General features: G+C 41.2%; 1 pseudogene across 1 annotated transcript; it reads left to right on the plus strand.

Moving 5' to 3' along the window:
* The first annotated feature begins 34,406 nt into the window (after window positions 1-34,406).
* Window positions 34,407-35,054, plus strand: LOC307099177 (suppressor of cytokine signaling 2-like; annotated as a pseudogene). Its single transcript has one exon. The product of its transcript is annotated as a suppressor of cytokine signaling 2-like (transcript).
* The last annotated feature ends 37,035 nt before the right edge of the window (window positions 35,055-72,089 follow it).

Raw genomic sequence — 72,089 nt, forward strand, 5'->3', positions numbered from 1 at the left:
GGCTTATCTGCTACCAGGAAGTTCTGGTATCAAGAATAACATTTCAGCTAGGATATACTTGTTTCGAGAAGTGAGTATTGCAAAATGTCCACATTTTCTTTTGTATACTGGTTGGAGAGGAAATTGTTATTATTTGTTTTTTTATTTTTCTGAGGAGAGAAGTAATTTGGCAGTTTCCCTTTCAAAATAACAAATGGACATGAAGATACACATCCTTAGACTCCACAATTCTATTTCTAGGAATCTGCCCTCAGATACATTCTGAAGAATGTACAAGGATAAATGTATAAGTAAGGTCATTAAAACAAGGCTTGTAACAGTGAAAAACTGTGCATAACTTAAATGCCTAATTATAGGGAAATGGTTAAATAAGTTATGGAATGCTATGCATTAGTTTAAAAGAATAATATAGACCATTATATTCAGAATGGAAAGAGATTATTGAGTTGTTTTTAAAAAAGGCATGCTTGGAATAATTGATATAGTTTGATACCAACTATGATTTTTAAAAATCCTTATTCCCACAAACATTCTATCTACCTACCTACCTATCTGCCTACTTACCTACCTACCTACCTACCTACCTACCTACCTACCTACCTAATTATATAGAAAAACCATGGAAGGATGTTTACAACTTATTAACAGCAGCTATTTCTAGGAGAGAATAAGGTCGAGAATGAGCACTAGGGTGGATAAAGGGATATTAACTTATACTTTGTATATTGCTGTATCATTTATGTGTGTTTTTTTTATTCTGAGCCCATATTCATGTAAAACTTTGGCAAAACATAAAAATTTGCATTTTAGATTCCACCGGCTTACAAAATACCACTCTGAGCATTAGGCAGGAATATAATCTCCAGTGAAGTTTGGGAAACTTTAATGGTGTGAAAGTGGCCTTTGAACATCCCTGAGGAAGGCTTCACACCTAAACTTTCAGAGTCAGAGCTAGGACTCTAGGTGGTTACCCACATGGCAGGGCTCGTGGGAGTGTGTGAAACCTCTGCACTGAGCACCTGGCTTCTGACCACAATGACAAGCTGGAAAGTGGAAAGTTGAGTCAATATAAGTAGTCACTTCAACTACGCACCTAGGCCTATCCGTCCCCCATGCAGCTCATTGATAACATCAGTCACAACAGTTCTGCTTGTTGTCATGCCGACTATAAGCCCAATTATTAGACTGACACACTCTCTTTTCCACCAGTAGCTGTCCCTTCTGAAAACGTGCACAGCGCTCTCCTACTCTTAACTCAATTGCCGGCTTGTTCTTTGTGCAAACAATCTTTGAAGTTGCTTCTTGGCAGGAGTGTGAAGGGGGCCCAGGGACTTCTCAGCCCAAGAGCTGAAATCATTCCAGCTTGCAGAGAGGCTCCGGGGGAGGCTGGGCTCTGGAATCTAACAGACCTCGCTCTGAGTCCTGTCTGCACCCACAGGCTCTGTGACTGTGGGCAAGTCCCCTGACCTCTCGGCCTTATTTCCTTGTCTGCAGATGAGGAGTGCATTCTGCAGCTCAGCTGCTGTAAGGATTAAATGCACCTAGCACAGTGCCTGCCACGTCCTCCCTGTATTACTCTGAGCCTATTAATGAAAACCCTTGTGTTTGTGTTTAAAGCTGAATCATCCAGAAATTCTCATCTCGTCCAGAGCTTTCCTTCTTATTTGCCTTCTTACATTCAATGAAGGCCTCTTTTCTGGCTTGAGAAATGTCTTGGGTTTTAAGGCAGTTTGGTTTTGGGGTAGGGTGGGGTCGGCGCAGTTTGGGGCGTCTAGTGGAATTCTATTTCCTGCAGCAAATCCATGTCTTCAAAATATCTGGTAAATACTGAAAGCAAGTTTCAATGAGCTGGTATTCCAGGGGAAACAGGACCTCGGACTGTTTACCCAGAAGACACCAGGCCAACACTATTTGGACTGATTTTTACCACTGGGAACAATTTTACTTTATAGTCCATCCCAGTTCTCCTGCCACTGCATAGAGGTCCCTTTTGGGGTTAGAGCTCCCACAGTTCTAACTACAGCAAACCCCACCTGCTTCTGGGTCCCTTTAGAAGGACATATTAACAAGGGCAGGTATCGGAAGCATATGCAGCTCCTGTGTCTGGAAGAAGACCAACCTGAAGGGTGGGGAACAGTGAACCGTATTAAAAGCTGAGTTTAGAACTCTGTATGTATCCAGAGGGGAGAAATGAAAGCTTCATGGATGTGGCTGTATTCTGCTGGATTGAGCTTCCATAAATTACCAACCCATCAGACACGTGGCTGGGGCAGCCATCCAGGTGAGCAGGGTGCTTCCTGGGAAATAATCTCCACACAGCTGCCTGGCCAGGCTGAGGAATGAGTGAGTGAACAGAGGGTCACCCAGCTAGTCCACTGCAGAGTCTGGTTTAATCTGGGTGTCAGGCTCTGGGGTCCGAGCTCTGAACCTCCAGGGGAATGGAAAGTCCTATGGATTCCGTCACAAGTGTACCTGCAACGACCCTGGGAAAGTGGCTGAACCTCTCTGCAGCCTCAGTTTCATCTCTAAAATGGGAGTAATAAGAGGCTCTCCCTCAGAAGCCAGGTGTGAGGATTCAATGATTTGGTACATTTGGAGTTTACCGCACCATGTCTGCACATTGGGATTGCTCGCACATTATTATTACCGGTATTGTCATTCTTGTTATTTATGAATCCTGGATCCCTACCACAGCATCAGCAGGTAGGCATGAGGGCCATTTCATGGCGAGGAAACTAAGGCTCAGGGCTTTTAAGCGGCATAGATGAGTAAACTGGAAGGGGTAGAGCTGGTGCCCTCTGACTTGATGTGGGTGGATTAGCTCCTATAATGATCCATGCCTGTGTGAAGCTGGACGTTTGTCGATGGTAAGGAACTGTGCATGGAGATATAAAGCCGTGAAGTGAACGAGAAGTGGTGTTTTATTTTTAACCCTGGTGGGCTCTCTGCACCCCACTCAGGCTCCCGGCCCTCTTCCTGTTCCCATGCAGAATGCCCTGGGATGGCCTCCCTGTCAATTGCCCTTGCCCGTTCCCAGCAGAGCCTGTGAAGAACCAGACCATCTCCTTCCCACTGGGAAGATGGCAACTTGGTAGTCAGGGCTGAACCTGCATTTGAGAGTGTGGACCTTGGGATTGGCCAGGGATCAACAGAGATGGGCTCTGGCCCTTACAGACTGTTCGACTGAGCCAGAAAACTAATTCCGGGTGCTAGGCTCTCGGCATACATCTCTAGTCTTTATACCAACTCATGACATAAGTCTTGGTTCTCTTTTTCTATTTTGATTTTTTGCTTGTTTGTTTTTTATCTCTTTTTCAATATAAAGAAAGCCTCAGACAGGGTAAGTGACTTACACAAGGTTATGCATGCAGTTAAGGGGATTTGAATTCAGGTTTCACTCCATTGTGCCAAACTATTGGATTAACTCTACTACATGCTTTCTTTATATTTTCAAATTATTTTGAGAAGAGGAAATAGAGAAGATTATAAACCCACTGGAGGAGAGATGTTATTGGTCCTGATATTACTTAATCCTTCTGCCTATTTAGTGTGCGGTAGGCACTCCCTATATACTTTTTTATCCAATTAATGCACGAATAAATGGATGAATGGAAGAAAACTCCAGTGTAGAATATGGAAACTTAGCCCAGCCAGTGTGACTCAGTGACCTATGAACCAGAAGGTCACGGTTCCATTCCAGGAGAGGGACACATGCTTAGGGTTTGGGGCTCGATCCCCAATAGGGGGCATGCAGGAGGCAGCCAATCAGTGATTCTCCCATCATTTATGTTTCTCTCTCCCTTTCCCTTCCTCTCTGAGATCAATAAAATATATGTATAAAAAAAAGAAAAATGGAAATATAGATTAGAATCAAAGAATCTTAGAGCTGGAAGTGACCTCAGAAATGGTTTAATCAACTCCTTTAACTTTACAGATGAGCAAACTGGGTTCTAGTGAGTGGAAGAGCGTGATCCCATCACTGATTATAAAATGCTGTGTTCTGGATGACTATATATTTAAGAAGAGTGGGTTAGTGGCTTGCGAATCAGAAGTTCATATGTAACTGATTCCATTTAAGATATTTTAAGCTGAGTTTCACAAAATAAAGGCTAATGTGGGTCATTCTACTATCTCACTTTCAGAACTAGTCATAGTCCACAGACAGTGGGAGGATGGGGGGTGCCCAGGCAGACAACAGAGAAGGGGAGAGAGAGAACACAGGGGCTCATTTTAAAAGTGGATCCTTCAGCTCTTGTGCCAGCCACAGGCACTATGTGATCTTGGACAACAGAGGAATTTTCACTGTGATTCAACAGTATTGCACTTGTTGAATTGTGCAAATGTGAGAAGAATGAAGTTGAAGGTCAGTCGAGGGGTTAGTTGGAAGTGGTTTCATAAAAGGAGGAAGAGAATGCTGCAGCAATGTCTTTTCCCTTCGGGGATACCTGAGACTGCTAGGAACATACCTATATACATGGCCGAGCACGTGGTGAATGCAGAACTGTGTGAGTTCCAGAGAACCTCGTGGGCTTTGAAGGCTGGAGGTTATAATATCAGAGATGGAACTGGGGCTGTATCATGATCCTGTAATTTCATCTTTATGTTAGGCCACAAGTGAAGGTCCTGTAGTTTAAAATAGTTGAATGAAAAGTTGTCTTCTCTTTTTTCATTGTAGAGAAAATGTTCATAACAAATCAAAGGTGTACTTTATAGATTATGTGTATTAAGAGGCTGTTAATTTGGATTACTGGTTCTTTACAAAGGAGAAAGGCTTTGATATGATAACACAATCCGCTGCAGACAGATCTGACTAATCTTCCAAGGGAGACAACGTACTAGTGGCTAAGAGCCTGGAGTCAAAAGGAAAACCCCATCCTTTTTGTGGAAGTTGGCACAGTCACATCTCAAGGTTCCTCATCTATGAAAAGAGAGTAATAATGATAAGCCCTCCACAGGACTGTTTTGAGAACTAATTAACACAGTAATGCATGCAGTACATAATACATGCTCACTAAATACATGTTACTAGGATTTGTATCCATTTTTGAGCTCCCTGGTGATGTTTTTAATTGCTCTAGATAGTTCAGTGATGGGCTTTGAAGGCTGTATGTGTATGTATATCGGATCTTGTATGTGTATGTATATCTGCTTCTCTGGTTGTTTTTTTTAATGTTGAATAAAATGTGTCCAAAGGAAGAAATGAAAATAACACTTAACCTCCAGCTTTGCAGCCAGTGAGTCTTGAAGGTTGAAAAGGACAAATGAGTCTGTGAGGAAGGCAGAGCCAGCCATTAGAGGTGGAGATGGGGTTCTCATGTCCGCTGCTCCCATGCACGGCCAGCAGTCTGGTGCTCAGAACTGTGCCTCTCCCCCTTTGCACACTGAAAACAGGAGGCAAATTCCCTATGGTTTCCCTGAACTCAGGCCTCTGATTTACAGAGACAAACATGCACACCTTTTGTACAGGGACCACGGGGAAGAAACCTGACACAGATCTTTCCTCACATGGACTATAGGCAAATGTGGTTTGGTTCCTTGTATGTGCATGCTTTGTTTACAAGTATCTGATGAGCAAAACCAACAGAGGTGCCCCACAGAGGTTGGCTGTGCTGACCCTGGGGCAAAAAACCCGAAAACTCAGCCCCCCTGGCAGTGCTGCCCATCAGATGACTGATCCGTTTGCTGATTAAATTCTTTACCCATTCCCATTTGGGGCTTACGTCAGTAGTGCGTCTTGGATCCTTAATTTTGCAGCGCTGTAGCTTTCAATTTATTTATTTATTTTTTCAGTAAACTGCATAAATGACTCATCAACAGGAAATGTGGAAAATAGTCAATCTAACTGAAAATACAAATAAACATATCTTTCTTCTGTGGGGAAGATTTGCTTAAAGGGGACAGAACCCTGGTACAAATCAAAGGTGTACTTTATAGATTATGTGTATTAAGAGGCTGTTAATTTGGATTACTACCCAGGCTGTAGTTTCCAGAATAAAATCTTTTTGCAGGGTACTTAGCTCCTTACTCTGGGATAGGGCTAACATGAGCCCTGCTGCTAAGGAGGCATCTGTCCACGTGGCCTGGGATTGCTGGTGTAGAACTGACAGTCTCTGCACCAGGAATTTATGTGATTTTTGAAGAGTTTTCTGACAAGTGCGTGCTTGCGTGTGCATGTTTTCTGTAATCCCTATGAGTGATCTTTCTTGTCACTCCTTCACCCAACACCAAGGCCTCACAGAAACAGATCTAACTCTCTTGCTCACTCAACAGTCAGCAACATACCAGGAAAGAAGGGCATTACCATTAAATCTAAATTGAATCATTACCGTATGGGCACAGTCTTGTAGGCAGAAAGATACAATGTCTTGATTACAATGTCCATAGGTCATTTGATTCTGAAATCTTCCTAATTTCCATGTAAACAATTTTGTTATCATGGCAATCACAGGGAGCGGTTACAAGTACCTGTCTTAGGTCTTTTAACTGAGATGGAAGAGAGGCGAAGTGGGGGTGGTGATAAAAGCACTGTATAAGAGTGCCTTTCCACATTCCGTGTCTGGACTGAATCCAAATCTCAAAGTTCAAGGGGCCCCTGAGTAGGCTGGAGACTGACGGTGCTTGATGACTCACCGTAGGGGTAAATATTTCTCTTCCTTTGTTCAGGCCTCTGCTCTCCTACCTGTGCCTCCTTGCAAGTCCCTGAGGTGGGTATTTCCCATCTTTCCCAAACCTGAGAGGCCTGAGAGCTTGCTGGGAAACCCCACTGGCAGGCAGAGTGATGGTCCCAGGAAATCTCACTCCATTATGATCTTATTTAGTGCTGACTACCTTCTCGGCACAATTCTAAGACCTATACAATTATTATCTCATGTGATGCTCACAAGACTTTCACGAGATGAGTATTATGATTATCCACATTTTACAGATGTGAAAAAGGAGGCACTGAGGGATGCCTAAAGGAGGCGGTGACTTGCCCAAAGTCACCCATTGGGTGGGGGTGAGGGGGGTGAGGGGCAGGGCAGGATTTGATCAAAGAAATCTCTCTGTGGCCAGTGGGGCCAGCACATGCTGAGGGCCACAGTGATATTTCTTTAGTCTGGACTGCTCACAAGGGCGGACCGCTCCCTGCTCACAGCACCCTGCCCTTCTTCCCTAAGTGCTCTTTCAACAGCAATTAAAGAGGAGTTGTTTGTTATTGCCTCTCTCTTCTACCCGACCATATGCTTCTCAAGGGCAGGGACTATGCCTGTTTGGATCGCTACTGAATCCCCAGGTCCCAGGAGTGACTCAGACTTAGTAGATATAAAGTAAAAATTTGCTGAATAAATGAATTCCCTTCTGTAAAGGTTTCTAATCCTTGGGTGGATTCATCCACACACTCTTAGAAATTTGGGGCACTCATCCCTTTCCAAGACACACTTTTAACCTCAAAGATGAACATCCCTTTTTCAATGACATAAAAATAACAATTTGGAATGAATCTCTTTAGGGGCCAAGAGTGAGAATTAACTTGGTCTTTGAAACAACCAGTGTTACAGTACATGTACATATTTCCATTTAATAAAAAGCAGCAGGATAGGTGCAATGGTTAAGAGCTCAGAAACTGGAGCCAGGTGCTCTGTGCTGGAATTCTGAGTCTGTCACTTACCAGCTACAAAACAGTGGGCCCATTAGGAATTCACTGTGCCTTGGTTTCCTTATCTATAAAATGGGGATAATAGAATCTATCTTATAAGGATGGTTGTGAGAATTGAGTTAATATATGTGAAATTTCTGAAGTGGTATCTGCATAAACTAACTTATATATAAATATTAACTACTATTATATTTCTAGTGTATTACCACTTGGTGGTGTCACTTCTATATTCCTACTATTTTTATTTAGCTAGTTTATCATTACTGGACATTATTTTAGTATTTAATATTTTTCTGGTTTCTTTATACCTTGTTCAATCATTTGTTCATTCATTTGGTCTTTAAAAAATATATATTTTAGTATTTATCAAGAACCCAGAACATAAGAACACTTGACTTACTTCTTTTGAGCACTTATTGCTGGCCTAGCTTAGTTGACTTTTTTTTTCTTTTCCTGTGATTACAGACATATTTAGTTTATCTGTCTCACTGGCAGTAGGGAATTTCACCAACATTTTTGCTAGAATCTATTTCCTAGAAAATTTCTCTTTCTTTCTCAGGAATCTGAAAAAACATATGCATGTGTCTATATATTTATGGAGGATTTAATTTTGTCCTTTCATTTCCTCTAATACAACTTTACTGGGCATATGCTAAATGTCACCCACTTGGTCAGGCCACATAGGGTGGCTACAAATGCCCCAGTAATCCTCTTTTTTGTAGAGCTTCATATATATCCAGGAGCTAAATCCTAACCAGAAAGCTCACAAATATACTTGTGATTCCAAATGACTGTAAGTGTTGTGAAGGAAAAATTGAAACTTGATTAGAGAATATTAATGGGTAACTGGACTTAGAATGGGAGTGTCAGGAAAGGGTCCCTGAGGAGGTGACATCCAAGGTGAAGAATAGGTGTGAAGGACCTTCAGGACAGAGGGAACAGCTGTGCGAGTGGCCTGGGACAGAAGGAGCAGGGCCTGAAAGAAAGCCAGGGTGGGGAGAGGCAGTGGGGGTGGGGAGAAGGTGTGGCTGTAGGGACAGGCAGATGCAGGGCCTTGGAGTACACTCTGGGGTTCAGTGCTTTATGGGACAGCCTCCATGGGGCTGTAGACAGGGGAGTTCCATGAGCAAGTTCTTTTTTTTTTTTTTTTTAAATCACACCCGCTCTGTGAGTGAAATGGGCTATGGGGTCACTTGGGACCTTAGCAGTCTTGGGCAGGTGCTGAGTGGCTGTTCATCATCCACTTAAGTGGATCAATGAGGTCCATCTGATTTCCTGTTGATGTGAACCTCTGATACTCTGCCATACACCAACACAACTACTTTAGGATCTGGTCTCTACCATGGGGTGACACACACCAGAAAGTGTACAGGGCAATTCATTGCAGGGTGGCAGGGAAAATAGGACTTCTATTTTTTAAAATATATTTTTATTGATTTCAGAGAGAAAAGGAGAGAGAGATATAGAAACATCAATAATGAGAGAGAATCATTAATTGGCTAGCTCCTGCAGGTCCCCTACTGGGGATCAAGCCTGCAATGGGTGTATGTGCCCTGACCAGGAATTAAACTGTGACCTTCCTGGTTCATAGGTCCATGTTCAACCACTGAGCCATGCCAGCTGGGCAGGACTTCTATTTGTAAAAATCTATAATAATAAAAGCATAATATGCTAATTAGACCGGACAACCTTCCAGACAAAGCAGGGGCTGTGAGGGAAGCCCAGGTCTTGGGTGCCTGCCAGGAGCCAGAGGGAAGCCCGGGTCCCGGGTGCCAGAGGGAAGCTGGTGCCAGCAGCCGGGGGAAGGAAGGCCTACTCTCTCATGAATTTCGTGCATCAGGCCTCTAGCAAATAAATAAATAATTTAAAATAATATTCTTTTTGCATTATTCATTTATTTGTTATAATATACAACATATACTCCAGCATATATAATTATAACATGCAAATTATATATGTGTATTAAATAATTATTATATGCTACATAATAATTACACATTATACAATTATGTATGTAATTTTTCAACGAACAGCAATACATATACTAGAGGCCCAATGCATGAAATTCATATAAGAATAGGCCTTCCTTCCCCTGGCTACCAGCACCAACTTCCCACTGGCACCCAGGACCCAGGCTTCCCTCCCAGCCCAGGCTTCATCCGGAAGGTCATCCAGAAGGACATCAGGTCTAATTAGCACACTATGCTTTTATTATTATAGATGTGATGGTGTTAGAAAGCTTTGTACTGACAGGGTGGCTTTTTCTTTCATGCTATGAATCTGTTATCTGTGTCAAAAGCTACTCTGACTCCACCCCTGAAATTTCAGGATTTTACTGCCATATTCTACAGAGATTTAGGGAAAAAGTAAGCTAAAATTTATATCAATAAACTAAAACAAGAAAAAATAACAAGGTAAAACTTAATTTGTGCTCATCCCCCATGCTCAGACTTTCCAAAGCCTAGTACAATATCTGACATAGTAGGTGCTCACTAAATGTTTGCTGAATGAAGGACTAATTTATTGAATAAAAAGAAAATTAATTCTGACCTAAAATTTACCTATTAACCTTCTATAATTGCTTAAACTCACTAATAAGCAGAACTGTTAAATTCTTACTTGACTACAGGCATACCTCATTTTATTGCTCTTAGCTTTATTGCACTTTGCAGATGCTGCATTTTTTAATATAGTTTTTAAAATATATTTTTATTGATTTCAGAGAGGCAGAGAGAGAGAGAGAGAGAGAGAAACATCAATGATGAGAATCATTAATAGGCTGCCTCCTGCATGCTCCCTACTGGGGGTCAAGCCTGTAACTCAATCATGCACCCTGTCTGGGAATCAAACCATGACCTCATGGTTCATAGGTTGATGCTCAACCACTGAGCCACTGTGGCCCAGCAATACTGCATTTTTACAAATTGAAGATTTGTGGCAACTCTATCAAGTCTAATACCATTTTTCTAACAGAATTTGCTCACTGTGTCTCTGTGTCACATTTTGGTAATACAATATTTTAAACTTTTTAATTATTATAATATTTGTTATAACGATCTGTGATCAGTACTATTTGATGTTACTGTTGTAATTGTTTGGGGCACCATGAACTGTATCCTCATAAGACTGCAAACTTAATGGACAACTGTTGTGTTTGTTCTGACTGCTCCATCAACCAGCCATTCCTCTATCTCTTTACCTGTCCTGGAGCCTCCCTATTTTCTGAGATACAACAATAGTGAAATTGGGCCAATTAATAACCCTAGTATGCCCTGTAAGTGTCCAGGTGAAAGGAAGAGTTGCATGTCCCTCACTGTAAATCAAAAGCTAGAAATGATTAAGCTTCGTGAGGAAAAGTGAGATAGGCTGAAAGCTAGGTCTCCTGCACCAGTTAGCCAAGCTGTGAATGCAAGGGAAAAGGTCTTGAAGAAAATTAAAAGTGCTACTCCAGTGAGCACACAAATGATAAGAAAAATAGCCTTGTTGCTGATATGGAGCAAGTTTCAGTGGTCTGGACAGATCAGACCAGCCACAGCATTCCCTTAAGCCAAAGCCTAATCCAGAATAAGCCTCTAACTCTCTTCCGTTTTATGAAGGCCGAGAGAGGTGAGGAAGTTGCAGAAGAAAAGTCTGAAGCTAGCAGAGGTAGCTTCATGATGTTTAAGGAAAGAAGCCACATCTACCACATAAAAGTGCAAGGCGAAGCAGCAAGTGGGGATGTAGAAGCTGCAGCAATTTATCTAGAAGACCTAACTAAGAGAATTACTGAAGGGTGCTAAACTAAACAGGTTTTCAATGTAAATGAAACAGCCTTATAATGGAAGAAGCTGCCATCCAGGACTTTCACAGCTAGAAAGGAGTCAATGCCTGGCTTCAAAGCTTCAAAGGACAGGCTGATGAGGGTGAATGCAGCTTTTATTGATTTTTAAAAATATATACTTTTATTGATTTCAGAGAGGAAGGGAGAGGGAGAGAGAGATAGAAACATCTTGTATAATAAAAGGCTAATATGCAAATTGTCCCCTCGACTGGGAGTTCAACCAGGGGGCGGGCTGGCCAGCCAACTGCCCACAGCCGCCGCCCCCCCCAGGCTGGCCCAGCCCCATCAGCCCTGATCAGGGTGGGCCGGCAGGACCCCACCATGCATGAATTTGTGCACTGGGCCTCTAGTGAATGATGAGAGAGAATCATTGATCTGCTGCCTCCTGCATGCCCCACATTGGGGATTGAACCACAACCGGAGCATGTGTCCTTAATGGGAATTGAACCATGACCTCCTGATTTGTAGGTTGATGCTCAACCACTGAACCACGCTGGCCAAGCCAGCTGGTGACTTGAAGTTGAAGCCAATGCTCATTTACCATTCCAAAAATCCTAGGGTCCTTAAGAATTATGCTAAATCTACTGTGCCTGTGCTCTATAAATGAAACAACAATGCCTGGATGACAGTACATCTATTTACAACATGTTTTACTGAATATCTTAAGCCCACTGTTGAGACCTACTGCTTAGAAAAAGAGATTTATTTCAAGTATTACTGCTCATCCACAATGCAACTGGTCACCCAAGAGCTCTGATGGAGATTTACAATGAGATTAATGTTTGTTTTCATGCCTGCTAACTCAACATCCATTCTGCAGCCCATTGATCAGGAGTAATTTCCACTTTCAAGTATTAATAAGAAATAGGTTTTGTAAGGCTATAGCTGCCACAGACAGTGATTCCTATGATTTAACTGGGCAAGTCAATTGGAAACCTTCTGGAAAGAATTCATCATTCTAGATGCCATTAAAAAACATTCCTGATGCATGGGAAGAGGTCAAAATATCAACATTAACAGAATTTGGAAAATGCTGACTCTAACTCTCATGGATGACTTTGAGGGGTTGAAGCTAGCAGAGGTAGGCTCATGAGGTAGGTTCAGTGGAGAAAGTAACTGCAGATGTGGTGGAAACAGCAAGAGAACTAGAATTAGAATTAGAGCCCAAAGATGTGACTGAATTGCTGCAGTCTCACAATAAAACTTAATGAATGAGGAGTTGCTTTTTATGAATGAGCATAGAAAGTAGTTTCTTATTATTTTTTAAACCTATACGATCACCTCAATAGATGTGGAAAGAATTTAATATATTTTTATTGATTTCAGAGAGAAGAAGGGAGAGGTAGAGAGAAAGAGAAACATCGTTGATGAGAGAGAAACATCAATTGGCTGCCTCCTATACACCCCCTACTGGGGATTGAGCCCACAACCTGGGCATGTATGTGCCTTGACTGGGAATTGAACTGTGACCTACTGGTTCATGCTCAACCACTGAGCAACACCAGCCAGGCACGAAAGTGGTTTCTTGAGATGGAATCTACTGCTGGTGAAGATGCTGTTTAGATTGTTGAAATGACAACAGAACATTTAGAATATTACATAAACTTAGTTGATAAAACAGTGGCAGAGTTTGAGACGACTAACTCTAGTATTCAAAGAAATTCTAATGTGGGTAAAACGCTATCACAGTATCACAGGGAAATCATTTGTGAAAGGAAGAGGCAATCCATGTGGCAAACTTCTTTTGTCTTATTTTAAGAGGTTGTGTGCCTGGCCGGCGTGGCTCAGTAGTTAAGTGTCCACTTACGTGGACATAGTTAGATTCCTGGTCAGGGCACATGCCTGGGTTACAGGCTTGATCCCCAGTGGGAGGTGTGCAGGAGGCAGCCGATCAAGGATTCTGTCTCATCATTGATGTTTCTATCTCTCTCTTTCTACCTCTTCCTTCCTCTCTGAAATCAATAAAAATATGTTTAGAAAAAAAAGAAGTTGCCACAAACTCCCCAACCTTTGACAACCACAACACTGATCAGATCAGCCATAACACTAGGCAAGACCCTTCACCAGCAAATAGATACAACTCCCTAAAGGCTCAGATGATGGTTAGCATTTTTTAGCAATAATGCATTTTTAAGTTGCTATGTATATTGTCTTTTAGACAATGCTATTGCACACTTAATAGACTGTGGTATAGTGTGAACAACTTTTATATGCACTGAGAAAAATTTTGTGTGACTCACTTTATTGCAATATTCACTTTATTGTGGTGGTCAGGAAAAAAATATTTATTTATTTATTTATTTATTTATTTATTTGTTTGTTTGTTTATTTATTTATGGAATAAAGAATTATGCATTATTCCTGAAATGTGCCTGTACACACATTTCAGACACCTTTCGTGTTAGTTTTTTGTGTTTTTCTTTAGTTCCTTTATGGGGCTGAGTTTTACCCAGGGCCCTTTCTTCCACCTTGGCCCATGCTGGCTTTGGCAGTTTCTAGAAGATGGCTTGGTCCACGGCCTGGCAGATCTTCGCCAGGTGCAGTTCTTAACTTCATTCTATTCCATCCTCACTGACTCACCCTCCTGCAAGCCCTTCCTATTTAACTGCTGCGTCTGGCAGCAGAAGCCCAAGTGAAATGTAAACCCATCTCTAATGGATCTTATTTTCTCCAACTAGCCTGGATACTGATTTAGGTCCTCCTCCTCAAAGTGAGGGCTGACAAAGCATGATGTACTGACAACACTTTTAGGAGCAGCTCAGTGTCCGGGGTGGGCATGGAAGCTCAGGGAACTGTCTTCACTGGCTCCTGGTGGCTGCAGCTGCTGCTGTAGAGTTACCCAGAGAGGGGATGCAAAATACAGGTGGCTCTGGGGGCCTACCAATTGATGTTAATGAAGAGTAGGGTGTTTTGTTTTGATTTGTTTTGTTTTTAATCCTCACCCAAGGACATGTTTTCTGATTTTACAGGGGGAGAGGAAGGAGGGAGGGAGGAGGAGGGAGGAGAGAGGAGAGAGGAGGGAGGAGGGAGGAGAGAGGAGGGAGAGACATTGGTTGCCTCCCACATGCTCCCTGACTAGTACAAACCTGTAACATAGGTATGTGCTCTGACTGGAATTCAAACCCGCAACCTTTTAGTGTATGGGATGACACTCCAACCAATTGAGCCACCTGGCCCTGGCCAGGACAAGAATAGTCTTTGAGAGACTCGAAGGACAGAGAATTTATACAGAGTCCAGAGGAGATAGGCTGCTCCTCATTTATCCTAATGCTCCCACATGAAATCTTTTTATATGAAATATTCTGATTTTTAAAAGTTGGCAACCAGTTCAATGACAAAGACCCATTGTACTAGCTCAGTCAGTGGTCGGCAAACTCATTAGTCAAAAGCCAAATATCAACAGTACAATGATTGAAATTTCTTTTGAGAGCCAAATTTTTTAAACTTAAACTTCTTCTAACACCACTTCTTCAAAATAGACTCACCCAGGCCGTGGTATTTTGTGGAAGAGCCACACTCAAGGGGCCAAAGAGCCGCATGTGGCTCGCGAGCCGCAGTTTGCCGACCATGGTACTAGCTGAATAACACATGTCAGAGGTCCTGAATCAGTCCTCTGGCTACCGGTGCCATTGCTGGTCTAGGGTACCACCCCTCTTTTCCTCCATTACCTCACTAGTTCCTTCTTGGCTGGGTGTCACATGTTTCCTCTCACCAAAGCGGCCTTAAATTAATCCAGAGTTTTTTGCTTCATTCCTTAAGAGAGGAAGAAATAGTAGCGATCTTCCTTTGGAAATTTTAAAAACAAAAACAAATGTTCCTTGTACAATGGGAGAACATAGCCACCCATTGCAGACTTTGCAGCAAAGGAACAGAGTGGGCAGGAAAAAATTTGTAATAAGAGCCAGGTGGTCTGCTTTCCTTCCTCAGAGCCTCACCTGGGACAAGTTGCCCAACTCCACATTTGTTCTTTGTTCCCTCCAATGCCTTCCTTGTTTCCAGGGATCTCTCTTCTCCGTGACTGAACCCAGGCTGGGGCTTCTCGCATCCAGGTTTGGAGAAAGCTTAAGTTCTCAAGCACACTGAGTAGTCCCTGGTGATGGACATAGTAGGTTTTGCTTAATGACACCTTCATTTTCCTTTAGGAAACCATGCCTCCCCCTTTGGATGTGGGAGTGTTAGCAATCCACAGGCCCTGCCCTCCCCTGACTGGGCTACTGGTCTTGGGCTCTCAAGGAAGGGCAGTGCCCCACAGGACCTTCAACAAGCTGGCGCCAAAAGAAAAGAGCAGAGCTAGCTGGTGATGACTATACCCAACACTGGGGCATCTGAATTTGGGGAAAAGGGCGGTTCTCAGAGAAGCCCTTGCCTAGGCCCCTCATGCGGCTTCTGATACAACTTCTGGGTCTGGCAGCAACTTATGAGATTTGGGCCATATTAGTTTGTTGGTTCTCTGCCTCAGTTGCCTTATCAGCAAAGTGGTCACAATGGTTTCTGACTCAAAGCTTCTGAGAACAAATGAGGCCTTATCTTCAAAGTGCCTTGAAAGTACAAATTGTGACTAGTCAAGAGATCACCCTGGAGAATTCACATCTGGTAAAATCAAGTAACACAAAGCTTTGAATATAAGTGAAATTATATCTCAAATTATCTTGGGATCATAAAACCCCTGGCGTATCTAATCCACCCTCCTGAGCAAGTCAGACTGCTCTAGAGAAGGTTCCTCTTGTTGATTTCTACCACTAAGAAGTGGCATGGGAGTGACGGCTGAGAGTGGGCTGACACCTGAGTTTGAATTCTGGGTTTGTCAGTTTCTTGTGTGGCCTTGGACATTTACTTAAATTCCCTACATTTCAGTTTTCTCATCTGAAAAGGGACATACATGGTTGTAGAGACTACAATAGTGTTAACATCAAAGGAGATTAGGAAAGTAGATGCTTAGGATATTAGATGGTGCACATGGTGTTCTAGGTGAATGCTGGCCGATGAAGATGATGGGGGAGTAGCACACTGGTGATCACAGGGGTATGTTTCTGATGGGGATATAGAGAAGTTCGCTCAATGGGTCATCTGCTTGCCCCTTGCTGCCCTATACATGTCCTACAACACCAACTGTCAGATGCAGTGGGGTCCCCTCACCTTGTGCTGCTTATGTAGAAAAACAACAACAACCCTCCTTTCTAGTAAAAGGAATGATAATAGAAGGAAGGAGAAGGGAAATGAGTCAGGACTCAGGATTGGCCTAGCGGTGGTGGTTCTCTCTTTCAGTTTGCCTCAATGCCAACCCAGCATAGTGGTGCCTCAGGGAGTCTTTCTGAATTTCCCTGTCTTAGCATCCTGTGCTTTCCTCCTAGTTCCCCTCACAAAATAATTACACATTTATTTGTGTAGTTACTTGTTAATCATGACTCCTCACCAGACATGACAGCAGACACTGTTTCTGTCTCATTCACCACTCCCTATTCTAGTTTCTCCATACAGTAGGCTCTCAACAAATATTTGCAGAGTAAATGAAAACATGAATCTGTCACACACTGTCTGGTTCTTTGTTTCTGGGAACATGAAGAAGCAAACTGGATTAAGTTTGTGATAAAAATGGCTCAATTTATCAGATGGCCCTGACTGGAATGTTTCATGTATCTTTCCAGAAGACATTTTAGGTGAGACATATAGAATAAACAACTTCTCATTTGGAGTAATGCAGCCTCATTCTGCCTGGATCAACCGTCAAACATAGGTTTCACCCACATCTACAAAGTCAGTCAAGGGTTTATTTAATTTGGATCAGGCTTTGGGAATTCAGTAAGAAGTTAGACAGACAATGTCCCCAATCCTTTTAATGAGGAGATTCAAAATTAAAAATCAGAAAATATAATTTCAGGTAGGATGGGAACCACATTGAAAATAAAACATGGAGAGGTGAGGTATGTGATAGTGACTAAGGGTTGGAAGGAATAATATAGATTTGGGAAGGCCTGTGGAGATGGTGATTGAATTAAGACTCCAATGACAACACTATGAAGATCTGTGTGGAGAGAATTCCAGGAAGTGGAAGAAGAAAATGCCCTAAGGGACAAGCTTGGTGTGTTTGAGGAGGAGAGATAAGTCACTGGAGCATACTGAGCCTCCACATAGTGTAATGAGCTAAGTCAAACAGGGAGGTAAGAGCTGGATCCTGTACAGCATTGCAGGTATTGATAAAGCATTTGCCCTTTATTCTAAGTGTGATGGGAAGACAGACAGTGTTAGCAGGGAAGAATGAGTTGTCAGGAATCAGGAGCCTATTTTAGTAGAGGTGAGAAATGGAGGCTTGGGTTACAAGAGTAGCTGTGGATATGAAAAGACGTAGTATGACCTGCTGATTGATAAACTGAATATGAGGGGAAAAGTGGGATCTATCATGATTCCTAAGGGTGGGTTTGGGCAACTGGGTGCATAATGGGCCATTTACTCTTTTGGGTTAAACAGGAAATAAGTAGGTTCTTGAGAAAAAACAAATCCCACAACGTTCTGTTTTGTCTATGTTAAGTTTGAGGCACTTCTAAGATAAACATTTGGAGATGTCACATACAAACTACCAAAGGTCATTCTTAAATTTGTGTAGTTGGCTACACAAGTTTCGAGCTTAATGGAGATGGAACTGTGGCATCACCAGCTATGATGGCGCTTAACTCCGTGGTTATGAATGAGATCATTGATGGGAAGTATGTAGATTAAGAAGAGTAGAGGGGAGGAAGACAAACACCTTGAATATTTGAGCCTATAATCTGTGCTAACTTATTTTATTTTAGGGTCTGAATCATCCTTGTAGTTATTTCAATTCTTCACCATACTTTGCATTTGTACCTCTGAAGGGTCACCTACTTTTTATTAATGAGGTATTTGGTTATAAAACTTGTTACTGTAAGCTATCTGTAATCAAATTCTAGAAATCAGTTGGTGGGTAACAGATGCACACATTACAAAGGGAAATGCCAAAACCCACTTCCCATGGTTGTTCCTCTTGATTGCACACATCTATTTTTAACACTCATGATTGTAAGGCGAAGTCCTTGTCACTTGAGAAAACTATGTTTCCCAACGGAGGCACCTGGACACAGAGAGTGGCGTGCTCTGTGTGCCAACATTTACTGCTGCTGATTTGGCAATAGAACTCAAACCACAGGAAATTTAAGAATGACCTTTGGTAGTTTGTGTGTGTGTGTGTGTGTGTATGTGGGTGTGTGTGTGTGGGGGGCGGGGGTTGGGGAGGTGGAAGTGGGTGGTGGTAAGTGGTTCCAGAAAATCTGCCCTATAGTTTTTAAGGATTTCCTAACGTGTCAAAATTTCTCAGAAAGCTTTGCTAATTAAAACTTTTGGACTAATTATCGGAAGTATTTACTCATCCATTTCCTAAGAGCTCAGGCTTAATAAACTCTCAGCTAAGTGAACTTTATTCTTTTCTAACAAATGGTAGGTTTTGATCCAATAACTTGAGAGAGGAACCTTGAAGATTCAAAGCATAACAGGAGCTGTTTCCATGATTGAAAAGCTAATTATCACTTAACAAACAGTTTGTACTAGCTACAAATAAATGGTTTATTTGGGGAAGTCAAAATCAGTTATTCCAGCTAAGTGGCACCACTTAAAGGCAGCCTGTTTTTAAACCAGAAGCCCTTGGTTTGAATCCAGACTCTAAAACTTACTGGTTTCTATTACTCTGGGAAAGTCATCAAATACTTTTGATTTTTAAGTTTCATCATCTGTAAAATGGGTATTATAGTTATAGTTTCCCCAGAGACCTATAAAGACTGAAATGTGCCATGTAAACCTTTCTAAAAAATATCTTTTAATTGATTTTTAGAGTGAGAGGAAGGGAGAGGAATAGAGAGATAGGAACATCAATGATGAGAAAGAAACATTATCTATTGGCTGCCTCCTGCATGCCCCCTAATGGGAATTGAACCCGCAACCCTGGCGTGTGCTCTGATTGGGAATTGAACCAGTGACCTTTTGGTTAATGGGTCAATGCTCAACTACTGAGCTACACCAGCCAGGTACATATAAACCTTTAGATGGTGAAGAAATCCTTACTATTTTTCCGATTTTGTTCAGGAAGACAGAAGAATTCCCCTCTCCAAGAATCTTTGGAGTGTATGAATTCTCAGCCACAGGCCTGGGCTTTAGTTGTCACATCTCACTCTATGAGGCAGGATGTGGGTGAATGTAAATCTACATGACAGTGACTCAGTATGGTCCATTAAGAATGAAATGACCTGGTTACATCAAATAAGGAAGAATGCAACAGCTATTGGCTTGTCACACAAAACTGCATTCTCTTTCACACTTCACTATTCCGATCTTCATATGACTCAGCACTCCACACCCTGTCTAGCCCCATTTACAGGAGGTTTTAATGCCCCTTTCTTCAAAGTTAGAGTCATTGGTGGTGGTGGTGGTGGTGGGGAGATGGAACAATACTCATTGACCTTAAGAATGCCTAAATGATGGACCCCAGCAATTAAAATTGAGGAATTTATACTTCAAATAGAACTACAAAAGTTCTCAAAGATATATGGGTAAGACATTGCAGCATTGATTGTAATACTAAAGAACTAAAAACAACCTAAGTCCTAGGGATTTTTAGCCTATATATGCTTATGTCATGATCATAGATCAATTTTTTTCTCTATATAAGTCAAAATTAGTTAAAACTAAATTAGCCTAATGGAAGGTTTAGGTGCCATTAATGTTACCTTCAAGACAACAGAATGAGAATTTGTATTAGAACATCCTGGTCTGAAGTTACAAAAACCAACTCAAGCTACACCTAAAGGAATATCTTTTAAAAAATATATGTTTTTATTGATTTTAGAGAGAGAGGAAGGGAAAGATAGAAACATCTATGTGAGAGTGAACATCGATGGGCCACTTCCTGCATGCTCCCTACTGGGGATCTAGCCCGAAACTAGTGCATGTACCCAGACCAGGAATCAAACCAGTGACCTCTATGGTGCATGGGACGATGCTCAATCCACTGAGCAACACCGGCTGAAAACAGTGCTGGCCCTGCTTGCACTCACTGATGGCATGGAGTGATTGGGCCAGCACCAGCAGTGGGTGTGAGTGGGGGCTGCTGCCCTGATTGCCCCTCAGGAGCAGGGGAAAGTGGAGAAGCCCTCAGGAGCGATTGGGGCCAGCAGCCACTGCTCATACCCGCTAATGGCACCGAGTGATAAAGGCTAGTGCCGGCAGCAGGTGCAAGTGGGGCCAGTGCCGGCAGTGGGTGCGAGTGGCAGCTGCGTCAGCAGCAGGTGTGAGTGGGATCAGGATCAGCAGCAGGTGCGAGCACTGGGCAGGACTGTGGCATGCAGGAGCAAAGAATTTTTAGTAACCACCAGAGGTTTGCCCCAATGACAGCCACCAGCACCCTGCCTTGGTTTGGCGCTCCCCACTCCCCACCTGCTCCACCATCCAGCAGCGGCCCATGCCCACCATGTTCTGCACTCTGCTGCCTGCTGCTGAGGCCTGCCATGTTCCACATGCACCCCCAGGTGGTCAGTGCATGTCATAGCGAGCGGTTGAGCAGCCTTAGCATATCATTAGCATATTATGCTTTGATTGGTTGTTCTGACATTCAGTCTATTTGCATATTACCCTTTTATTATATAGGCTATTGACTTATGGAAACCCATGGCAGGAAGCCCAGCTGAGACTCAGGAATGTCTGGAAGTGTAAAACCATTGTGTGCTTAGGCTATAGCCTCTCTCCATCTCTTGCCTCTGCTTCTCTCCACATTTCTATCTCATTTTAATCTTTGTATTCCTGCTTTTGCTGCTCCCCAGTCCTCATGTCAGAACCTGGTGGCCTATGGTTCTCAAACCCAAATATTACAAAGCCAGTCAAGTGGAGAGACTAACTCTCTTTCCTTTGATCCTAGCTCCAAATGACCTAAGAGTCTCTGAGAAGCTCAGCTTGTGCCCAGTTTCCAGCCCTTGTCCAGCAAAGGACTACTGAGGGCCCATTCAGGTTGAGAATTAGGAATGTTACAGAGGGAAGATGCTCCAAAAAGCATCCCAAACAAGAGTGTGTAGTAGATGGTTTTGGCAAACTCCAGGCACTGGCTCTCTAGGTACAGATAATGTATTTTATTTGCCAAGTCACTAATTCATTTTTTGGGGGTCATGCCTGATTTATTTTGCTATGAAAGTTCACCTTGAAGAACTTGTTATAAAGTAACTGGTTATAAAAGAGAAAATTTTGAGGGCTATAAAGTATAATAGACCTTTGAACAACATGAGTTTGAACTGCACAGGTCCACTTATATGCAATTTTTTTTTCCAAAAAAAATATAGTCAGCCCTCCATATCCCCAAGGTTTTGCATTTGTGGTTTCAACCACCTGCGGATGGAAAAATAGTATTTCAGATTCGTGGTTGTGAAGCAGAGGTCTGATAGTATACATTGTTCTACACTACTTTATATAAGGAACTTGAGCTTCAGGGATTTTGGTATCTGTGGGGGTCCTGAGACCAATCCTCTGCAGATACTGAGCGAGCACTGTTGCTAAGTTTGGGGGAATAACAAATATTTGGATTTTCAACTGATTGGGGGTCAGTACGCCTAATCCTGTTGTTCAAGGTCAACTATATATTTGGTAGCTTAATTGTGCCAGTAGATAATCAATTAATACAGATAGATTGGAGTCACTTGGTGACTGATGCAACTCAACCATCACATATTGGGCAGTGTTAAAATTATGAGAAACAAATACTTTGTTTCACCAGAAGATATTCCTTCTTTTCAGTCTTCAATCAACTGACATATCAGGAACTGACTAAAGCAGTGGTCGGCAAACTCATTAGTCAACAGAGCCAAATATCAACAGTACAGCGATTGAAATTTCTTTTGAGAGCCAAATTTTTTAAACTTAAACTTCTTCTAATGCCACTTCTTCAAAACAGACTCGCCCAGGCCATGGTATTTTGTGGAAGAGCCACACTCAAGGGGCCAAACAGCCGCATGTGACTCGAGAGCTGCAGTTTGCCGACCACGGGACTAAAGTATTGTGTGTGTTTTTTTTTAAATACATATTTTTATTGATTTCAGAGAGGAAGGGAGAGGGAGAAAGAGATATAAACATCAATGATGAGAGACAATCATTGATCAGCTGCCTCCTGCATATCCCACAATAAGAATCTAACCCACACCCAGGCGTGGGTTAGATTCTTATTGTGCCCTGACGGAGAATCGAACCATGACCTCCAGGTTCATAGGTTGATGCTCAACCACTGAGCCATACCGGCCTAGCAACAATTGTTCAAATATATTTTTAAAAATGTATTGGAAGTAAAATAAAAGACTATGAGTATTCTACATAGAAGTTGTATATTTGTATCCATCCACCCATCTATCCATCCATCCAATCACCCATCTAATACAAAAACCCAAATAAAGGAATAGTCATTAAACTTGGATTTTCTGCATATCTATCTTTGAATTTCAAGATAGTCTATTGTTTTGACACAAAGGAAAAAACAGCTAGCTGATTTAATCCCTCATTGGACTAAGTCCCATAAGGTCAGGGCCCATGTTCCTCTTGTTGATTGCTATGTCCCCTCTACATTCATCATGCTGCTTAATAAGTTATCTCTAAAAACAAACAAACAAAACAAAAAAACAACAACAACACCCTTGCTTATTGAACTGAAACATAGAGGACAGTGCACAGATAAAAAATGCATAGCATGATAAAATTTCATGATGTGAACACTACCACCAAGAACATGGAACACCATACTACTAGCACACCAGAAGACCCTCATGCTCCTTCCCAGAGTCTACCCCTAAAGGATAAACACCATCCGGACATCAATCACCGTAGATTAGGTTTGCCAGATGTGGGATCTCAGGTAAATGGAATTATGCAGTATGTACTCATTTGCATCTTATCTGCCTTCTTTTGCTCAACATTATGTTTGAGATATTCATCCAATCCTTGCATGTAACTTAAATCTGTTCATTCTTTTCCTAAGTAACATTACCTTATATAGATATATCACATTTTATTCATTATTTTGTTGATGAATATTTGGGTTTGGGGCTCTTAAAGGTAATATTAATATTCTTGACTATGTCTTTTGGCATACAGACACACAAATTTCTTTTGGAAATATACATAGACATAGAACTGTTGTGTCATGTGAGTAAATTCCCCCATGAATATGTTGGACATTAGTAGAAACTTACCAAAATTTTTAACTGGTTATACCAATTTACATTCTTCTTAATAAGCAGATGAGTTTCAGTTACTCCTCAATGCTTGCCAACAACTCAAAATTATCAGTCTTTTAAATAATAGCCATTTGGTGGATCTGTAGTGGTATCTCATTGTGGCCTTAATTTGCATTTTTCAGATGACTAATAATGTAGATCACCTATTCATATGTTTTTGGTGATATGAATATCCTTTTGTGTAAAGTGCTCTTTAAATATTTTGCACATTTTTTCTTTTAGTTGTGCTTTTGGTCCTTTTTCTCTTTAAAGGAGTTCCACATATATTTTGGATATAAGTCCTTTGTTCAGATATAGGTTTTACAAATATATTCTCCTACTCCATGGTTTGCCTTTTCACTCTTTTAGTGGTAGTGTTTGATAAATAGTACTTATTATTTTAATGTGATACACTTAATCATGATTTTCTTTTATGACACTTTAATGCTTTTTGTGTCTTGTTTAAAAACCTTTGACTAACTCAGGTCAAGAAGATACACTCCTTTGTTTTCTTATAGACACTTCATTGTTTTGCCTTTCACACTCAGATCTAAAATATAACTGGATTGTTTTTTGTGTGTGGTGGGGTCAAAATTCAATATCTAATTGTCCTAGCACCACGAAAAGGCCACCTTCTGTCATAATTCAAGTGATTATATATGTTTGCTTCTATTTCTGGATTCTCTATCCTGTTCCATTGTTCAATTTGTCTATTCTAGTGCCAATACCATATTCATTTAATTATTGAAGCTTTACAATGACTCTTAATACTTAACTTCATTCTCCTCAACATTACCTTGGCATTCTTGGCCTTTTGCATCTCCATTCAAATTTTAGAATATCTTTGCATTTTCCACAAGAAAAACCTTCTGGGATTTTGGCCAGCTATTGAATTAATAGATCAATAGGAAGAAAACTAATACTATTTACACTGAATCTTCCAATCACTGAACATGGAATATCTTTTCATTTATTTAGCATCATCTTTACTTTCTTCTTATAATGTTTTATAGGTTTTTTGGTTATAGAAGTTTTGCCCATCTTTTATTAAATTTATACTCTAAGTATCTGATGTCTTACATACTGCTATTGTAAATGTTCCTGCTTTTTGTTTAATCTCATACTAGACTTAATTAGCTTTATAGAATGGTACAGGGCACACTTCACAGCCATAGAGCATCTTCAATTTGTTGCAATACCTGGCAGCTCCCCAGGTACACAGTTTCTATTGCCCGCTTACTGACATGCAGTCTGTATGCCTACTATAGGAATACCTTATCATTCTTTTCCCCCAGCTTTATTAATGTATAATTGCCAATAAAAATTATATATATTTAAGGTGTATAACCTGATGGCCTGATTGTGTGTACAATGTGAAATATTCACCATATATTTACAACAGTCAAGATATGGAAACAACCTAACTGTTCATCTACAGATGAATGGATGGAGAAAATGTGAGACACACACTCACACATACATACACATGGAATATTAGCATAAAAAAGAAGGAAATCCTGCCGTTTGCGACAATATGGATGAATGAAACTGGAGGGCATTATGCTAAGTAAAATAAGCCAATTATAGAAGGACAAATACTATATGATTTCACTCATATGTGAAACCTAAAATAGTCAAACTCATAGAAATGGAAAGTAGAATGGTGGTTGCGGGGGACTGGGGAAGGGGGAAATGGGAGGATGTTGGCCAAGGTGTACAAAGTGTCAGCTATGCAAGATGAGTAAGTTCTGGAGGCCTGGGTACAGCCACAGGACCACATGATATTGTATCATGTACTTGAAATCTGCCAAGTGGATAGATCTTGGGTGTTCACACCACAAAAAAAGTTAAATGTTATTGCTTTTAAACTTTTTGTTGTTCTTTTCTTTTGTACTTTTTAACTATTCATTTAATAAAGAGTTAACTGGATAAATCAAAACAAATCAATTCAATTGAGAAAAGGTAAAGCTAGTTATCTGGTATCACTTCAACAAAAATTAAGTGGTTAACATTTTTTCCACTTTAGAACAGAATATAGAAAAGTGCGTATGTGAGGTGGATGGCATTTGGAAAGAGAACAGCGGTAGAATTGAGAGCAGACAGGCATCCCCTCTCCCTTCCAGTTCTAATCACTAGACCAGTGGTTTTCCTTTATTGAACCATCTGGCCTACAGATGTGAGTTGTTTGACTGTCACAATAAATTTTTTAAGTAAATTGAATCGACATGTACAATTGGAGATCTAGATTTTCTTGAAAAATTGGAAATCTGACACGCCACGCTTCCATTGCCGTAGAGCCACAGTAGGCGGAAGCTGAGCCAAGCAGTGGTGTCCTGGGTCTCTCATGCCCTTGGGACTTACTGTCTTTTGCAGCGGACTCATTTAGCTCCCAGACTAGCTTCATTTTTAAAATTCCCTTTATATCAAAACTTCTTAAAAAGAGTTGTTTAAACATGTTTCCACTTTCTCACCTCCTAGTTCTCTCCTCCTCCTCCCTTTAGCTGGCTTTGTCCCCATCCACTTAGCACATCTGCGCTTTTCAATGTCTTAGCTGACTGGAATCTTGCCACATCCAGTGGCCAATTCTTTATTGTCATCATATGTCGTCTCTTGGTATATAGCAATTACCTTGATTATGCCCTCCTTGAAGCCCCTCTGTCGTTGGAGGTTAGTTGATCGTCTCTCTGCCTTGTATTTACTACCCTGTTAGATTATAAATGTTGTGCTGCAGAGCTCTGTCCTCAGATTTCCTATCTTCCCTATCTACCTTCTCTATCAAAATGAGCTTATCCAGGAGACAGAGTCTTCATCATGTTCGCCCCTCTATCTCCAGTATCTATAAAAATGCCTAACATGGGAGAGGAGCTTGACAAATGTTGGTGGAATGAATGAGCGCAAACATGGGGAATGAAGATTCCCAATGGTTCTTGCTTTCCGGTATCATCAAGCTTTCTCCCACTCCTGCATTCTCCCTGCTGACAGATGAGCTCTTTATATGGGATTGAAGATACAAAGCATTCATAAAAAAATTAATTGATTTAACAAATATTTATTGGAAATTTAAAAATGCAGAAAGTGAAAAGTTCCTGTTATTGAATTTTATATATATAGTCATGCCAGTTAAAAAATATAATTACAATGCAAAAAAGGCAAATGGAGTCTGGAGCCTCTACATCAGATATGATTCAATAATTCTCCTGATGGGGTCGTGATGTCTTTAGAGAACCCTTTTTTTTTTTTTTTTTTTAAAAATCTCATTTAGATATCTTCTTCTAACATTTCTGAGAAAACACTCATGATGTTTTTATTGTTTATCAAATTTTGTTTCACTATTAATAATAATTATACTAAACAAACCCCCACAAATTTAATTTATAAAGGTTCCCCTGCTGTCTGAAAATAGAGTGTTCCTATGAACTCCTTCATAAACTGAAGTGGGGTAAAGCGAAGAAGCAATGACCTTAGGACACATTTTGCTAATCGATGCACAAAATAAATAATATTGAAGCAGAGATGCTCACAGACACAGGTCAAAGCTCTGGCAGCTTGATGCTGAGATGCTGAGTGTGGTTCCTGGGGAAAGAGCTCTGCAGAGCCACTCTCGCTGCTCTGGGTTCATGCTGCCTCTGTGACATCAGTGAAACGGGTAGTACTAATCAAGGTCTTTCATAAAAACAAGATGGCGTAAAGCAAACTTTCAAAAAGCAGAGGATGCCCGTATTCTTTACCACTGACATGGACAAATAACTTTTCATCATTTTTGTGGTTTGGGCGTTACCGTTTATCATGTAATTTGCCGTGCATCCCAGAATTTTGGGCATTTCTGCATCAGTGGTCATAAAGGACTGAATTTTATCTTTGCCAAGTGTCACAATGAGGCTCTTTTCCAAAGGTAAGTAACTATAGTGGTTCCTATGGAAAATAATAAAATTATTAATAAATAATAATACAAAAATAAACTCTGTGTTTTGAGTATTCACAACTGAAGACGTACTTTTGCCCAACCCTGTATATTAAAGACAAGTGTCACAAAAAAGGTATTATCCCTATGTGCTTACATTAAGATACAGAACGAACTGAGTAGCCTTCATTTTAGGCACAATGCTATACTTCATGGTGTCTACTTATTGGTGTTAGAGCTTAGAAGTTAGGGAAATTCTCTCCTTTCCCTAGCTGTAACTTCTTTTCCAGAGGTGGAGACTCTCCTTTCTATTAAACACTCACTCGCCGAGTACATTTAGATGACTTGTTTTGACTCAACCAAAAGACTTCTTTCCACATGTGTATGGAGCTTTCTAAATAGGGTGTACACAAACCACTCCTGCATCTTATGCAGTTGCTATAAGAATAGGACAAGGTCTGCTTATTCAGGAAGCAAACCAACACATAAAGGAAAGGCTGTGGGGACTATAACAGGGCTGGCTAGATGGCTACTTGCTGGGTGTAAGCCTTTGAGCCATTTTATAAAGATGATGAATTTCAGCATATGTCTAATCACATGACATCCGAGCCCAGCTGTCTGGGAGTGAAAGCTAGGGGGATATGCTTCAGCTCTAGGCGAGATCCAATATTCAAGGCAAGAAACATTCTTTATTCTTTCCACACACATCTCTCAACCTGTGCTTTTGATGCTAGGCTCCTAATAATTCTTGCTCTCTGTTGGGTCAAGATTTCCACCACTCCTGGATTCTTCCTCTCTGCTGACAAATGAGCTCAAATCACCCCTTTAGGTGGGATTGAGGCTATATGGTCTTAATTCAAGAATTAATTAATTTAACAAATATTTATTGAGCAGCAGCTAAGGTCTTATTCTAGACTTTGTAGATACAGAGGTAGACAAGCCAGTCAAGATGCTTTTCTCAGGAAATTTACTTTCTGCGGTAGAAGGGGGTGATGGTGGAGAAGACAATAAACAAGTGCTTGATACACATTATCCTAGGTGCCCTCAAGTATTGACTGTGATTCCATCTTCACAGCAATGTTAGGAACTGTGTACTATTCTCATCTCTCTCTTAGAGATGAGACACTGAGGCCTAGCAAGATGAACCGATCAAGATAATTGCACAGCTAGTAAGCGAAGGGCAAGACTCAAACTCAGGCAATCTGCATCCGGTTTCCTCACTCATTATGCTAAATGCCTTAGGTCTTTTTATTTCATCTCTTTAACAGACCTGTCTATATAACTCCAAAATTTCCCTCAAAGTAGCTCTGCTCAGTATTTCGTCTGGATTAAGAACTACAAGCATTCAGCATCATCTATATATTGTATTGTATGCCTACCACCCAAAGTCAAATCTTCGTTTGTCATCATATATTTGAACCCTTTATCCAGATGATGTACCATAGAATTGTACACTTGAAACCTACATAATTTTATTAACCAATGTCATCCCAATAACTTTAATGGAAAAAAAAGAATAGGAAATATGCAATTGCAGCCATTTCCTACAATGCTGAATTATGCAAAAGCATATGTGGATAGAAAAAAAAGTAGAGAATACTCATGATATTTGGATATCTAATATATTTTATTATATATATGTGTATTATTGATTTCAGAGAGGAAGGGAGAGGGAGAGGGAGAGAGATATAGAAACATCAATGATGCCCCCTACTGGGGACCAAGGCCGCAACCCAGGCATGTGCCCTTAACTGGAATCGAACCCGAGACCCTTCAGTTCGCAGGCTGATACTCTATCCACTGAGCCAAACTGGCTAGGGCTATTTTATTTTAAATAAGTGTTCTGCACTCTACATAAAAAAAAAAAAAAAAAAAAAAGGAAAGAAAGAAAGAACCACAGCATTGACACAAACACCCTATAGGCCTCACCCAGTAGTTCTGAACTCAGCCCTCGGGGGATACTCTGAGAGGCTGCAGTTCAAGCTCAAGGGAAAATAGTTGTTTCTTTATTGCCTTTGCTATAACTGTTTCTTAAAGTGAAACCACGAGTGGTTATTTTTCATCTTTCACCCTAATTATAAAGGTGATTCAAACTCACATAAAATTTTATACATGAAAAGAGACATAAAATTCTTCCTTCCTATCACTTCTTCCCAGAGGTAACTACTGTTTCTTACACATGCCCCTCCAGAAATTCATGTGTTTTTTTCTTATGTAAGCAGGAACATATATATTTTTTGAATGCATTAAAGATACTTATTGAGCATCTACTAGGTACCAGGCACTGGAACTAACTACTGTAGGAAATAATACGAAGATCCTGCCATTGTAAAGGTTTTTGTGATTTCAAACTAGAAAATGACCCAGAATTCCACAAGTTAGTTTCTCATTTTCTGACTGTATTTATACAAAAGCCAAAAAAAATATGTTTTAATTAATTGTTATTGCATCTAAATCTCATGGTGAGGGAGAGAAGAGGAGCTTAAGGGAAGTCTTTGATTTTTTTTTTTTTTGCAATTGGGTCTATGTCTTTATTTTCCCAGGAATAAAATGTCTTTTGGGCATTGACCAAAGAACAACTTTGACACCTCCCTTTACTTTTAGGAATTTATCATCTTAGAGAGGCAGCACTGTCCTCCGTCGCCATTCCCAGGTGTGAAAATTTCAGAAGCAGCTATGTTTTAATTTTAATTAATTTATTTTTTTTTACTTGTAATAGGTCTTTGAAAAGTTTACTCTCTCAATTAGATTTGTATTTAACTTAAAGCTAGGCTCCGTTTAAAAGTACCTCTTTCGCCTTTGTCATTCAGACATGAATGGAGATGTGGTTTCCTGAATTCTGCAGTTATTCAGCTGTTATAGGCCAGGAGCTACTGGTGCCATGTACACCCTTTCTCCACTAGTCAGAAAGCACACCCTCCTGAATGCTTATTATCCAGCACACAGTAGGCACTTCATAATTGTGCCTGAATGTGACCCTTTTATTTATTTTTTAAAATATGTTTTTACTGATTTCAGAGAGAGGAAGGAAGAGGGAGGAAGGAAGAGGGAGGAAGAGATAGAAACATCAATGATGAGAATCTTCAATTGGCTGCCTCCTGCATGCCCCCTACTGAGGACTGAGCCTACAACCCAGGCATGTGCCCTGACCAGGAATCGAACCATTATCTCCTGGCTCATGAGTTAATGCTCAACCACTGAGCCACACCGGCCAGGCTGAATGTGACCATTTTAAATGTGAGTCTTGCTCCTTAAAAGAAGAGGAGAACAAAGCCCAACTTCCAGTGCTGTGTGCCAAAGGAACTTTTAAGAAATTCTATTAGCTAAACCAACAGGTGACTTCCTGATAGAGCGAGAGGTAAGAGGCACTTTCCAGCATTGACAACCTATTTGGTCTGGTCAGGGTGTTGACACAGCGCCCCAATGAAGTGAGCAATAAAATAATGTATGCAATTTCTACCTCAACCAGAACAGTATCCTGGCTGTCAGGTGTTAGGAAAAGGCTCTTGGTGACAACTTAATACATTTAAAATATTTCAAAAGTGCTTCTTCAAGTGCTTTCAAGTGCCTCAGAAACCAGTTACAGTTGATGGAGTCAGTCCCTCCTTTTTTCTTAATCCTTAGTCATTAACAGTTAAACTTGACTAAACAAGCCATTAACTTTAAGATAGTGCTTTCAGATTTTAGGAGATTTTAAATCCCAGTGTTCAATGATCTTTGATGTTCGATCACTTCTTTTCATGCTTTATTTCCTAAGAAGTTGGCCGTTGAGGCTCCCAGACAGGCTGTGCTCTCTCACGTGGTAATGGCAAGCCCGGAACACATGGGGTGGTCCTCAGCCCTCACCTGTCTCTTGAGATCCTCACTTGCTATCAAAGTCAAACTTCCTGGTCTAAAATTTCCTGGCTCCATTCTCATCCTGTATGAAAGGACTGGAACATATATTTTCTTCCTCAAGTCTCCTGGGTGCCTCAACTCTTTTCAAGGAACCGTTCTAATGAACAGATGCTACACTGTAGACTTTATACAGGAAGCACCTACCGGCTGTGCTCTGCCTCTTTGGCTGTTTCTTCCTCAATCGACTGTGGGAAGAGGGATGTATGGGTCAACATTTTCTGATCATTGTATAGTCAATGTGCACTAAAATTAATGTGGCCTGGCCAGTCCAGCTTTGACCTTACTATCCATTTAGAAGGGAAAATAATCTGTAATAAGTATTAGCCAATGATTCTGGGAAGAAATTGTATTTGACTTACGCCTTGTATACTTTCAGTGGTTTTACCTTATACAGCTAACATCAAGTTAGTCGATATAAAATGAACCTGGCCTTTCCAAAGTCCACCAAGTCAATCACAATAAACTTCTGACTTAATTGAGGCCAGTGGGGGTGGTGATGAAATAAATGAAGGAAAAGCTCAGAAGGTCATCAACAGACCCGGAAAGTTTGAGGGATCAAAGCTATGATGGTGAGGAGCAGTTAATGTGAAGAGATTTGGGGAATCTGATGTGCTCTATCCAACATCCATCCCTTCCTTTTTCCTTGTTAACAGAACTTCAATTGTATTCAGGGGTTCACCCTCCTCCTCATAGGCCTGGGCTTCAGAGGAGAGTGACCCCACCCCTAGCCCGGAGGTGGATCTGACGGGACTAAGTCCATCACAGAGCCTAGGCCACTTGCCAATGACTGGCTGAGGCATGAGCATGTGACACAATTCTGGCCACAGAGTCATGAGGGGAAGTGTACTGGGGGAGCTTCTGGCAAAGCTTTTCATCTTAGAGAGGATCCCACGGAAGAGTTGGTTTCTTCCTCTTCTGGATGCTGTTGTCATTGGCTATGACTCCTGAACGGCTCCAACCACCTTGTGACCATGGGAAGGGGAGATGAGATTGCAGGCTTACCGGATCAGGGAACACTTGGGCAATAGCAGAGCACAGAGATGAAAGGATCTCAACCCTTAATAACTTCCCCAAGCCTCACACTCACTCATCGCTGGAGCTGCCCACTTTAGAAATACTCGGTGTGTAAGGTAATAAGTTTTCTCAGGTATTTTGAGCTGGGGATTTTGGGGTCAGGGGCATCCTAAACTAAAGATTCAATTCATTCATTCATTCAATCATTCAACACCTACTTTCTTGGTGGCAACTCTGAGTCAGGCACTGTACTAAGAGACACACACAGATATTAAAAAATGAAGTTAGATATGGTTATGTAGCTGGTTTTGCTTGATGAAAGGTGAGCAGAAATGGCCTGTGTTACTTATGGGAAGGAACTTTAAGAACCACTATGATATTTATCATGCTTCCTTTCCTCTGTCATGATGCTGAGGAATTACATGTTGAGAAAGAACTTCCATTTACCTGCCTCTCCAATGACCAGGTTGAGCAAAATCCTACCTCTTTCTTCCCACATTGGATGTGTAGCAAGATAAAAAGAAAAAGAAATGTTGTTTTGAGCCATCATGAATTTGAAGTTGTTTATCATCATGCAAAGCCTGTCCTAGCCGACAAGCACGTAAAGAGCTTAGCACAGAGCCTGGCACTCAGTGCACAAAAGCCTACCAGCTGCGGATGGATGCTGCTATTATTGCTTTGTTAGTTGTGGGCCCCCACCTAGAATAGTGAATTAATAAGGTCAGCAGCATCTATCTGGAAATGTACTCAGAATGTGACTGTGTAAAACCTAGTTATTTATAGGCTTATCAAGTAGAGAGGGTACCCGTTAACTATAAAATACATGATTGTATTCAGAGCTCAGTCTTTTGACCTAAGTACCCTAAAATCCCAAATAAACAAGTCATCTTTAAACAATGCAAGTATGAAGTTTTACTTTTAATGTTACAAAGTTAATTGTAGCAGGATCCATTAGAAATTTGACTTCCCTACTGTTAAAAGGAAAAGAGACCTGCTGGCCGGTGTTGCTCAGTGGTTGAGTGATGATTTTCTTGTCGAGGCACATGCCAGGGTTGCAGGCTCCATCCCCAGCAGGGGGAGTACTGGAGGCAGCTGATGGAGATCAGTGGTATTTCTCTCCTGGATGTTTCTATCTCTCTTTCCTTCCCCTCTCTCTAAACAATGGGTAAAACAACATTTTAAAGAAGAAAAAAGAAAAGAAAAGAAAAAGACCTGAGAGAGAATGGGTAAAATGCTGAAAATATAATGGTATTAAGGCTATTTGCAAAAATATAGTGATCAGCTCAGTAGGATCCTATAGTGCCAGTGCTGCTACCGCGTCTTTCAGAGGAATCTTGATAATTCGGGATTGTCCTGGGAAGAGGAACTAGGATGGCGATAGTTTAGAAGCAGTCCCTGAAGGCCCTCCGCAGGGACAAGTAGGATGTTCCCTTTTCAAATGCTTAAAGAGAAGCCCACTTCATCTTGGTGGTCCCGAAGGCCCAACAGGGAGCAAAGATGGAAGTGTCTGGGAAAATGAGCTCAGCTTGACACTTGAAAGACAGGGGAGGGAGTGGCCGCCAGGCCGCGCCCCCGACCCCTGCCTACCTGGAAATTCGTGCACCTCCAAGCTCCAGGCTCCTGGCTCTGGTTCTGAACCCAGGAGCTCGGAGGCACCACAGGGTGTGGAACCCAGCAAGCTGTGGGTGACCACGCCTGCGGGGGTCTTTGCCACCCGTGCACCAGGACCTGGGGAGAAAGCACTAGCAGTTCCCCTCCCCCTCCTCCACGATTCTGGATTCTCTGCAGGGTCGCATTTTGGGGTTCCCACTGACTTCCAGGAAGGACGTGCGTTCCTCTCCGACCCCAGCTCAGACGGCCAGCTGTGTTTGCTGTGGTGACCCTTCGCCCATGACCCTAAGGTGCATGAAGCCCTTTGGGAATAGAGCGGAAGGGACGCGGAGCAGGCAGGGGAACACGGGGTCCGAGAAGGAGCCGTCCCCAGAGGCTGCGCATCTGGCGAGGGTCTTGCCAGAGCTCAAACATTTTGGTACTGGGAGGTCTGACTGTGAATGAAGCCAAAGAGAAATTAAGAGAGACACCAGAAGGGACTTTCTTGATTAGAGATAGTGCGCATCCAGACTACCTACTAACAATCTCTGTTAAAACATCAGCTGGACCAATTAATCTGCGAATCGAATATCAAGATGGGAAATTCCGATTGGACTGCATCGTCTGTGTCAAGTCCAAGCTGAAGCAATTGCGTAGAAGCCGCCCCCCCCGCGCCCCCCTCCCCCCTCGCCGGCTCTGTCCACCTGCATCTGGCCAAACCGCTCTACACATCAGCACCACCGCGGCAGCATCTCTGCAGACGCACCATCAACAAATGCACCCATGCCGTCTGGGCACTGCCTTTACCAAGAACACTGAAAGATGACTTGGGAGAATATAAATTCCAGGTGTAAGTGTTTCCCTTTGTCTAAACGTGCCTCATATAGAGTATTTCCGAATGCAGCCACATAAAAGAGAACCCAAACTTGAGTGACAGCTGTGGATGACTACCTGGAATTCTAAGAACAGCTGAATCTCTCTAATCTCTCTCTGTGCCACGAGGTAGCCAGGTCAAGTTCCCCCATGTGTGTTCACCCGAGTAATGCATCCCTTCCAAGACCAGGACCAGCTGATCCTTTTAAATTAAAGCAAACTAACATTTTTATCAGAACGCCTTGCCTTTCTGAGGTTCCTTTCTTTTTGGTTGAAGTAGAGAAAGGACTCCACGGAGGAGTGCTGAGGAAGGGGAAGGCAACTGAGACAGGCTTCACTTCCATTTTATATGCCTGGTGATCCAAGTCTATTTTGGACATGTTATATTTTGCATTCTGATGTACCCAGGGGTTTTGAGGATCAGATATGCGTGTGCGTGTTTATCCTTCATTTCATGCAATTAACCAACTCAATCAAAAAAAGGGATCACGAAACACCATATTTGTCTTTTGACTACATATTTGAACTTTCTCATGTGAATGAGCACTCACTGTAGTGACCCATTTTAAGGAAGCCTTACTTCAGCAATATTTGAAACTGTTGCAAACAGAAAAGATTGCCTTTTCCTTTAAGGCTAAAGACAAGAATGTCATGCTATACAGGTACTACTCAACCCCTGTTAATAAAACCATGTAGATATACTATAGACATTTTAGCCTTTGAAGTAGCTGTACTGCAATCCTGTTGACATGGATTTTTTTTTTTCAAATGGCTTTAGAAATTTCCAAGTCAACCTTGAATTGTTTAACCATGGACATCAGCAGTTGTGTTCCTCCAGATATGGGGGTATACCTGCCTGTTTTTCTAAGTGTTTATTTACTGCAGTTACTATTTGATTAAAATGTGTTAAATAAAAAATGAGTTAAAAAGGAAATACATTTGACCTCATAATAATTTATCTGCACAACAATAAAATAATTATATCTGCACAACAATAAAATCTTGAAACAGTGAGCTGTCATTCAAAGTGTTTTAAAAGAGGATGGATAACCTGTGTGTATATAGAATTCATTCAGAACTTATTGAGGATCTACTAAATGCCATGTGATCAGTGAGGAAGAAAAAGATTAATATGATGTGATTCCTAATCACAGGGTATTTAATGAAAGTCTGTGATGGGTAAATAAATAAGTACAAAGATAATTATTATTTTTTCACATTTCTGATAAATTATTTTTCCCTTTTTTTTAAAAAAAATTATTTTAATGTTAAAGTATTACAAGTAGTACATATGTCTCCTTTTTTTTCTCCATTGACCTTCCCCTGGCCTCTCCTACCCCTGGCACATGCCCTCGAGCCCTCCCACCTCCAGTGTCTTGTGTCCATTGTTTATGCTTATATGCATGCATACAAGTCCTTCAGTTGATCTCTTACCCACCCACCCCCAAAACTCCCCAGCCTTCCCGCTGTAATTTGACAGTCTGTTCGATGCTTCTCTGCCTCTGTATCTATCTTTTTGTTCATCAGGTTATAATATTCTTTATTATCCATAAATGAGTGAGATCATGTGGTATTATTCTTTCACTGCTTGGCTTATTTCACTTAGCACAATGCTCTCTAGTTCCATCCCTGCTGCTGCAAATGGTAAGAATTCCTTCTTTTTTGTAGCAGCATAGTATTCCATTGTATAGACATATCATAGTTTTCTAGTCCACTCATCTGCTGATGGGCATTTAGGCTGTTTCCAAATCTTAGCTATTGTAAATTGTGCTGCTTTGAACATAGGGGTGCATATATCCTTTCTGATTAGTGTTTCTGTTTTCTTGGGATATATTCCTAGAAGTGGTATTACTGGGTCAAATGGCAGTTCCATTTTTAAATTTTTAAGGAAACGCCATACTGTTCTCCACAGTGGCTGCACCAGTCTGCATTCCCACCAGCAGTGCACGAGGGTTCCTTTTCTCCGCATCCTCTCCAGCACTGGTCATTTGTTGATTTGTTGATGATAGCCATTCTAACAGGTGTGAGGTAGTATCTCATTGTTGATTTGATTTGCATCTCTCAGATGATTAGTGACTTTGAGCATGTTTTCATATGTCTCTTGGCTTTCTGAATGTCCTCTTTCAAAAAGTGTCTATTTAGGTCCTTTGCCCATTTTTTGATTAGGTTGTTTATCTTCCTTTTGTTAAGTTGTATGAGTTCCCTGTAAATGTTGGAGATTAAACCCTTATCAGAGATACCATTGGCAAATATGTTCTCCTATGCAGTGGACTTTCTTGTTGCTTTAAGATAATTATTTTATCTGGTAATTGATACTGTAGAGTTTGTGCAAACTTTTATGGAAATATTAATTCTGCTTTGAATAATCAGAAAATACTGCATGGAAGTTATATTTGACTGGGTCTAGAATAATAGTTTGGAGTTTGCATTGCAGGGGAGTAAAATATCAATGCAGGGAAACTCAGTGGATTTTAAAGTCCCCCAAATTCTTTAGAATTTACTCCATCCTGTAAAGGCAAGACAAACACAATGGTGATCTAATGGGATAAGACATATGAAATGTATATACAAACTAAAGCCACCACCCCCACACACGCACCATTTCTTGAAAGCAAATAAAGAAAGAAGCAGCCTGCTTTATTTGGATGGAAAATTGCCACTCTTGCTGTCACTGGTTAAACACTTCAGGTGGATTGTAAAACGCTTCAGGAGCAGGGAGAACTTCTGGACTCCTTTGATGGTGGGACTTCACTGTCAGGCTTGTGTCCCTGCAGGTTTGCTTAGAAATGTAACTGGGAAATGATGGATGCATTTTGGAAAAGGGATTGGTTTTATTTTGCTCTTCTGAAGATATGTGCAAGACTGAAGTAGCCAGAAGGGATAAGAAGCAGGAAGATGAGTAATCATCTCTATAACCAGAGTTACAGGGACCCCTGGAACCAGACATCCCTATAACCCACTTCTGAGAAAAGGAGCAGCAAGCCACTAAAACTGACAATTCCTTTCTTCAGCCCTAATCCAGAATCAATACAAAAGGGGTTAAGCCCTGATGACTTTAAGATCTATCATACTTGATGGTAAGGAGTAGCAGTGTGATACACTGAGAAGCCGTGGTAAAACAGTTCTAGGTTCAAGCCTGAAGTCCGTTTCCCAGCTCTATGACCTTGAGTGGGTTAGTTAACCTATCCGTGCTCCAACAGTTTCATTTGCAAAGGCAATGTAAATATAGATCACACAGGGTATCTGCAGGGATTACGCTGATGTGATGTGTCTATATTAGCGTGCTAGCTCAGTACCAGCCACACAGCAGGCACTCATAAACTATAACCATCAGCATTGTTTTACTCCTAGGAAAAATGCAAACAAAGAAACAAACAAAGAAGTTAGGTATTAGTTTGGTCTTACTGGACTTTGGCTTTGAAAATCAATTCAAATTTGAGGACATATTCTGTGTGAGGTTCTGATTTAGTGCTGGGGACACAGTGGGAAACAGCACAGAAAAGTCCCTTCTTCCTTCATGGAGTTACAATCCAGAGGGTTGACGTAACAGTAAGGAAATAAACAAATAAACATGATGCCTTCAGATAGAGATTAGAGCTATGAAGAAATTTTAAAAAGAAAATGGGATGCAGCATGTTTGTGCCAGGCATGAGAACACTGGCTGAACGAACTTCCGACATTTGGGGAAAGAGGTCCATTCCTGAAGGATGATATGAAGTGGACATGGAGTGTCAGATTGACCCAGTGACTTTATATTCCACAGTTACACACTTATAATGTCTTAATGAAGTCAGGTTCCAGACAAATTAGTTCATTCATTTCAAATGGATTCATCTTAGGATGCCCACACTTCTTTTGGTCTCAGGCAAGTTAGATTACTCATTCACTAAGTATTTTTAAAATACATATATTTTTTATTGTTGACAGTATTACAGCTGTCCCCCATTTTCCTGTCCTTTGTCCGCCCACACACCTAGCCTTTACCCCACCCCAGGCCTTCACCACACTACTGTCTGTGTCCATGAGCTATGCATATAAGTTCTTTGGTTAATCTCTTCCTGTTCCCTCCACCCCTCCCCTCTGAGATATGTCAGTCTGTTCCATGCTCCCATGCCTCTGGACTTTGAATTTCTAGTTTGATCTTGAAAATACACACTTTGATTTAAAAAAATGGCAAGAGGAGATTTCAACAACTGAAGTAGCTGATAAACATGATTGTAAAAACACTTATAGTGGGCTCCGAAAAGAAGAGGGTGAGCCTTTAATAATAGTCCCATCTCTTGAAGTCCAATCTGTTAATTGCATATACTTTACACATAAAATACTTTAACACAATTTATGTCATCACTTGGAAAACCACGCTAGGGAATATCTCCAAGATTTAGTTCAGATTCTTCTTTGTTATCCATAGCAGAGCCGCTGATTCAAGCTAGCTTCTCATTTATGTCTTCTATAAACTCTTAAACCTTAAATCTACCTTATATTTTTAGTTTAATGATGTTTCCTTTATCTGAAATGTCATTTTCCCTATCTCTCTGCTGGCTTCTTTCTACCCTTCAAGGTTTGGTTCAAAGTTTTCTTTGTCTTTTTAAAAATACGTTTTTATTGGTTTTTTTTAGAGAGAGGGGAAGGAAGAGGGAGAGAAAAACATTGACGTGAGAGCAGAACATAGATCGGATGCCTCCTGCACCTCCCCAATGGGGATGGAGCCTGCAACTGAGGCATGTGCTGGGAACAGGAATTGAACTGGTGACCTCGACCTCTTGGTGCATGGGACAATGCCCAACCAACTGAGCCACACTGTCCAGGGATCAAAGGTCTCCTTTGCATTGAACACCTTCTTAAGCAGAATTATGCATATCACGATTTGGTTTCCCATAGCATTTTATACATGTTTTTATGATGTTCTTTTTGTTCATCATTTTTAGGCCTATCATTTATTGTGTGCCCATTATGTACCAGGCAGTTTGTTAAACTGCCTGGTACATAATGGGCACACAATAAATGCTTTTATTTAATACTTGTTACAGCCTTATGAGATAGGCATTATTATTCCAATTTACTGAGGAGGTTAAGAAATTATTTCATCTCATTCAGCAAATAAGACATGGCCCTAAGATTTTTCCTGATGTTGGATCAGGCTCTTTGGTGTGTTGGTCCAGGCCTCCTGAGTTCTCTGGTGCAGGCCAATGTGAGTCACTGTGCCTGCCTGACCCTGGGGTGGATCCCCAAGTAGTCTGGTGGGCTGGGTGGGGCCTCCTTAGCCCAGAGGCTGGTTCTGTCACAGGACTCAGACCTTGAATGTCCTTGTTTGGAGCTGCTCTCCCTTCCCCCATGGAACTGGGATCGGTGGGGGTATCCAGGTCCCAGTCAGGCCTCCATTGGGGTTGGTGCCTGTAGCTTGCAGGAGCAGCTGGCTGGAGCTTCCTCTCCTCCCAATGCCTCAGCTCTGCATAGGTCACTGGCACCCACTAGTCGCCATCCCAAGCAAGAGGGGATATTAAAAACAAACACCTCCCAGCCCCACTTGGCTCTCTAATCTCCCAGCATGGCAGGCTCTTGTTGGGGAGGGCTTCTGCCCAGGCTCCCACCAGGTCCAGATTTCCGAGTTCCCCAAGCCCATAGGCAGGGCACAGATGTCCAGCCCAGAGCCATTCCACAGGTAGGGGAAGGGGTGCCTCCTCTTTGCTGGAGGTGGGGAGGATTGCTCTTCTTTCCCGGGGCACTCTGTGTGGTCAGCATCCTGCTCTCCCCCAAATGTTCTTTCAGAGAATAATAGGATCCTCAGATTCACTGCTAGGTGAACTGTTCAGTCCCCTCCGCTGGTCTGGAGGTCTGTGGCTTGGCGCCTCCTGCAGATACCCATCAGGGTGAACTTCCCAGTCTGGTGCTGTAACCAAGCAAGGGCCTTTTGCTGGGATAGTGTGGATCTGAGTCTCCCAGCTGGACTGAATTGCCACCGATTCCCACTGCCAGATGCTATGTGGATTCCTCTTCCCTTCTCTGTTGCTCTGATTTGGGGATCCCTGTGTGGGGCTGAGACCCCATGCTCCCAGGAGGCAGGGGCTGCACTGCCGCACCTTTCCTGGGGCCTCCCAGTCATGCCGTGCGGCTGTGCAAGTTGGTTCACCCACTCTGCGTGTTCTCCTGTCCCCTCTCCGGGCTCCCTGCTCACAGTATTTCAGATCAGCTATTTTTCAGCTGGGTTTTCAAGTTGAATGCTCTGCAGTTTAGCCACAAGTCCAGTCTGGGGTGGGAGCAAGCGGACAGAACTTCCCTAGACTGCAGTCATATTGCCTCTCCTCCTAGAATCATAATTATTTTAAACTACAAAATATAAAAGGTGGGCCAATGTGTAAGTAAAGTTGAAGCAAGTAAAAATGTTTTCTACATTATTTGTCAAATGATTTGACTACATAAAAACCATTTTTCACGACTTCTACAGATGGTATTTTCCTAGAAAGATATTCATTCAACACCAGGTAAATGCAGCCAATCACAGAGAATTTCAGAGATAGTACATCATAGCTATGCTCCCCCTCTCCCTCCATTCTTCTGGAATGGCAGAGATACAAATCCTTTTACAGACAACCTTGAAAACTCACCATCAAGACCTTGAAATATTTAGAAGGTAATATTTAATATAGAATTAAATGAGATGAACAGAGTTTTCATTCCTGAAATAAGTTTTCTGACAAAACAGTAGCTGATGATTGAATGAACAATTGATCATTATCTACATACTCTTTCATTCATGTTACAAATATGTATTAAATGTCTATTGTGTGCAAGGCTTTAAGCTAGCCCATAGGAATATAAATATGAACCAAAACAGCTCTCTTGTTGTGTATTATCAAGCGAGGAAGGAAGTCACTAATTTAAAAAGAACAAAAATTACACCTGTGATAATTGCTTCAAAGATAGATGTATGGTGCAATGGGAGCCAATAAAAGGAGAAAGAAAAGCATAGGGAATATAGTCAATAATATTCATTATAATAACTACGTATGTATGGTGTCAGATGAGTACAAGATTTACTGGGAAGCTCCCTTAGTAAATTATATAATGTCTAATCACTGGGGTGTACACCTGAAACGAATATTGTATGTCAACTGTAATTGAAAAAAAATATTTACATTAAAAAACAAAGAATTCATCCATTTACTAGTCCATTAAAGTTATTTTACACCTAAATTTTGCATAAGCCACGGGATTAAGCCATAACTTGACTAGGGGCAGGACTGTATTTCATCTTTGCATTCCCAGTGCCCCTTATTTTAATTGAGTGAAAAAAAGAAAAGAAAGAAAAGCTCATTAACTGAAGAGGGACTTCAGATTAGTAGAAATAAAAAGTAAAAGAATTTGATAGCTTAATGCTACATGGTAATGAAGAAACATTAGGTGGATTTTGAATCTTTTCTACTTTAATTTCCATTTTAACTGCCTGATTTGTAATTTATATTTGTTTATAGTTGTCTGTATGCCCAGATTGGTTTCTTTCCCATCTGCATGTGCAAATATAATAAATTAAATAGTTATTACATTGCTGGGGTTATCTATGGTATTTCTGGAGGTCTTTAGTGCAACTATGAAAATAAACACTGAACTTCTAAAAATTCTTGCATACTGAGAATTGGATGGCGGGTCTCAGAGATACTTGAGACACCCAGGCTTGTCTTTTCACCATTCTCAGTTTTGATTTCACAGGGCGGCACTGCTCTGCAGACGCAGAGAGCTCAGTGTGCAGGCCAACGGGGGCTCATAAAGATGCCTATGAGGCGGAGGAAGAATGACACAGATTACTGTGCACTGGGCCAGAATCAGTGTTATGATCCTCATGGCTTTGGGGAGCTAGTCACAGGGTGGTGGATGTTTTCTTCTGCTTTATAGCTGTTGGAAGGCCAAGAGAACTGGCTCAAGGTCACAGAAAAAGTGAATCAAGATTCAGGCTAGTCCTCCGCTCTTGAGTGCCAATTGGTAGAGCTCTATCCTGAATTATCTTCTCCTTTATTGGTAGAGCTCTATCCTGAATTATCTTCTCCTTTATTGGTAGAGTTCTATCCTGAATTATCTTCTCCTTTATTGGTAGAGCTCTGTCCTGAATTATCTTCTTCCTGCAGTCTTGCTCCTCTCCTGTATTAACTCTTTCATTTAGAGGTACTTTTAATCATCCTGTTGACCAAGACAAAAACCTCTTTGCTCCATGTGAAAAGCTTCCAGGCTCTGGCAGGTGTCAAAGAATGAGGCAAACGGGTATAGAGGGCCTGTGAGAAACTGCAGGCCTTCAAGTGCAAATTTAAAGAAGAACATATGTTAGTCCAAATTGCTACCCTGGATTATTATCATTCCCAACTTCTCTTTTTCCCTTAACCATACATCTTAAAGTTTATTCTGCCCCCTTGAGCCTACCTTTGACATGACTTTTATTTCTTGCTCCCTTTCTCCCTTCCTATAGTCACTGCTCTGATTCCGTCTCATCTTCTCTCTCCTACTACTTGACCTTTCTCATTTCAATTTAGCTGGTACACTTTCCCTGTACCCATCCACTGCACTGTCAACAAAGTTAGCCCTCTATAGCCCACATGTGATTGCATCTTCGCATTGTTTGTAAACTTTGATAGTTCCCCAGTGCCCATAGGCTAAGGTGGAACTCAGCATGCCGAAAGCAATCTAATATTTTGAGAAAACAGCCTCATCTGCTACCACTTCTCCTCTCTTGTCCTGCACTCCAGAATATCAGACTACTTGCTAGTCTCCAAATGTGCTCCACAATGGCATTGCTCATTTAGTGTGAGGGATGAACTCCTGGAAATGGAAATGCTACCTGAACCAATCGTATGTGGGGTCATTCAGCATGGTCTCCCAGGAGAGGCATGTCTGACACACTACACAGGCAATGGCTCTTCAGATTGCCTCAAATACTCTGAAGTCATGACATCCCTCTGGCCACAGTTTCTTCTAGGCCATGGGTCACACAACAGTTGGCCAATCATCCCAAGCTGCATGACTGGCCTCATAACATTTAAAGGATGATCTTTATTGTTGGTGCCCTAGACCATTCTTAAAGTGACTCAAGAAATAAAGATCACTTTTTAACATCTAACATGGTACTCTTTCTTTGTTTCCTTGGATTTCTTCAAGACTAATACTGGCAATTCTTTATGGGTCAAACCCATGTCTAGAAGACAACACAAATGACAGAAGCCCACAGAAGAGAAAACAACAACACTTTGAATCAGAAAAGTATAGTAAGAAGCTCATTGACTGAGAATTTACATGAACACTCACTAGTGTATAGTACAGTTGGTTAAATATATGATATCTACTTATTGTATACGTCTGTCTGTATGTCTATCCATGTACCTAACTCTTCATTTATGTGTAAATATATATATATACTGGAGGCCCGGTGCACATAATTCAAACACAGGTAGGGTCCCTAGGCCTGGCTGGCAATCAGGGCCGATCAGGTTCCCCACCTCCCCACTGCCTCCTTCCCTTGCTCCCTCAGCACCCCTCCACTGCTGCTGGTCACCTGCCATGTTCCGTGCCATCCCCTGGTGGTCAGCACACATCATAGTGAGTGATCAAACTCCCAGTCTCCTGGTCGAACTCCTGAGGGGACACTTTGCATATTAGCCTTTTATTAGGGTGTGTGTGTGTGTGTATTTAGAGGAAATAATTTAGAGATATTATGGCAGGGGACTTCATAAATGGGGATATGAGTGTGAATCTGTGCATACTATTCCCTCAACCTTAGGTGTCCTTATCTTTTTATCCACTTGGTGAGTTCCTATTCATGTCTTAAGCTCTGTATAAACATCACCTAGACCCTTACTACTCATGGTGTGCTCCATGGACCAGCAGTAGTGCATTTCCTTGGAGCCTGTTGCAAATGTAGAATCTCAGACCTCAGCCCAGATTCACTGAATCAGAATCAGTATTTTAACAAAATCCCATAAAAGCTTAACCTTTTGCACTCGATGTCGAGTGTGACTCGACATGGTTAGCATTAGAATAAAGGAATCAAGAAAAAAGCAAGAGAGTGCAAAGGGTTAAGAAGCACTGGCCTAATCTTCTCTGTACCCCTCCAGCAAAACAAAAGGCTCTACTTCTACACAGTTGGTGTTTAGTCTTCATCACATTGTATCATAATTAGTTGCTTATATGAACCTATAACAGGAGAAGGCCCTTGACAATGTTTGCTGAAACACATTAGGACATATTAATCCAGAGGTCTGCTATTGATTATGATATCTATAATAATACACTCTAGATTAGTTGACCCAATTTCCTTCTCTCCTTCAGAAATTTGAAAAGCCAAAAATCTGATTGTTTAGTCTCCCTTACAGCCAGATATGGCCATGTGACAGTCCTGCCAATGAGGAATAAGCAGCAGTTTGCTTTTGCTAGTACTTCTTTATGTGTTTAAATGATTATCAATTAGTTTGGTGTTAATTGAATTGAATGCATTTCTCAATACAGTGTCTGGTCAATCAAAGAGGCAAATCAAATTTGTTCTCTTTACAAGTCCTGGCTGAGGTTCTATAGGTGGAATAGAATAAGGTGTTAGAACAATCGCTATTTGGTTGTTTCTTTCTTTCTTTCTTTTTACATTCTATTTTCCTAAGTAATTAAGGATAACATTTATTCCTAATATTCCCCCAATGAGAAACAGGAACCTGGGACATGTAAAATTTTCACTACTTGAAATTTTGGCAAATGCGTCAATCTTGGACCAACAAAGAAATTAGTTAAGGCCTCTGGTCAGTATCAGAACAGAAACATCTCCCTTGCCATTCTTGATGTGACTGTCACAAAAATGGAAGAGGCAGCTACATGAGGAAGTTTAAAAACACAGGAATTATGTTTGCTTTAATGGGAGCTTTGTGAAAACACCTCTCTCTCAGTTATGTTTAAATCCAGCATGCTGCCTGACCCCCATGGCATGAGGATGCGTTGGGTCATTACAATCTCTCAATATATCCCATTGTATTGAGAAGAGAAGAATTAATTTGCTTGAATAATGAAGTATCAAAGAGCAAGTGCTCATGGGAAACTCAGAAGGCCACACTCTCCAAGATGTGAAGTTGTGTTATGTTCCTTAATCAGCTTCAACTCAGCACTTTGCTTCTCAAATCTCCCCTCCCCTGCCCCCCTGAATCAGAATCACATGGGTGGCTTGGCAAAGCACAGAATCCTGGGCTCTACTCCCAGAGTTTCTGATTCGCTGAGCTAGGGTAGTGGCCTTGATAATTTGCATGTCTAACAATTTCCCAAGTGATGCTGATCCAGGGCCACTGCCTTTAGTCAAAACTTTCATCCCATCACACCAGCTAACTGCTTAGTTGTCAATCCTGAGATTTTTTTTAAAGCAGTGTGACTTAGTCACATAACTTTTACTGCACCCTTATCCTCAATTATCCCAACCTCTTGCATTCTGTGATTGCATGGTTCATAATGTGCACTGGATCTCAGTCAGTGCATCGACAGGCACACCAAGCTGGAGATCAAGCTAGAAAGAGAGGATTGCTGTTGGAGACCTTAGGAGAGATGGGGTGGCAGGATGTGGAGGCATAATTGCCACAGCAGTTGCTACAATTACAGCATATGACAAACAATCCCCCATTCTGAACCTTGTCAGTAAGCTCCTGAATGGATTTCATTTGGTTTCAGCATTTAATTTTAATTTTTAGCTTTTGGAAAACACCACCATTTCTCTAGCCACAAGTTTGTCACATTTTCTGTTTGTTCGGCCAGGTGTTCTAGCTAGCTGTCCCGCCCCCCCCCCCCCCCCCCAAACCACCACCACCACCACTTTCATTTTGTCTCCTCCCCACTTAGGTATACAACAGGTGAGGCCCTGGTGCATGCTCAAGCTTTCAACTCAGGACTCCGGGTGATTTTCAATTCATTCCCCACTTCACTTGGACCAGAAAAGAAATTTCCCCATAATGCTAGAATACCAGCTAGCTGTGAAATCCCATTGCTTTTAGTCATATATTAGGATCTTATTTGTCCCTTTAGTAAATCCTTCATTATTCGGAGTTTTATTGTTCTGTATCTCCTTTTTTAAAAAGAGCAGAAAGCAAGGTGATGCTCAGAGGAAACACAGTGATCTCAAGAAGGTAGGTGCCTTTCCCACAGAGCACGGCCACCTGGCCTCTATCCTAACCCACCAGGTGCGCTCTGTCACCCAGGCAAGGGGCCAGGCATGATTCTGGATGCAAAGGCACTGGAACACATCCGCTGGCCTCCAAGAGTCCCGCAGAGAAGAACCAGTGGAAATGTCTACTTCTTTGGCCTTCTTCCTCCTGTTCCTCCCCAAACCCCTTCCCAAGGAAAGCCATGCAGTCACCGGAACACTGCTATTTCCCCACCGACAGAGCCACCTGCCTCCACTGGGAAGACGCCTAGCGCCAGGAAGCAATCCTGTGCGACAGATTCATACGCATAAAATGGGGAGGCGGGGAGGACACTGTCTGACAGTTTGTTTCCTTTAATCCTGTAAAGTCAGGGAATTTCAGAAGCAGGATTCACTTATCTCGGTTTGAGGACGCAGCGTGTGTGTTTAGTGCTCTGAAGAACGTTAAACAACCACGGGATTTATAAATATTTGCATTCCATAATTGTCCTTGGGTAGGATCTGCTGGGTTGACTCACCCTGGGGCCTCCTTCTCCCCAGTGAGGAACTGCTGAATGGTTGACAGGTTTCATGTCCTCCACTGGGTGGCAAATGGGCTCTGTTTGGTCACATCTCTCCTTCAAATGGCTCTTCATGGGGGGTAAGGGGAGAGCTATCTGTCTGCTTGTAATGTCAGCCACCTGCAGGGCCACCAGCTGAAGAGACGGCCAGAATTAACAAGGCCTGTGATTCCCACTGCCAGCCGCTGTGTTCTCCCTAACTCTCTTATTTCCCTTTCTTTCTCCGGCCAGAATAAACCCAACCAAACCCTCTGGAGAGGGGAGTGTTCTGATGTGTCTGCTGATAGCCAGCGATTGGAATATGAGGGGATTAGCCAAAAAACATTGAGTGTGGCATTTTAATAGGGTTGGAACTCAGTTTGATGGGACAATAAAGGCATCTGGGAATGAGAATACTTGAGACTAAGCATCATGATCAGCCTTGATTTTTTGTTTCCCTTTATAAGCAAAGAAAACAAAGCTGGCCATTTTTCACCTATGACATGAGAGGATGGAAGGGTGTTTCTTTACAAAGTTTCCTCTTATTCTGGTTTTGACATTGATTAGTGGGTTTGGCTTCAGAAAATTCCAGATGGATGATGTTGGGTGAATTTCCTGGGGGTTAGGAAGTAGATTTTTTTCTAAGGTGGTATTTTGGCTATTAGTACTCTTAACCCACAGTGAGAGCAAATCCTGGGGCCTCTGATGAAGATGTGTATCTACATTCCTGGCTGGGTTTGTCCCTGATACAGCCCTTCACAGAAATGTTCCCAGGTGTTGGTATCCCATAGCAAACTGTGGTTGCTGACGTGTGGGTATCCATCCCAGTGTGTACTTCAGTCCACGAGCCGTGTGCAGGCTCATCTGTTTACTATGCTTTATTTCAATTCAAGTAGGACTCTCAGTGTCCGCCATACCAGCCAGCACAGCAAGAAAGCTAACCTCAGTCACTGTTGGGACACTTCCCTCCTTGGGTAACACAGGAGGCTAAAATCATGCCCAGTCACCAGTGAGGATGCTGTTGACATCCTCATTATCTGGGCCTTGAGTTCTCTTAAAGTCCTGTAGTCTCTACCTTTGTGTCCCTCCCATGGCATGGGAACTTTGCCAAGGCTGGGGAAGTCTTGCTTAGGGCTAACCTACTCAGGTGTGCCAGGCAGCCTTCCTTTCTAAGTCCTACCATCTCTGTGGGGTGACACTGAATGCTGGCTCCTCAATAGTCATCTGGCTTCTCCCTTCCAAGACTCAATGATATGTCTCCTTTCTCTTGCCTCAGCCTCAAGGGCATTCCTCTGTCTGGCCCCTCTTGCTTTCTCTGTATATCTAGCATCATATCCTCAGAGAATTTCAACTTTTTAAAAAATATATATTTTATTGATTTTAGAGAGGAAAGGAGAGGGAGAGAGATATAGAAACATCAATGATGAAAGAGAATTATTGATTGGCTGCCTCCTGCACGCCCCCTACTGGGTATCCAGCCCACAACCCAGGCATGTGCCCTTGGCCGGAATCGAACCTGGGACCCTTCAGTCCGCAGGCTGATGCTCTATCCATTGAGCCAGACCAGCTAGGGCGAGAATTTTAACTTTTACAAGACAGGAAGCACTCTTGTCTTCAAAGGGCTTCAGTTTTTTCCTGCCCCTAGGGCAGGTTTGGAATAAAAAGGTTGAGGGAAGGGCCTTGGAAAATGTGCAGAGGTTAAAACCAACCAAAGTGGATCCAAGATAATGTTGGACACAGGCGGAAATGCAGCCGGGGAAGTGGGCATTGTATATAATTATGGTTATACCTTCAAGGTGATGTAACCAATGAAGCATTGCCATCCTGAGGGCAGGGGTGAATGAAAAGATGAAGAATCGTCACATTGAGGTATTGTGAGCAGCTGATATCCAGCAAACTTTCTCTATGTCCCTGATGCACAGAGCGTGCAAAATAGGAATGAGAATGAGAAGGATTAGAAGAGACAAGAAATGAAAGCAAATTGGATAGGGATTCAAGCCGGTGGAGAGATAGTTGGCTTGAAAATGAGGAGATGCTGTGATTTTTGTTTGAGAGGGAGGGAATGTTATAAAGGGCATTGTGAGTAATTGTTAAATGGAAAAATTCAGAGCAATCTAATAAAATTGAGCAATGAATTGTCCCCACAGGTTCATTAATATTAACTCATATTTTGTAAAATGTATACTACTTGCCAGGAACCATCTAAGCATGAGTAGCATCACCCCTAGTTTACAGATAAGGAAACTGAGGCTCTAGCCATATCAGAAAGCTGGAAAGGGATGGGTCTGGATCAGAACCTGGGCAAGCCCAATGCTCACTTGGGTCAAGTGCCCTCTCTGGGATGGCCTCTGGGATGAAATGGATTGGAGAATCCAGTTGGTTAAGTCTGAGTCTTGCCCACCCCTGTTCCTGCTTCAGGCAGAGTAATCCACACACATAGGCAGGGGTTGTCGATCTCTAGAAGAAAATCAGGGTGCTCTCACCAGAAGAAAGGTAGTGAAGCAATAGGTATCCCCAACAGAACCCCGTTTCCTACAATGGATTTCAGAGAAAAGGAGGTGCTTGCTATGGTTGTAGCAGGGGCCTACCTGGAGCCCTACTCATGTACCTCTGACCCCAAAGAAACCCTTTAAGCATCTCTCAGGAGCCCCAAGGAACTGAGGAGCACATCTGAAACCACTGGTTTTAAAGAAGCATAACATTTCTTTAAGCAATAATACAGATGCTACCACATCCCAGCAGTGAACTTTGTACACTTAACTAATAGGGAGTTCCTTAGGTCTCACCCAGAAACCATTCCTGATTTTGTATCAAACAATTTTAATAAGCGTGATTATCTGGCCATCCCATCCCAAGCCAACAGAGTAACAGAGAGCATTCTCTGCCCCTTGAAAATAATGTCACTCTACTCTCTCACCTCCAGTCAGCAGGGTTGGAAAAAGTGAAACATAAATGTTGGCCATGTAGCTCTGGGGCCTTTAAGCCTCCTTCAGTGAGTCAGGCACAAATGATTTCACAGTAACAGAGCCAGTGTTCCCAGGATAATTTTCGTTCTACTTTAAAATGGTAATGGTTTGCAAGAGCAATAAGTATGCTCACTTAGTGTTGCTGCGCAGTTTGGATATTGTATTTGACCTTAATAAAATGGATGGGGAAGGGCCTGCCAAGTTGTGGTTTGCAGATGGGATAGGTGGACAGAGCAGTGTATAATGCCCTCTTCCTTGCTGGCTCTAGTCTCACTCATCTGTGCTTCAGGAAAGTTATGGCATTGCCCAATGTGAACTTGCCCCTCTTTGGTTAACGCACACAAATGTGGGCTGCCCCACTCTGGCTGTTTCCTATGCACAGGGGTGTGCTCTCTCTTCTAATATTGTGTCTAGTGCTAAATTGGATCCAACAGGCAAAAGTATTCTTGAGAGAAAAGTGGCTTTTAAATAGTTGGAAGAGCCCAAACACTCACACATCCTTAGAGAGACCCAGGGGACCCTATGGATCTTCTGGCATTCAGAGACAGTGACTATCAAAAGTTGAAAGCTGGGGTTTGGGCTTGGCTGATTTGGATGCTAAGCCCAACTCCATGTTTATTACCCTGTGGCCTGGGACAATGTTTACTCTGCTATAAAATGGGGATCTTACCACTACCTACAGCGCAGGTGTAGTTATATGATATGTGCAAAGTGCTCAGCTGTAGGTCAGGTATGCAGACAGTAAAGTGCAGGGCAATATTAACCCCCATGGTTATGGTTATAATTGTTATGACAACTAGCAACATCCTGTAGATAACTCAAGAGTGTTAAGAATGTTCCCTTTTTGAACAATATCCACGTGTTCTGCCAGTAATTTTTGTTTTCTTCTTCTCATGTGTAAATCCATAACACCCAAAGGTCATCTTTGGAGTTTGACAATCCTGGACTTAAATTTCCATTTTACTATTTATTACCAGTGCAACTTAGGAAGAGTTGCTGAGTCTCAGTTTCCTCCAAGCAAAACCCCAGTTAATTCACTGTAACTATGGAAAACAAGGTAGCCAAGTAGCTATGTCAGAGAGGCTGTTCTGATGGTACATAGTAATATTACTGATAACTACTGTTAAATGAATTTGACTTTTGACTTCCCTTTAGTTAGTTCTGATTCACCCTTAGTTTTTTTTAAAAATGGTTGAATTAAAGCCCTCTTCTAGGGCTTTATTTATTTACTTTTATGTTTTTACTACAGGCCTGGTGCACGAAATTCATGCTCTGGGGGTTGGGGGTGGGGTCCTCAGCCCGCCTGAGCCTTCTCGCAGTCTGGGATCCTTTGAGGGATGTCCGCCTGCTGGCTTAGGCCTGATCCCTGGGGAGATCGGGCCTAAGCCGGCAGGCGGACATCCCTCTCACAGTCCAGGGCTCTTGGAGTCCAGGACCCCTCGCTCCTTACTGCCCGCCTGCTCACTGTTCCTTACCACTCAGCTTGCTGCGCCTTAGTGCTGCCATGGAGGCGGGAGAGGCTCCCGCCACCACCACTGCACTCACCAGCCATGAGCTTGGCTTCAGGCTGGGTGGCGCTCCCCCTGTGGGAGCGCACTGACCACCAGGGGGCAGCTCCTGCACTGAGCATCTGCCCCCTGGTGGTCAGTGCGCATCATAGTGACCCGGTCAGTCCACCATTCAGTTGATTTGCATATTAGGGTTTTATTATATAGTATTGATTTCAGAGAGAAGAAGGGAGAGGGAGAGAGAGATAGAAACATCGACCGGCTCCCTCCTGCATGCCTACTACTGGGTTTCGAGGCCACAACCCGTAACCCATAACCTGGCATGTGCCCTGACTGGGAATCAAACCGTGACCTTTTGGTGTATGGGACAACACTCAACTAACTGAGCTAAGCCAGTGGGGCTGTTCTGACTTACTCTTGAACAATTAGACTCATAGAGGTCCTCATTGCTTTTAGTTTACTCAGGAACCTAATATGTTCCAATGTTTATCATTGTAAGCTGGCATTGCTAGTTGAGAACTTTGAAAGCTGGTAATGTTAACTATTTTGAATTGGGAAACAGAATGAGTTTTTAGAAATATAATTTTTGTTACTCTATCTTTTCTGTCAATGGTGCTTAACCTTCTGGTATGATATCTAATGTAAATATGCTTTAGAATCAAGTAAACCTGCATTTGAGCCACAGCACTGCTACCTAACTGCATTTGTGGTTTTTGTCTCAACAGCAAAATCTCAGTCAACTTAGGCATTTCTATCTAAATGTGGGGCTAATACTAATATCTTCCTCATAGTGTTGTTGTGATGATTGAAATGATAATGTATATTAAATGTTTAGCATGAAGTCAGCAATTTAATTATGCTTGTTGTGGAAACTTGCTTCAATGAAAATTATTTAAAAAATTGATACAAAAAAACCCTGTATTAAGTAAATTTTAATGGCTCTCTTTAGGATGATGAGCAAATGGTCTCTCATTCTCCATTATTGGCTCTAAATCAAGCTGTCTGGTCTCAGATCCAGTGACAACAGAGTTGGTAAATAAGAACATTTACATTAGTTTATGGAACTTGTTTTATGATTAAACGCAGACTATGAGGGAAAAAGCAGCACAATAATTACATTCAATCAGAAGCATCATCAGGGTGAGCTGAAGGCACTAATGTGGCTGGGGATCATCAGAAACAGCGTAGCAACAGTCCATTCAATGATGAAGCTTTTTGTGTGCAATTGGTACCTACACTGAGGTCAATAGTCTGAGGTACTTTGCTTAGTTGCTAGGCAACAAGGGACCTGCTATTCCAAAGACCGTCAATATCAACATGAAGCATTAAGCCAACCACACTCCTGGTTTCATTTATAAGATGGCCACATGGAAATGCTGTAGATCAAAGAGCATTATGTAATGTGGAAAAAGTGAGAGTTGGCCCTGTACAGCAAGGCTTCATCTTTGAGGCAGGAGTTATTCAATAGGGATCATCTGCTGGTTGTGGTTCCTGCTTAAATTGAAGATGTTAGGGAAAACAGGCTAAGTAGTCCCATGCCAAGTCTGTACCACAAAGTGAAGCAAAATTTGGGAATCTTTCATCTAATGTGATCCACATAAACAAAGTACATAGATAATTCTTGTTCCAAAGCATAGTTTTAAAGACTGAAAAGTTGGGCTTTGAATTCATCAGTTCATCAGAATGTTCCTTGAAACAGTCATCTGTAGCTGTAACTATCCCAATAACTAACTCAATAATGCATTTCACTTTGTACACGGAGAGTTGGAGTCCTGAGACAGGTGCCAACACAGTGACATTTTGGAGTATTCTAGATTAGAAAGGTACTTGCCCTAGAATTTATGTGGTCGTCTACCTAGGAAGGAAATTAACATTGCACGAGACCCTCAAATAACCTATTAATTTCTCAGCAGAATTACTTGCCCTTTTACTAGCTATGAAAGAGTTGGTATGAAGGTGAAAAAGCTAGTGTTTTGATATGATTTCCTGAAATATGGTCCTATTTATTAAATCAGAAATAACAAACAACAGATTAGATTTAATTGAAAATAGAATTTTCAACTTGACAGTCTGAGTAATTGAAGTATTATATGTCTGGGTGTAAGACCCCCATGGGTATTGACTGAAACCAGATTGTAAATATAACTGGCCACAGGAAACATCAAGAGGTGATTAGATTAAAAAACCATGTATGGGTGTGGGGTGGGCAATGGTAAGATATGTACACATATAATACCTCAATAATAAATAAATAAATAAATAAATAAATAAATAAATAAATAAAAATAAAAAACCAGATAAAGATACTACAAAGAAAGAGAATTCAAGTCAATGTCCCCAATGAACATAGATACTAAAATCCTCAACAAAATATTAGCAAATCAGATCCAGCAATATAGTAAAAAGAGCATACACCATGACCACGCGGGATTTATTCCAGGGATGCAAGGCTGGTATAATATTCCCAAATCAATGAATGTGATTCACCACATAAACAAATTGAAAGACAAAAACCACATGATCAAATAAATAGATGAAGAAAAAGCATTTGACAAAATCCAACATCAATTTTTGATAAAAACTCTCAGCAAAGTGGGAATAGAGGGATCATACCTCAACATAATAAAGGCCATATATAACAAACCTACATGCAATATCATAGTCAAGGGGCAAAAAATTGAAGAACACGAACAAGACAGGATGTCTGCTTTCACCACTTCTGTTCAACATAGTACTGGAAGTCTTAACTATAGATAGCGATCAGACAAGGAGAAAAGATAAAGACATCCAAATTGGAAAGGAGGGAGTAAAACTGTCATTATTCACACATCGAATATCCTAAAAACCCTACCATAAAAACTACAAATGCCATATGATCTCAATTATATGTGGAATCTAATAAACAAAATACACTGAAGAACAAAACAGATCCAGAGACACTGCAACATGCAACAGACTGATATATTTCAAAAGGGGTGGGGAATGAGAAGAGACTAAACAAAGAACTTATTCGCATATATACATAGGCCATGCATGGACAAACACTAGTTCAGGGAAGGCTTGGTGAAGGGGCGGGAGTGTGGTGGAGGGGGACAAAAGGGGAAATAAAGAGGACATTTGTAATACTTTGAACAATAAAGTTAATAAAAAAACGAAAAAAAAGAGATGAATTAGATAGAAATATGGGGTACTAGGAAAAGGAAAAAGGAGATATGTGGAAGTCTTTGAAGATTTTGAGTTAATTTTGTGACCACAAGACAGAAACAATGGGAAAGGTTGAGAAAAGAAACACAATAGTAAACAAGTAACTGAGGGAGGGAGCTATGAGCCAGAAACTGTAGATGAAAATCAAATATATCTGAGAAATATATTTCAGTCATCTGAATGACCAAATATATATTCAAGTAATGCAAGGATGGTTTAATAATAGTAAATGTATTAATATAATTAACCACAGCCATAGGCCAAAGGAGAAAAGCTATTTGACCATTTTTTGTACAGATGCCAAAAATCCATTTGATAGATTTCAGTATCCAATAAAGAGTGTTAACAGTCAATATAGCTTGCTGCAAGAAAAGTAATTTATAGTACTATAATTTAAGAATCAGACCTATCCCATTTATAGAGTAATAAAATATACATATTATCACAATACTAGTATTATAGTATTACAGGATACAATGGGGATAAACATTCCTATTTGTAGACTTGTTATAATGGATAAACATTATAATGGATATTTAAAAAAGAAAAGAAACTGAGGTAGTATCTGAATAATTGCAAATGAGCTGATTGGTCATAATTAGTCACTGTTCATTCATAGCCTCAGTCCTCACAGCTCTTTTGCCAAGAAGTCATCTTTGGACATATCTTTCTTCTACCCTTCTGATTTCCACATGTGACTTTACTTAGAAAATTGGTCTTCACACCCAGGCCATTGAGCTCTTCAGAGATATTAATGGAGATGTTCACAGAGCCACCAAAGGACAGAATTCATTTGTTATTGCTGAAAGCTAACTGGTGAGAGTGAAGAAAGGTACTTCCAGGAATTATATTGGTATGGCTTCTGAGCTGCTGCCTGAAACCCTGGCCAGGTAATTAAGCTATGTCAATAAATTGTGGCCAATGGACCAACTCAGGCACCTGCCAGGTCCCGCTCAAGCTTTCCTCTGAGCTCCACATGGGTCTGGTCCCGGCCAGACACCCTGGTGGGGCTTCAGAACAGCTTGTTCTGAAATTTCGGCTTGTCTTTGTTGATGTCTGGAAGATAGTTCAAGGAGGAAAACATGTCTAGTCAAAACAGGGGAGAAAGGACACAAAAGGGTTATGAGCAATTAAGAAGGTCATGTGAACATACAAATAATTTTTTAAAGGACCTGGATGTACTCATTGACCTTTATGCTAGTCCTGGTCATGGATTCTCTTTCTAGAACAGACCAGAAGAGTTAAAAGAGAACCTAATCAAATGACTCATGAAACCACCCTTATTTTCACAAATTTATTGAGAATTTTCTATGCTTCAGATACAGGTCCCGGTATTATGTGCTGAACATGAAGTAGTGAATAAAACAGATATAGCTCTTGCTTATTCTGAAAACTTGGTGTGGTTCTCAACCCAAACACTACCAAATAGAATCAGGCAGGACATATATAGCATAATACATCCTAATAGAGTAGGATGTATTCAAGTAATGCAAGGATCCTATCTAATAATAGATAAATATGCAAATTGACCATACCTCCGATACACCCACAAGCCACGCCCACCATCCAATCAGAGCGAGTATGCAAATTAACCCAAACCAAGATGGCTACAGCCACAGAGAGCAAGGTTTCCCAGGTAACAGAGGAAGCCAAGCTTTCTGCCTGCCCTTGCCAGGCCTAAGCCTCCACTCAAGCTACAAAGTTTCAATTATAGAAGGTAAACAAATTCAAACAAATGGCGGCAGAATGGAGCTTGAGAGAGCAGGCCAGGGTTGCCGCCAGCAACAGAGGAAGCAAAGCTTTCCGCTTAACCTACAAAGTTTCAATTATAATCCCAACAGAAATGGCTGCCGGCCATGGAGGGAGCCCCAGGCTTGGCTCTGCTCCAGGCTACAAAGTTTCAATTGTAGAAGGAAAATAAATTCCAGATACCAGGGCCTCCGCTTGCGTTGCCAGGGGGCGTGGCCTGCCTGCAAACCACCACAGGCCCCTCGCTCAGGCCGCCCCACACCCCAAGGGAACCCCCACCTGATCCGGGACGCCCTTCAGGGCAAACCAGCAGGCCCTCACCCCTGTACCAGGCCTCTATCCTATCTAATAAAAGAATACTATGCAGATTGATCATCACTGCAACACACAATATAGCTGCCCCCATGTGGTCAAAGATCCTGCCCCCATGTGGACACAAGATGGCCACCACAAGATGGCCAGCAGGAGAGGGCAGTTGGGAGGCACCCGGCCTGCAAGGGAGGGCAGTTGAGAAGGACCAGGCCTCCAAGGGAGGGCAGTTGGAGGTGATCAACCCTGCAGGAGAGGGCAGTTGGGGGTAACCAGGCCGGCAGAGGAGGGAAGTTGGGGGCAAACAGGCTGGCAGGAGAGTGGTTAGGGGGTGATCAGGCTGGCAGGCAGAAGCGGTTAGAGGCAATCAGGAAGGCAGGCAGGCAAGCAGTTGGGAGCCAGCAGTCCTGGATTGTGAGAGGGATGTCCGACTGCCCGTTTAGGCCCGATCCCAGGGATCGGGCCTAAACGGGCAGTCGGACATCCCTTGAGGGGTCCCAGATTGGAGAGGGTACAGGCTGGGCTGAGGGACAACCCCCCTCCGTGCACGAATTTCGTGCACCGGGCCTCTAGTGGTTTAATAATAGTAAATGTATTAATATAATTAACCACAGTCATAGGTCAAAGGATAAAAGCCATTTGACCATTTTTGTACAGATACCAAAAAATACATTTGTAGACTTCAGTATCCAACAAAAATTGTTAATAGTCAATATAGCTTTCCACAAGAAAAGTAATTTATAGTACTATAATTTAAGAATCAGACCTATCTCATTCATAGAATAATAGAAATATCTGAAATAAGCTTAGCAAAATAAGTACAGCACCAAAATGCAGTCACCACATTGCTCAAAATCTTATTATTTAAGAGGGTTTTGGAGCTTTTTCTGGTCAAGAAACTTCCATGGAGCTATTATGCCTTATAACGTTTCCTAATAATGATCAGATGTTTCAACTTGGACTTAATAAATGAAGATGGAGAACAGCCAGTCCTCTATTATGCTGTAAAGTCAGATAACGATTAGTAATCAAGAACAATGATTAATAAGCAAACTAGCAAACTTCAATTTTTACCTAAAGCATAAAATTAGGGACTTAATCAAATATGAAATTTATAGATGTTGGTCAAATGGTTTTTTAATTCATTGAATTTTTCCTGGGTAGACAGTAATAAATTATTAGTGTGTCTAGCAATATTGGATTTACATTCTAATACAAATTGAAGTTAGAAGTAGACAAAATGATATCTATGCCAACTTTTGAGATCTTCAGTTAGACAGAGACAATGACAAGTCAGGTTGAATTTTCAATAATCTAGGCCTAATGAGAGAGATGTACCCAAAACTTCTGAAAGGGGTTGAATTAAACTGTTTAACTTACTTCCTTTCTTTTTTTTATTTTTAAAATTTAATTTATTAGGGTGGCATTGCTTAATAAAATTATATAAGTTTCAGGTGTACACTTCTATAATGCATCATCTGTATATTGTATTATGTGCTCACCACCTCAAGTCAAGTCTCCTTCCATCATCATTTATCCTCTTCTACCACTCCCACCCCCCCATTCCTTTGGTAATCACCATGCTATTATCTGTGTCTATGTCTATGAGTTGGTTTTTTTATTTGCTTGGTTGTTTGTTTTTGCTTAATCCCTTCACCTCTTTCACCCAGCCCCCAAGCCCCCTCTCCTCTGACAGCTGTCAGTCTGTTCTGAATGATTCTGTTTCTATTTTGTTTATTAGATTCTACATATGAGTGGAATCATATGGTACTGGTCTTTCTCAGACTGGCTTATTTCACTTAGCATAATTCTCTCCAGGTCCATTCATGCTGTCTCAAAGGGTAAGATTTCCTTTTTATTTATTTATTTATTTATTTATTTTCTTTTTTATGGCTGAGTGGTAGTCCATGTGTAAATGTACTATAGCTTTTTTTTTAATCCACCCATCTACTGATGAACACTTGGGCTGATTCCAAATCCTGGCTTTTGTAAACAACCCTGCAATGAACATATATTCTTTTGAATTAGTGTTTCAGGATTCTTTGAATATATTTTCAGAAGTGGAATTTCTGGGTCATAAGGCGGTTACATTTTTAATTTTTGAGGTACTCCATACTGCTTTTCATGGTAGTTACGCCAATCTGTGGTCTTGCCAACACTACATGAGGGTTCCCTTTTCTCCACATCCTCACCAATATTTGTTTGTTGATTTATTAATGATAGCCATTCTGACAGGTGTGAGGTGATATCTCATTGTGGTTTTGTGTTTTCTCTGAAGATTAGTGATGTTGAACATCTTTTCATATGTCTATTGGCCATCTTTATGTCCTCTTTGGAGAAGTGTCTATTTAGGTACTTTGCCCATTTTCTAATTGGATTGTTTTTTTAGGCATTGAGCTTTATAAGTTCTTTATAAATTTTGGATATGAACCCCTTATCAGTTGTATCATTGGCAAATATGTTCTTTCATTCAGTGGGTTGTCTTTTCATTTTGTTGATAGTTCCCTTTGCTGTGCAAAATCTTTTTAGTTTGATGTAGTCCCATTTGTTTATTTTTTGTTTTGTTTCCCTTGCCTGAGGCAATCTATCAGAAAAAAATACTGTTACAAAAACTGTCTGAGATTTTACAGCCTATGTTTTCCTCTAGGATTTTTATGGTTTCAAATCTAAATTTAAGTCTTTAATCCATTTTGAGTTTATTCTTTTGTATGGTGTAAGAAGATAGTCTGGTTTCATTTTTTTGCCCATATCTGTCCAATTTTCCAAACACAACTGATTGAATAGATTATCTTTGAACTATTGTATGCCTTTGCTTTCTTTGTCAAATATTAATTGATCATAATAGTATGAATTTATTTATGGACACTATTCTGTTCCATTGATCTATATGTCTGTTCCTAGGCCAGTACCATGCTATTTTGATTACTATGGCCTTGTAGTATAGTTTGATATCAGGTAGTGTGATTCCTCCAACTTTATTCTTCTTTCTCAAGATTGCTGTGGCTAAATGGGGTCTTTTGTGGTTCCATATACATTTTAGAATATTTGTTCTAGTTCTGTGAAATAAGCCATTGGTATCTTGATAGAAATTATGTTGAACCTATGCATTGCTTTGGGTAGTATGGACATTTTAATGACGTTAATTCTTACTACCCTTAAATAATGGTACATGCTTCCATTTATTTGCATCTTCTTCAATTTCTTCAGTGTCATAGTTTTCTGAGTACAGGTCTTTTATATCCTTGGTTAAATTTATTCCTACTTATTTTATTTTACTTTTTTCTGATGCAATTATAAATGGATTAGTTTACTTAGTTCCCCTTTCTGATAATTCTGGTGTGTAAAAATGCAACTGATCTTTGGATATTTATTTTGGATCCTCTACTGAATTCATGTATCAGTTCTAGTAGTTTTTATTTATTTTTAATATATATTTTTATTGATTTCAGAGAAGAAAGGAGAGGGAGAGAGAGATAGAAACATCAATGATGAGAGAATTATTGATTGGCTGCCTCCTGCATGCCCCACACTGGGGATCACAACTCAGGCATATTCCCTGATTGGGAATCAAACCGTGATCTCCTGGTTCATAGGTCAATGCTCTACCGCTGAGCCAAGCTGGCTGGGCAACCTCTGGTAGTTTTTTGGTGGAATCTTTAGCATTCTTTATATACAGTGTCATATCATCTGCAAATAATGACAGTTTTATTTCTTCATTTCCAAGTTGGATGCCTTTTATTTCTTCTTCTTGTCTAATCACTGTGGCTAGGACTTCCAGTACTATCTATATATATAAAGAGGTAATATCCTAATTGGTCCTAACGGTGTCCCAGGCACCACCAGTCCACAGGCAGGAGCTGGTGGGCAGGGATGGGGGCGGGGACTTTCGCCCCCAGTGCAGGCAGGCACACGCAGGCCTGCCCAGCACTAACGTCATGCTGCCTCAGAGGCGGAGGCCACTCCCGATGGAGGCATGCGCAGGCAGGAGCTGCTGGATGGGGACGGGGGTGAGGACTTGCGCCACCTGGACGTGAGGCTGCCACCAGGGGCGGCCCCCCTGGCAGAGGCACTAGCGCAGCCCGGCCCAGAGGGGGGGCATCAGGATGGGGGCGGGGCCTCGGTGGAGAGCTCTCAGCACTCCTGTGCTGGGGTCTGAAGGCGTGGAGAGGAAGGGAGAGCACATAGGCAGTTAGGGGGTTTAGTCCAGAAGGGAAGAGCAGATAGGCAGTTAGGGGGATCAGACAAGGAGGGGAAAGCAGTTAGGGGGATCAGGCTGGCAGGGAAGATCAGTTAGGCAGTTAGGGGGATCAGGCCCGGAGGGGAGAGCAGTTAGGGGGATCAGGCCGACAGGGGAGCAGTTAGGAGCATCAGGAATGCAGGAGAGCAGTTAGGGGCATCAGGCAGACAGGCAGGTAATCACTTAGGAGCCAGTGGCTCTGGATTGCGAGAGGGATCCCAGATTGGAGAGGGTGCAGGCCAGGCTGAGGGACCCCCCCCTCCAATGCATGAATTTCATGCACCAGGCCACTAGTGTTGAATAAGAGTAGTGAAAGCAGACATCCCTGTTTTGTTCCCAATATTAAGGGAAATGCTTGCTATTTTTACTTATTGAGTATTAAACTGTTTAACTTTCATTTGCTTTATCAGTGTGAGTTCAAAGAGAATACTAGGGATGGGTGGGAAGACAGGCCACCATGACCTAGAATCTAATCAAATTATCCCAGACCAGGAAAGAAGGGCTCCGGGTCCTAATTCTCACTCTGTCAGGAGTAAGATGAGTGATTTGGGGTAAACAGCTGAGTCTCTAGCTAACTCAGGCTCTCATTTTAGCTCTTAGTCATACATAACACTTATTGTGACCTTTGCTTGGAAAACTATTGTGAGAATCTGAAGAAATAGGTGGCCATTGTTGTCACTTATGACTGTTTTAGCAGATGTGGAGAGAAACTTTCTCCTTCAGTGACTTCCTCTAAAATGTGTGGAGTCACTGATTCTTGTATGTATGCACATTACAAGCAGTGTGCTGGTGCTCCGTAATAACTGGGTGTATAAAAGATCTGGTCCTGCCTTTGTAGAGTGTATGCTGCAGTGTTACTAAGTGGGGATAGAGGGCAGTGGAATGAGTCCCAAGCAGTTAGAGTAAATTAGATTGGTGATTAAATTCTAATTTCAAAAACCTGGTAAAGTCTTCTGAACCAGTATGCCAAGTACCCAAATCTTGAGACTGATATACTTCATATAAACATGACATGGCAAATTCAAAGCCTGAATAGCTTCTAAAACTAATCCATGTATGTTACTAATGTTGCCTTTTCCCCCAAACAAAACAAAACAAAATTTTTGTATTTAGGAGTCTTACTGTCAGTCATAATATTGTAATCTTATCTAGAAATTATTATACCGTAGGTATATCGTAAAATAAAATGAGTAATTATGGTAATGTTAAGAACCTACACTTCCAGCATAAAGGAAAATACATCCTCTCTAATAAAAGGATAATATGCAAATTAACCATCACTCCGCTACATAAGCCACGCCCACCAGCCGAGCCAAGCCCACCATCCAATCAGGGCGAGTATGCAAATTAACCCCAGCTAAGATGGCTACCATTGGGTTTCCCCGGCAACAGAAGAAGCTAAGCTTTCCACATACTCTGGCAGGCCTAGGCCTCCACTCAAGGATACAAAGTTTCAATTATAGAAGGTAAACAAATCCAAGCGGCAGACACGGATCCAGCAGGAGGCTTGGCTCCGCTCCAGGCTACAAAGTTTCAATTGTAGAAGGTAAATAAATTCCAGATACCAGGGCCTCTGCTTGGGTCACCAGCAGCTTGGCTGGCCTGCAAACCACCACAGGCCCCTTGCTCAGGCCTCTCCACGCCCCAAGGGAACCCCACCCTGATCCAGGACACCCTTCAGGGCAAACCAGCTGGCCCCCACCCACGCACCAGGCCTCTATCCTCCTATCTAATAAAAGAGTAATATGCAGATTGAGCATCAATCCAACACACAATATGGCTGCCACCATGTGGTCAAAGATCCTGTCCCTATGTGGACACAAGATGGCCACCACAAGATGGCCAGCAGGAGAGGGCAGTTGGGAGGCACCAGGCCTGCAAGGGAGGGCAGTTGGAGGCAATCAACCCTGCAGGGGATGGCAGTTAGGGGTGACCAGGCCGGCAGAGGAGGGAAGTTGGGGGCAAACAGGCTGAAAGGGGAGCAGTTAGACATCAATCAGGCTGGCATGGGAGTGGTTAGGGGGTGATCAGGCTGGCAGGCAGAAGCGATTTAGGGGCAATCAGGAAGGCAGGCAGGCAAGCAGTTGGGAGCCAGCAGTCCTGGATTGTGAGAGGGCAGTCGGACATCTCTCGAGGGGTCCCAGATTGGAGAGGATGTAGGCTGGGCTGAGGGACACCACCCCCTCCGTGCACGAATTTCGTGCACCGGGCCTCTAGTACAATTATAAGAATTAAAGACATAAAAAACCTTTTATCTTAAATATTACTTGAAAATATTAGTCGAGACTCATGATTTTTTTCTCTTAAATATTTTTTCCCTAGTTTTGCTATTGAAAAGACTTAGGAGCAATATTAATCAAGGAGCAATGAGCAATCTTAGTACCCATATGGTGGTTTCTAAATGCCATGTCTCTCTAAAAGGAACCAGAGTTCTTAGAACAGGCTGATTCTGGATCTGGAGCAGGAAATGAATAAGATAAGCCTGGGAAGTCTCATTGGGCCCAGAAAGTAAGAAAGCCATCAAAGATCATCAGGAATAATGTCAAAAGACACAAGCCAACTATAAGGTGTTCCTATTGTGCTAACAAAAGATAATTTGAATATCAAAAATAATAACGATTATAATGGACTTAAATCCATTATATAAATAGTAATATTAAACAAAACCTTATTTCTAGGGCACCAACTTATTACTCTGAAAACTGATAAAAGGAAAAGAATAAAAAATTTATCTTGCCTTTCTTATACAGCATAACCAAATGGTTGATGAGAGAAAATTCTTCATAGAAGAATTCCAGCTAATAAGGAATGATAGATTGAGATAATCATTATTTTGTAATTGTAATAAAATATTTGATTAAGCATTGCTAAAATTATGTGAAAAGTTGATAAGAAAAGTTTATAAAGGAGGGATAAAGCTGAAATCATATAAGCCCATCACTCAACCCTTAATAATTAAAAGTGAGACAGACAGTACGTACCTCAGGATGTGGTATAATACAAAGTGTACAATACCATCTATAAAGCATTCTTGTCTAAATACATGAACTAGAATCTAATCAAGCCTCTAGATCTAAGTATCATTTGTCAGAAGTATGGATGACAGAAGAACACATTAAATCACACCACAATGAGGCAATTAGACACATCTAGAATGTGTAACACTCTATAGGACAGATGACAATTTCTCCAACAACTCAATGGTAGAAAAAGAGAGGGAGACTGTTATAGAAGAGACTTAGGAGACAAAACAACCAAATGCATTTTGTGGACTATGTTTTAATCCTGAGTTAGACCAACCTTTTATAAAACCATCTTTGAAACAACTTGGGAAATTAGGTATTAGATTGTATTAGATGGTATTAAGGGATCTGTGAATTTTGCAGAAGTAATAACATAGTAACAATGTAAAATATTCCTTATCATTTAAAAATGCATACTGAAGTACTTATGTCATTAGGGTAGATAAATCTAAGATTTATCTTAAAAGTTCCAGCCCCATTCCCTTAACCCCCCTAACCCATCATATGAGGTTAGACGAAACAAGATTGGTAGAAACAAGTTGATCATTGTTAAAGTTGGGTGGTGGGTATATGGAGCTGATTAACTTACTCTCCCTTTTGTGTCTATGCTTGAAAATTTCCACAGTAATTCATTTTAAAAGTACACAGTTTCAGAGGAAGATTTGCTGTTGTGTCTAGATGCAGCCAAGCATCACCCACTCCTAGTAATTTCTCTTTATTTCTCACTTTGTTTTCTCTAGGAATGATCTCTGTCTTGTTAAGTCCCGAGGTTCTTGATTCCCCAGTTTTCCTTAAGTCAGCAAATTTCTTATTCCATTTATCTTCTCTTGTTGTCTTCACAGAGGTCTAGAGATGGGATTTTGTAATATAACTATTTTCCCATTCTCTTATATAACACTAGAGGCTTGGTGCATGAAAACTCATGCACTGGAGGGCAACCCTGGGCGGCTGGGCAGCCCTCATCTGAGGCTTGCCTGTGCCTCAGGCCGGCCCTGGGCAGCTGGGGGGATGAGGGGACTGGGGGACTCTGGAGGCAGGTGCTCCAGTGGGGCTGAGGGGACTGGGCACCGCCATCTTGTGTCTGTGGGCGCCGCCATCTCTGAGGGTGTAGCAGTCAATTACCATATTTCCTCCTTATTGGCTGTGGGTGCCGCCATTTTTGAGGGGAGAGAAGTCAATTAGCATATTCCCTCCTTATTGGCTGTGGGCACCGCCATCTTTGCGACAGCGTGAGGGTCAATTAGCATATTCCATCTTTATTAGATAGGATAAGACGCATGTCCATTTTCTCAGTTCTCTCATGTTGCTCATATTAATTTATTTTTCTTCCTGAGAAGCTTGTTCCATTTGTGTTGGATTTGTGCTTGAATTTCCTGATATATAATTCTTCCTAGGAAGGGACTTAAGAAATTCTTTTAGGATATAGTTTTAATCTTTAAGTTTACAACCCCAAACTGACAGATGATTAATATTTAAACCATTTTCTCAAGTAGAAATAGAAGGAGAAATTGCTATACATTACAGAAAGCTGCTTTCTGTCCATAGACTCCTTTGATTTTGTGGTGTCCACTTCTCCTAGGCATTGTTGGTGTAGTAGTCTATTTCCTATTTATTTACTTAGAATTCTGTCATATACAACATGGTCTTTAAACTCACATCTTAAATAGGCCACACAACATTCACATCCTAGGCAGGTATCAGCTAAAACTGAGTCATACATCTGTTTATAAGTCTATTGTGAAGGAACTTGACTTGATAACGGAGAGTTAATTCATATTTACTGAGTACAGACTAGGTTCTGTGTTACACCATTTCATTAATGATAGTAGTAATAAAAGCAGTTATCATTACAAGTGCTATGTTCCACTTGATATATTTTCCATTTGAACAGACAAAAGCGCTGAGGTTACTGCTGCTATTTTTAAGTGAGGTTAAGTAACCTACTCAAGTTTACTCAGACATTAAATGGGGAACTCAGACTCCCAGAACTCTGCTGCCTTCACTAATTTTTTCCACCAGTTCTTTGAATATGACTTGCATAATTTGTGCCACCATGCATACCACTTGTACAATTATTTATGTAATGTTCTTAAATTGACATTTAAAGATTATTTGCCCAAAAGGGAAACTAAATTTCACTGTCATAAATGGAAAATTCATATCATTTGCAGAAATAGAAGGTAAGTAAGTGCTACAATGAAATTTTTGCCTCTGGAGCCTGAGACTGGTCCCACTCTGCTGGAGCACAGTGATCCCCTCCTCATCTGATTACTCCACGGAGCACACCACCTCAATCACCTGTAAGGTGCTACCCTTGAAGCAATGTGGCTTCAAATAAATAAAGATGTTATGGTCCTGGGTCTCTAGTATGAAATTAAAGTAGATCATAGTACATTGAATAGACCTCAGTCATACTTTGGCAAACATACTAATAACATTAGGCATCAAAATTTTAAAAGTTTAGTTCAAATAACAAGACCAGGAAACAGACATATAAAGGGAACTTATTAAATAAATGAACTAATTGCATTTCTTGGTAATAAATTTTTTGTTCATAATAAATTTTCCAGCGTGATATGATTTAAGCTATGCTTAAACTATCGTGTGCATACATATTTGTGGGCATATATATGTGTATATAAACACACATACATACATGCACACTTGTATGTCTATGTATTTTTCTGTCTATACTGGGGGTGCTCATGCTGTGCATGGCTCTCTTGAGGATGATGTATGCCCAAACTAAAATGGTCCTATAAGTCATGCTTGTGCATAGGCCACAGTCCTGATTTATGCATAAGAAGCTAATTCATGAGCAATTTAAAGTGGAATGTCAATCATAGCCATTACCGGAACACTGCAAGTTTATTAACCAGCATAAGGATATCACTTGACAGTTTGGGGTTGACATGTGTATGCAGAGAGTGGTTAAAAATGTCAAATCCACGTAACAAGCAATGGAAAGCCCCATTGTTAACTTTTTTTTTTTAAATTCAAAGGGTAAGACATCATTATAAGAACTTTGCTCTAAGATCATAAAGCTCTATAGGCTGATTTCCAGAGTCTTTGGATATTTAAAAAGTTCAAAAACCTTTTCTTTTATGAGAAAATTTTTCCATTTGAAAGGCAATATAGGGTTCCCCAAAATGTATACACACACTTTGAAGAATTATAAAGGCAGTGTTTATTAAAATACATGTCATTTTCAAAATTGAACTATCAGCTATTAAAGTATACAATTTTTGGGTAGAACTAAAAGTGATTTCGGATAGACCCACGTGGAAAGCCCCACTTCCTCCCTACAAGTTGTGAGACCTTATCTAGCTCTTTGTTTTCTCCCTCATTAAGCAAGGATAGTAGATCCTTCCTCAGAGAATTTTTATAAGATTAAATAAGGAAATATTTGTAAATTATTAAGCCCAGTGCTTGATCCATTGTATCATTCATTTATCTATAATTATCATCATTTTTATTTATTACATTTATTTATTCATGAGGCAAATACTGAGTGCCTATTACGTGTCAGAGCCTGTGCTAAGAGCTGGAGACACAGCAGTGAATGACACAGATATGGTCCTCTTGCAAGTAAGCCAGACTAAGAAGACTGTTCGAAAAGCAATTGGGGAATCAATACCACGAGGTCAATAGAAAGCAGTGGGTGTAGTAGTTAGCAAGGTCTCTCAGAGGAAGTGGCATTAATCTGCAACCTGACAGGCGAGACCGAGCCAACCATGAAAAGAATGAGAGGGTGGCATTTTTAGGGGCAGTTTGGAGACAGAAGGCTATTACCATATTCTGGGTAGAGATGATGGTATATTAGGTTTAGGGCAGTAGCTGTGCAGGTTTATCTGAATCTCATAACAAATATCAGTTGGCTTTTCTTAAAAACATCCTTAAAAAGAAAATTGTATTATTGATCAATTTCCACTAAGTATTAATTCAGATGAAGAAAGCAAACATGATTCTTATATAAAATACAGGTTCTTAAGATCTCAAGCCTCGTGGCCTTCCTTTCTGTGAATTATTTTTCTTCCTGACCAGGCCTGGGGATCAGATATGTTACTAAGACAAATGGTTCTCCTTTGGATTTGATTATTATTTTCACTTAGTGTTGCTTGTTCAGATTCTTATAATAAAACTTTTCAGAGATAATAAAAAGAATGAATGCTTTTTTCTTCTCTTACAGATACTCAGCTGACTCACTGGCAAACAAATTTAATCATAGAAATTAATCCTATCTGCCCTTGGTAAGGGCGATTCTTGAGTGGCTTGCTGGGACATCCAACAAGCCATACATGGAAAGCAAGAGATGGGACGTATTCCATAGAGAAAAACAGCTCTCAGCTCCCATCTTTTCCTCTTGGTTCTAATATTGGCTTAATTGGTAGACCCAACCCTTGGTCTGATTCCCAGACAGATAGGATATGAAAATGTTCTCTCTGTGGAAACTCTTTTGGGTATCTAGCATTTGAAAGCACAGATAACCTACTCAGCTTCCTTTTACTCTTCTATTTCTGAGGTTTCAACTTGCGGGCCTCTTTCTTTTCCAGTTGTCTTTTTCTTGCCTTGGAGTATTGCTCTCCAACATCCTAAGAACCTCTACTTGCGTTGGATGGCTATTTAATCTAAGAAAACCAGTTATCAGTTATGAGTGAGCTTTCAGGCATGATAAGGTGAAGGTTTCTTGTTTTTTTGTTTTGTTTTGTTTTTGTTTGTTTTTTATGACTCCTAATTGCCTTGAAATGGATTGAGAAGCACCATTGGAGGGGACACACTGAAATGGTCTGAAATAGCCCATCCGTAGCCCTCCCTGCTTCCTCCCCTCCTTTGGTATTTTTATGTGGCTACAGGTGATTGGAGCATCTAGAGATAAGTAAATCAAGTAGTCAGCTACTTGCTAATGACTTCCCATGGGCACAATCAACTGGTGGTGTTGTTAAGCCTCAAAACTTTAGAGCTGATTTGCAGATTCCTACATAGAAAATGATTTGATCTCTGATGCATATACCAGAGAAAACTTCACCAGTAGAGAGTGGTGGGAACCCTGTGGGCGTTGGAATAAGGTCAACCAGGCCAGCGGAGGGTTTTCATGCTCAGTAGCTATGTGACCTTGGGTATGTTAAGGGGGATATAAGAGTACTCATCTCTAGAGATCTTGTGAGGATTCAACATTGTCGTGTAGTGAAGCAGCTAGCACAGTGTCTGGCACATAGTAGGCATTCAGTAATTGTGGGCTATTTTATTACCACTATAAATTGCCATTAGTTTGAATGGAATGAAGAGTATAGAAGAAGTACCTCTGGCTGAAAATACAAAGTTCCTATAATGACCTACTAGTGAGTTTGGTAGAATGTCTTCCCTTCTGTACAACGTCTGCCGTGGACCTCTTCCACACATGGCTAAGTGTTCTTCATGTCACTGTGAGGGCAGGGCATGTGCCTCAGTCCTTGTGAAAACTCAATCTCCTACAAAGTACCTGGTGCATAGTAGGTGCTCAATATATGTTTGAATAAAAGAAATAACAAATGTAAATAATCTGAACTCCAGATGCTGAAGGGTTGAGAAAAAAGTTGTTCTAAAGTATAACTTTTTAATGCTCACATACTTTTAAAGCTGTTCAATATGGTACCATTGGACAAATTTTAATTTTCCTCTGTTAAAAATATTTAAAACAAAAACATTTTTGGATGCCAGGCAGCAGGATTTCAACACAATTACAAATAATCTCCATTTTCTTTAAGCCAATCCATTCTGTATCTAATTTAAAAACGTCAGAGATATAATTTTCTAGACAAAAGACTTGGCCACTTTTCATAGTGAGATTACCATGAATATCAAAGAATAATATTTAAAATATCTATTTATAATGCATTTGAAACTAGAGTTAATCATACTGTATTGCATATTTGAAAGTTGCTAAGAATAGATCTTAAAAGTTCTCATCACAAGAAAAAAAGTTCTGTAACCATGTATGGTGAGGGAAATTAACTAGACTTACTGGGGGTGATCATTTCACAATACATACAAATATAAAATCATTATGTTGTACCTAAAACTAATAAAATGTTCTATGTCAATTATACCTCAATAAAAAATGTGTATTCAATAAACACTTAATGGAGAGGCAACTGAATAACTTAATAAAGAGTAGCAATCTTATTATTTCAAGATGTTCACATTTTCTTGGACTTGACAGACAAAATTGTCCAAAAGGAGAGGCTGTATTCTCTGCCAACAGATGCTTCTCTAGAGGATTTTGGGAAGAACTCTCAGGCAGCTGCTAGGGCTGCTCAGGAAGGATGCTGGTGGCTAGGGTTGGGAGTTACAATATAATAACTGGACAGAAATGCAAGGTCTACTCTGGGGTCTTCATAATATCACCCCAAATCAAACACTGGCCTCAGAAAATAATCAAATTGATGAGAAAACAAACAGCTAAACCAACAGAGTCCTTGGTCTTTACTTTCCATGTGACTTGGACTGTATAGAAGTGAACTTTGCTCAGTTCCTTTGAAAGACTGCCCCCGCCCCATTTTGCTCATTCTTTTTTCTTGGATCTGTCCCATCTGGTGAACTCCTACTCACACTCAAAAGCCCACCACAAAGGTCTTCTCCTGCCTGGAGCCATTCTTAATCCTCCTTTTCTCACTGCCAGGCAGAATAAATCCCTCCCTTCATAGCACTTTTAACAAACATGTTGCATTGCAACAGCTTATATATTTATCTATTTCCCCTCTCAGCAGACCATGGCTCATGGGCCACATGTGGCCTGTTGCCTATTTTGTACAGTCTGTTAATTAAGAATCGATTTTACACTTTCAAATGGCTGGAAAAAATACCAAAAGAAGAATATTTCATGACATGTTAAAATGTTATGAGATTCAATTGCATATTGCCTGTGGTTACTTTCACACTACAGTGGCAGAATAGAGTTGTTGGGACAGAGACCATATGTAGCCCACAAAGCCTAAGATATTCACTATCTGGCCCTTTAAAAGTTTGCCAACATCGGCTCTGTGGGCAAGGACCATGATGTCATGGTCACCAGTCTGACATGTATTGTTGCCATAAACTGAGCATTATACTCAACATTTCCTAAGCCTTATCTTATTTACTCATCAACAACTCTATGAGGTAGGGGCTACTCTCATTTCCATTTTACAGATTAGGGAAACTGAAGCAGAGAGATGTTGGTAGCGGTTTGTAGAAGTGTGACTTAAATTTCGGTCTGTCTGCCTCCAACTGGAGGTCACAGCCATAGTGTCATCCTGGTCACCATTACCCAGGCACTGCTGGCAGTACCTGGCAATGTCTGTGGACTAAATTAGTTGCATTTCCTCCCTGTTGCCTTCAACTGTATTCCTCTGTTTAGGGGAAGGATTCAAATACGACTTGCATTGGTTTTGCTGAGTAGAGTGAGGACCATC

The sequence above is a fragment of the Cnephaeus nilssonii genome (assembly GCF_951640355.1).
Source record: "Cnephaeus nilssonii genome assembly, chromosome: 5".
In the NCBI taxonomy this organism is placed as follows: Eukaryota; Metazoa; Chordata; class Mammalia; order Chiroptera; family Vespertilionidae; genus Cnephaeus; species Cnephaeus nilssonii.